The sequence below is a fragment of the Ostrinia furnacalis genome, unplaced genomic scaffold (assembly GCF_004193835.3).
Source record: "Ostrinia furnacalis isolate ACB-3 unplaced genomic scaffold, ASM419383v2 OfSCF2409, whole genome shotgun sequence".
Taxonomy (NCBI): Eukaryota; Metazoa; Arthropoda; class Insecta; order Lepidoptera; family Crambidae; genus Ostrinia; species Ostrinia furnacalis.
This window is the reverse complement of record NW_021132648.1, coordinates 941,177-1,013,265: the sequence shown is the minus strand read 5'-3', so window position 1 is coordinate 1,013,265 and position 72,089 is coordinate 941,177. Positions and strand designations below refer to the sequence as shown.

The 72,089-nt window shown below is 35.8% G+C and overlaps 1 protein-coding gene across 9 annotated transcripts; it reads left to right on the top strand.

Annotated features, from left to right (window-relative positions):
* The first annotated feature begins 38,740 nt into the window (after window positions 1–38,740).
* SK (small conductance calcium-activated potassium channel) lies at window positions 38,741–63,356 on the top strand. Of its 9 annotated transcripts, none has more exons than XM_028308307.1 (14): window positions 38,741–38,943; window positions 49,770–49,899; window positions 49,978–50,073; window positions 50,500–50,673; window positions 51,244–51,267; window positions 52,618–52,760; window positions 53,193–53,297; window positions 55,118–55,253; window positions 56,731–56,841; window positions 58,065–58,192; window positions 58,729–58,798; window positions 59,331–59,432; window positions 60,572–60,714; window positions 62,854–63,356. In XM_028308307.1, the coding sequence occupies exons 1-14, from the start codon at window positions 38,777–38,779 to the stop codon at window positions 63,002–63,004; spliced, it is 1,680 nt and encodes a 559-aa protein (XP_028164108.1). In that variant the 5' UTR covers window positions 38,741–38,776; the 3' UTR covers window positions 63,005–63,356. The 9 variants fall into 9 exon arrangements, with proteins under 9 accessions (XP_028164108.1, XP_028164105.1, XP_028164109.1 ...); XM_028308304.1 differs by having other exon boundaries at window positions 59,313–59,432; XM_028308308.1 differs by lacking the exon at window positions 56,731–56,841 and adding an exon at window positions 56,568–56,678.
* Window positions 63,357–72,089: the final 8,733 nt, after the last annotated feature.

The following is a 72,089-nucleotide window of genomic DNA, read 5'->3' as shown; positions in this document are numbered from 1 at the left end:
TCAACGAAATGTCGTTTCAATGTTCGCGAATATTAGAATAAATAGCGTCCATTTGGGCACATAAAAATAATCATGGGCGAAACAATTTGGGGCAACGTTATAGGGTCGGTGGGGACAAACAAAACATAGGCTCGCCCCGGGGCTCACTGCGACATGGTTCTTAATTAGCCTACATTTGATTGCGCAAGGGACCTTTGTGTTTTAAGCCGGGTGCATGACGTGGAAAGGTGGAAATTTTGATTCATTCCAATAAATCATAACATAATTTCGCAACAGTCATAGAGTCTCATAGAGCATCATAACGCATGGCAGTGGAAAATTGAAAATTCCAATTTCTTTTATGTACAAACTTTTATTAATTTGAGTTTAAAATGCTTTACGAAATGTGCCTAATAATTCTATGTGGAATACATTTTACATAAAGCAAATGACAAAGTTAGAAAGAAAATAATATAATTTAATTCCTAATCAGTTTTAGTTTCATTCTAATCCTTTTACTGTGTCTATTTTTTCCTGCCTAAGCCCCGGTTTCCATAAAGACCGAGTGGAACTGGGCAGAGCGGAGAAGCGTCGAGCCGTCAATTTTTTCTACAGAATTTTACAGCGGCGGCAGTGCGGTCATCAGAGCTGTGCGGAATGGAGCGTAGAAGTGGAAATAATCTAATCTGATTAATTATACAAAACATTTCTCCGCCTTGGTGAAAACCGGGCTTTAGTCATAGAATAAAATATTTGACTCTTGTTACCTACATATCAACGTTACAAAACAAAATACTAAATGTGTGCCCTCGTCCTATTATTTCGGATGTTCACTTCTCACGGCCATCCTTTTTCACGAGCTCGTTCACGATAAATACCTACTCATACAATATGTATTATTGTATGTTATAAGTAGGTACTTTAACTAACTTTAAATAACAGTTCAAATAGTATAATAATTTTGAGGTTGTACGCCTAAATATACGGTACATTTACATACCTCTGTTTATAATACCATAATATTAATTAATCTGTTAAAACAGTAATTCGAAATAAGGTTATTGTTAAACGTTACATAACACAAACCGTTAGGGAAACGTGTACGAGTATGTATTATGAATTTATAAACATCAAGCGTAAAACAATCGACTTTCGTAAATTTTTCATAGAAATTAAATTGTTTTGCTGGACTGTATGAGTATGAAAGCAATTTTCGGAAAATGTGAACTAAATGTTAATAAAATTGTGGTTTCAAAATAATTTGTAATTGTTTTAACCAGTTAATTCGTCTCTCTCATATAAGTATTGTACAACAATGTAATGTAATAGTAAAGTATGGTCGCAATCGCAATACCCATTATAATAAGACCTCACTCAGCATTAGGTCGCGACCCACAGTAATGCCACTACCCACAATATTCTAATACCTAGGTACCTATTGAGTGAGAGTCACCAACTGTAATAGAATTTTAAATCATGTCACTATGTAGTCTTTTAAGCAATATTTTATTTGCGGAAAATAATTTAAACGGTGAACAAATAAAAATATTATGCATAAACGTTTTTTATAAAATGATAATGATTCATCTCTATGGGCCTAATTTAAAAAGAAGACATTGATGAGCGTGTTTTAATTTTTATGTAAAGTAAAATAGTCAATTGCCTTAATTTATTATTATTTGGATTTATTTATTCATACCATGCTATTGAAAAGTTCTGTACGAGTACCTGAAAATTGTAGAGACAATGGAATGGAATCTATCTCTATCTTAAATTATTCTCTATCTACAAAGAATTATTCCAGATGAAGACTTTAGTTTCCATCAAGCTGACAGGTGCTTTATTGAACTTTCAGAATAACTTCCGCAATCAACTTTCGTAGGAAAGCTCACAAAAGTATTCCCGAACGAAGATGTTAAAGCTGCAGAAATAAAAGTGCGAACGCAGGGGCGAAGGGATCGGGGCAAATTGACCCGTCACATTTGTGTAGAACCCTTTAGGATCGGGGAAACAAAATAAACAGTGGTTTGATTCCTTCTGGCCCTTTTTATAGGCTTAAGTTGATTTCTTTGTGGTAACGATTTAATTTCAAGAAAGTTTAGTGAGTAAGAAATGAAATTGTTTTATTAATTTGCTTGATTTATTAGTTCAAGAGCTTATTTTTTGTACAGATTTTTAATGACAATTTTAATATTGAATTTCTTCTTTAATATTCTTAAAACACAAGGTTCATTACAACTAATTAATTGAACTAAGCTATCTCGACAGACATTCTTTATAAAATGTATCTGAAACAAAACTCTGTTTTTAGGAGTTTTATGTATACGCATTAAGTAATTTATCATTGGAGATAATAATTTAAACACGAGGAAAACTATTCAAGGATATTTAAAGTAGCTTGACTTGTTCACACACATAAATAAGCGACTAAAAGAATTTTCATTCTTAAATAAATAAGAGTAACAAGACGCCAATACATCAGACTATACATTTTTATAGCAAAAGCGCATCTATCACAGAAGCATTTATGATGCCATAGTGTTTACCTTATGTGCCGTCGTTTGTACATAAGTGCCACTCACTGACGTACGCTATTTGCTTGTTAACTAGTGTATGAAAATGGTTCACTCAGCCAAATTACCAGGCCCAAATATTACTGTAATTCTGCATTTCCCGTTTATACCGAATTAGGTAAATTATACACTTTATTATACATACAGATACCCAGTACATAAAGTTTCTTATGTTGTAATAGTTACTTTACAGTGAATGACTAGACTACAGATAATTATTAGGTAATAAAAAAATTNTAAATTACTCAAAAACTAAAATAATAGAATTTAGACCCTACCAAAAATCACCACTAAATGCAGAATTGGAAATAGATGGAATACGCTTAGAAAAAATTAGTACATGCTCATTATTAGGATTAGAAATAGACTCACACCTAAATTGGAAAAATCACATTAAAAAAATCAAATCAAAATTATCGCGATTCACATATGCCCTCTTTGAGTTAAAATTAAGTACGGATCAAAAAACAGCAACTGCAGCTTACTACGCTTATGCACACTCGTGGTTAAAATATGGAATCATCCTTTGGGGCAACAGTACGGATGCACCCGACCTCTTTATATTGCAGAAGAAATGCATTAGGATCCTCGCAAATATTGGTGGAATGGACTCATGTAAGCCGCACTTCATAAAGCTACGTATATTAAGCCTTCCATCGATGTATATACTGGAACTTTGTAAATTTATTAAAGATAATTGGATTATTTTTGAAAATTCGAATCCTATCTTGCGTCCCCCTAGAACTATCAATAAATACAAAATTAAAATACCTCAATGTCGCACAACAATGTATAGAGATAGCCCATATTGCACTGCAATAAGAATATTCAATAAACTACCAATAGTATTAAGAAAAGAAACAAATAAAAAAATATTCCTCAGAGACCTAAAGAACCTACTAATAAAAAAATGCTACTACAGCCTAAACGAGTACTTCAGTGACTTAAACTTAAATTAAAAATATTTTTGTATCCGTTACACGTTGATTACTAAATCAATCATTTAATTGCTAAGCCTAAATGGGTAACATGATGTACTGGATAATATGATAACCACATCTTGTAAACATTCATGAAATGCAATAAATACATTTTGACTTTGACTTTGACTTTGAACGAACTCATTTTGAAGTAGCCTGTAGTAGTAATTAATTATGTTCTCTGTATGAATTTTTGAAGTGACACGTGCGTTTGTCGACGCGTTCGGCGATTTTCTTTTGTTTTTGATGATAAAAAGATATTATTTTGCGGTCGCCGATTTTATTTTGTTTTTGTCGTTAAAAATAAAAATCGCATTTGTCGATTTTCTTTTGTTTTTAAAATTACTGAAATAATAATTGCTCTAAAGATATTATACCTAATTTGGCATTAAATCGATTGCGTCTGGTTTGGGGCAGCAGTGACGTTATTATTTTACAATGTTCACTTTTAAACGATGATTGTCTAAAACTCATCGTTTCATAATTATTTTTTCCTAATAATGGAAAAAAAACACCTCAAAGATACAACCGAAGCCAGCATCTCATTCCGTATTCAAAGACAGTTATATTTGTTACAATTCCATTGTACTAATTCCAAAACAATGTTACAGTTTTCCACACATAACTGATTTGTGATTTCATGGGTCCCCATTATTTAACATTTCATGGCCCCTCCGAGGCATTGTCATGAAATATGTTATGACCACAACAAAACGGAATTAGTTATTCCGTTCGAAATTCAAAAAAGTTAACCGTTAAAATTCGGGGGTCAACGCCCAAATTTTTATGCACCAATTTCGGGATATAATTGTCCTGGTGACCGGTGTAAATTGAACTCTTGTGAGAGTCATTATGATTTATATTGGTCAGTTTTTTTTAAGCATTAGGATGATTAAGGTTTAATACAATTAGTCATAGCACAGAAATATAATATCAATTTTTTTTCAGACCAGTTCGAAATCCGTATACATTTGAAATAAAACACTGGCATTTAAAAATAAAAAAATAATTTATTGAAAAAAGCAAAAGACAGACGATGGCATATCAAGGTAAATACCAGGCATCTTATGTACTTGATGTACTGTAGACTGTACAATGTACAGTCACGGAATGAAAAGGTTCGTCAGTTTTCAAATTGATTCCTTCAACGAATCGCGAGCACATATTACCTTTTGAAACTATGTTACAGAATAATCTCGAGTTAGAGAAAATAATCTTTAACTGTTCGTCAGTAAAGTTCAAAAATAACCAGATCAAAGTTGTTTGACGATTTATCTTGTCAAGAAGATTATTATGATTGATAAACTAAAACCTTCTTGTTGGTTCAACCTGCCATTATTATTTCTATTAAATAAAAAAAACTATTGTCAATTGGTCAATGTCATCATTGCATTGCACTGATGGGATAGAAAAATAAACAAGCAAAACCTTATTTGTTAGCAAACGTCATATTTATTTAAATGTTAGCAGCACTGTTTCTTGGATTCCACTGTTATGTTGGCAGGTTTGACTCTTACAGTACCTAGTGCAAGCGAAAACCGACACTAAGGTGACGAACCATTTCATTCTGCGACTGTACATAACCATTAACTTTGACAGAATGTACTATTTAGGTATAAAAACATGACACTCACAACTCATATTTCAAAAAGTATGTAAATAATTATCTTTTACGAGATTTTAACTCTATAATAACACACGAACAAGACAAACACACTTAACGACAGCAATCAGAACTTGAAATTAACTTAATAAACAAAAATTAAAAGGGTTTCCCAGCAACGGCTTTTTAATTTGTTTCGAGTTAAACTCCTCGCAAACCTGCCATCTGATGTCTCAATTAACCTCAGATAATAGGTAAGTAATTAAACCAATTTTGACTTGTTATTAAGTCTCAAAATAAAAACTCATCGATTTTGGTCACCCGGCTTTAAAAAATCTCACTTAAAATTAATGAGAAATAAATTGTCGATCCCTATCTTTAATTGAATGGAGTCCTTTTAATATAGAGCTTAAAAGTGGCGTGCAATCTTATTGGAACAGCAATAACAGAGTACCAAGAAACTTGAAAAATTCCTATACGGTATTGTTTCGGTACGGAGCCGAAAACAGTATGATAAATTAAGCGATTAAGGAACAATTTAAAGTAAATAACTTGAGTAATGATTAATAAGATCACATTAAATGAGTTTAAAAAAACTTTTTACTGTCTGAACGCATTTTTACGAACCAAAATATTTACTAATTTTACATGTGTAATCGGTAGCGTAACTGCCAAGTATCTGAACTGATGTATTAATTTAAACAAATTAAATTGCACAATAAAGTATCATCAAACAAGGTGGTGTAATTACACATCACGCGCACTTGACCTAAATCTAGCTAGACGCAATTTAAATTGGCATTTAGCCATAAATTGCTCTAGACTCATCAATCTTGCAACAGGTAAAAAAACAATTACAAACAAAAAGGTTGGCTGGACCGATTAACGCAGTTTCATGAGAAAGTGCAGACAGACAGACGTGACCACGCCTCGTATCAAAATGTAATTGCACACTTACAACCGAATAAAAGCCCTTAAAAATCCGCGTGAAATCAATGAGATAGCCCTCGTTACAAGAACAGTATCTTTGTTTAATTTTTTAAATTAATTTCAGCGTGTCAGCCTCTCGTGGCCCGCAGTGTATTCGCGAGACAGTCATAATTGGATGCCCTGGCGGTATTTGAGCAGTGGACATAAGATAGTAAGGGTCCGAATACCCACATTGATATTTCAAAGTCAAAGTTAAAAGTCAAAGCTCAATGTAGTGATCCTAGTTGTTAGGCACACAAGATAGAAAATTAAGTGACACAAGTCAAATTATCTGAGAAACTGCTGAAAATTGCTACCCTTATTAAATTGGTGACATTTTGAAGTAGATTTTCTCAACTTTGTCTCATTTAAGAAATTATCCATGCAAAGAAAGGAAACCTGTCTTTTCTCCATACAGTCACCACCTCATGGCGTTTGTCATCAGGTAACAAACGACGACTAAAGATAGGGTTAAAATGCTCGTATTCAACAGTGAAAGGCTTAAGGACTGCACAGAAAAAGGACTACTACGAAGTACCTTATTGTCCATCAAAATACCTTATAAATCCCAAAACTAATTGGAATAACGCATACGGTGGACTAAAAGTACCCTATACAAAAAATGATGTTCTCTGTGGACAAAAGTCCTTCGTCTGCGAAGGCCTTTATGAATTATTTTTAATTATAAACGGTATTTCTGTTCTCAATTATATTACGTGCAGTATTTTAGGAGTCGTGACGCCAGAACAATTTTGACAGGATCAAAAGTGCGATCGTGAATTGTTCTTTGAAACGTCTAATTAATGGTTAATAATGAAAACCACCTCAAATTGGATTATTGGAACAATTTTAATTTAAATGACTGTAATTAGTTAGGTACTAAAGAAAATAGAACGTGTGAAGCTGAGATATTTAATTACATATTTATTTTTATATAATTAATCACTTGACGTTTTCCATCGTGAGTCAATAAACGTCAAAAATCGGTAAATATTTTGTCAAAATTGGTTCAACGCGAGCTAAATTATTTACCTTCTCCATCTTCTTCTATGTCATTTCGTTCTTGGCAGAGTAATTTATGGACACGTGGAGGCATCTTCATCGATGGTAGAGTCGGACACAATTCTCATCACGATTTCCCACTATTTCACCCTGTTGGAGTCAGATAAGCAGCTTTCCATTGCTGATTTCACTTGGTCAGTTCAATGCATAGATGCGCCATCTGGACCTCTCAACTTTTTTCTGAATGAGCAGTCTTACTATCTTACCTGGAATCATGTCTTAATATACATATAGGTATGCCGAACATCAGTGAGTTTACCATGAGGTGTTCTCGCTAGCGAGTACTTAAAAAAATATATGAAGATTTTAGTTCTTGAAAGTAGCCCCTCTAGGACAGTGCAATTTTTCACACATTTAATGTCATTTTTTACGCAGTCGCTAGCGAGCACACCTAACGTAAACTCATGGTAAGCACACTGGAGTATGAATAATGTGGCCTGACTCTTATGTCAGACTTTAGAAGCCGCCAAAGATGTCTGACATGGCCCAATCAGACCAGGCTTAACGAGTTTACCTTAATCCCGCATCGAACCAACCAACATCTAGAATACTTGCGTAATTACCTATCCTGTTCAAAGGCATTTACCATTTAGGGTGCTACTGCTATAACTTATGCATTATGCCGCACCGCTATTTGTCTCGCGTTCGCCTGGTTTTGTGCTGATTGATTGACGTACGTTTTACCACATTTCTAGGGCAAAAAGTGATACGGAATTTATGTATGGACTGCGTATCAAGGTACGCACCTTATGCAGTTGAGATTGGTGCGATTATGCAACAAAAAATATAGTCTGGAATACAGGCTGGTATGCTGTAAACTGTACATAAGAAGATATTTCCTTATACATTTCTAGTAATTATTGTCATAAAGTTATCAATGATTCGTAAACATTGAAAATACTGCTATCTATAGACAATTTAGACATTTAAAAAAGCACGCCTCAAAAAGTATGAAAGCAAGTAAAGCGTTCTTCTGACGTAAAACCAATTTTTGAGTCTCATTAAACGTCTACATGCGATAAAAATTTGTGTCTAATTGACTTTAATGAACGACTAACAGTTTTTCATAAAGTTAGAAACTCGAGGTGATATGAAAGAAAAGTGCGTAAGTGGGGCTCGACAATCGAGGGAAAATCAATTAGAAAACACTCCCAAGAATGCACCTTTAAAAATACCCCAGCACTCACGATGTTACCGATAACCTACCATCACCCACTGTCAGGGTCAGTCAATTTATCCATCCCCACGCGTGAGAACAAGATCAAACGGTGTACAAAATGACCATACAAAGCCTACATCAGTCACGGTGTGACGTGAAACAATTTCCAGTTGCCGTTTTTGAAGCGGAGCAATTGTAAATTCAGCTGGGGCATGCAAAGCAGGAGTTCTTGCCTAGTTTGGAGACGGCCTTTTGCGTGTCCGATTGGTATCGTCTGTCTGTAGTGCGAAGAAGGCTAGAGGCTTTCTGTTTAAATTCCTGGGAGTAGGTAGGAGTATGTATTTTTTCGTAAAAAGGTAGCGAGAATTTTAAATACATTGTCGATGTCTGATGTCTAAGTCAAAGTCAAAATTTATTTATTTGTATAAACTATTAATAGTGCTTACAAATCGTCAAATATTTTGCTCTTAAGGAGCCTCTACAACTACATGTCTCATAATCTTTTTACCCTACCAGCGCTTCGAGACCAACGTTTGGCAAGTGCTGAGAAGAAGCGCCGCAACAAACTCAGTCACCACTGTCTGTATTTTAGTTAGTATGTGTGTATTTTAGTATGAAAATTGAAAGACAAATGAAACCAACTGAATCCAATTTAGATAATTATGCACATGTTGATGTCTGTTGTCATGGTTTCTGGTGAAATACATAATAGTGAAGGCTAAAATTAATATAAAAATTAGTATTTACGAGTAGATATGAAAAAAAGAAAATCTTCGAAAACTGTTGATAAAAGTTTCATGCACTTTAGCAAATCAAAAGACAGATTTTGGTTCAGTTTATTTTAAATACAGTACAGTACATAATTCTCGTTTGCTCATAACGAAATTAAAGATAACGTCATAAGTAAATTAAGTGGCATTTATCACAATTATAGTTTTTAAATTATCCTGACAGGTACAACTTAATAAAAATATTATTTCTGACTTAACGATACTTTGTAGCGTTTACTTTAATGTTTCTCATTAAGGGTACATTCGTAAAGATGCATCTTAACACAGATCTATAAATGTATAGTCGAGCTAGTATTTTAGTACGTCATTAGCACTGAGACTGCAAATGTGTCACCATCATCGCTGGTCTAAAGAATGATACTTTAACAGAACTTAGGTTTAACTGTACATAGGGTAAACCGATAGTCATTGGACGCTGCCAGTCATTGGACAAAACAACCCTTGAATTTTCTTAAAATGAATATTCCTTCAAAAAAACGCCCTTTTATCTCCATCAGTCGGAATCTCTCAGTTATTGAAATAGAAATGCTATTTTTAATTCAGTAAATAACTGTCCAATAACTTTCTTAAGTGTCCAATGACTGGCAGTTTACCCTATTATGTTATGAATGTAGCACTAAGCTGTTACAGATTTATCTTGGGGTGATGATGATAGCTATAAACGTGCAATATAAACAATTTCCTTTTGAAAGTATGACGCACATTGTGATTTTTACTAATGATACCAACTTTACAGTAAACAAAGATCGCTACCGTTGATACGCTACTGCTGTTCAACGGTGCTAAACCTAAAAAAGTTAAACTTAACATTCAAATAAGAAATACAAAACATTTCTGTGGCCAACTGTACCCCCGATGACCATATAGTTAACACATGACAAAGTGCAATCATTCGTTTTTATGCCGAAACCTCGGTTCCCAGCGAGCGCGATACAATCAACAATGTTCAAACTTTAAACGGAACCCAGAAATTACTTAATTAAACTGACGTATATCTCGAAAAAGGATAATCAGATAAAATTATTAAGATTGCAACCCAAATTCTGGACTTTGATATATCATCCCGCGGTTAAGATAAAATCGGGACCGATTTATAAATGTGGGTTTGACAAGCCGAATCGATCCTTGAACAAATTAAGAGTGAATAAAAATCGCGTAAAAATTTTGTCGCGAGATTTTGGGGTCTTACCAAGGAGGTTTGAGTGCGTTAGGTTGCAGTACAAAGATGGTTTTGCAGTTTTACATTACCTACTGTAGCAATCTGAAAAATATTCTCCGGGACACAAAATAGGTATGTTGTCAGTAGTAAGTTTAACAAAATGTTTCCTGAAACACCCATTGACTTTATAACAATTTTATGGATACTGGATATTCACAAAATGGGAAATTCTCAATGTCGCTACCGGTAGCTCCCGCTACTTATTTCCTACTGATGAAATGAAAAACACTTCAGCTAATCACTAAGAGTTAAAACTTTTCACTTCTGGCTTTTAATCTCCCTTTATATTGTGCAGCATAAAGCAATAAACTCTATTAAATTAATAGTTAGAGAATAATATCCTTTTCAGAGATTGTCACAAAATCAAAAGTCTACAATGTTTACTCCAAATTTCATGGTAGCGGCCCAGGATTCCTCGTTAACTCCGTTTCCGTATTCGGGGAAGCGTTTTCGTTTCTTAACAGTTGAGTTATTAAATTGAAGTATTTGCAAATTACATACTGGCCGAGTTAAGTTATGGTGCGATAGCACTGCTCTGCTTAACGATGTTGGATTGTTCTGGATATTTTAAGGATTCAGATTAAAAAAAAATGCTGGCCGGTTGAGTTTCAACCAAAAAACAAAAAGATTGTGTTCTAATTTCAAACATTTTGGCCATATAGAAATAAAAACACTGGTCAATTATTAAAAAAGATGACGTTCTATTTTGTTTTTCTTTTTATTGTCATCGTATTGACGTAGGGAACAAGAAAAGAGGTTGCATGATATTTTAGTAGGTCATAAGAAGTAGAAAATGGATGGCCAGGATTTTCTCAGCAATGCACCCGAAAATAGTACACAGACATTATTAGTGTAAAAAGAAAAAAGTTTTTTTTAAATAATCGCAATTTACAAGATTGCAAAATTCTATCGCCGCGGAATGCAAAAAGCATTAAAGCCAACTTTAACTCACTGCTTAATTTGGCTAAATCGCATCCCTTCGAATCGTTAATGTCGTCAAAAACAAGCACAACTGCAATTAAAGATATTATCGCGACATCAAATTAAGTTCCAAGCGGTTCCAAAAACAAAAAGTCCGCGGTCCGAATACAACTAATCCCAATTAATACCAGTTAATACTTAACCCGTCCACACCTCTTATCTAACCGACACAACCGAGTCGTTAACCCTTAAGGCCTTCGTACACCGAGTTCCGTGAGAAAGAAGGGTTTGCTCGCTTGATTTAGATGGAGATCGCGGTGCATCTTATGAAATCTGAGGCAGGGTTTGGCGAAAGCGTCTAGTATTGAACTAAATAACGTATCTAGCCTTTTCAGAGTAAGTATCCCAAGTAAGTGATCTGTATTTACAGCCAAATTACGAAACAAGGAAATCTCTGAAACTTTTGTGTCACTTGAGACTGAAGTCTTTTCTCTTTTGTGAACAATTTTGAGACCAAGATTAAACCTAGTGATATACTCGTAGAAAATATTTAGTGGGTGGGTATTACTTTGAACCGGAAATTTTTTATGCAGATATTTATTGAAAAATTAAGTGCTTGCTAAAGTGGGATCAAGGAGGTTAAGCAAAAAGGTCAATAAGGTCATTTCATACAATGTGTTAAACCTAAGATGAGTGGAGCGTAATCTAAGATAATGCAACCATGTCCAGCATACACTGAGATGATGATGAATTCCAAGTGTCAGACACTTGCCAATAAAAGGTACGAGGGCCCTTAATCGCCGTAGTAATTTCGCCGTCCAAAAAAGGAGAAGACAGTGCGCCGGCGCAGCGCAAAATTCATTAGCGATTTTCGGGCGCGCACCCGATCCGTCATCGCTGTACAGAATCGCTTTTGAAATGTGGGTGGGGTCTGAGAGTTTGGGGAGAAAGTGGTTCGGTATATTTAGATTTATATTTCTTTGTTTCATAAAAAAGTTTTTTAAGACTATTCGAACGAAAAAATCATTATTTTGTAGACTGAACCTGTCAATTTAGGCAAGTTCCTAGATGTACCTAAATTATCAACGGTACCTACTAGACTAAAGCGTGAAAGGTTTTTTTGGTAAGTAGAGAGTAGCTAGTAGTTTAAGTACTAAAAGCGAGATTTTTAACTAAATTACTAGACTAATTTGAAAAATGCTTTAAGTTTGTTTCGACTTCATTTTCTACCGATGAGTTGAAATAAATACGAGTAGGTACATCTTAGATTGTTGCTTTTTAAGAATCATTATGAAGCTTTGCAAAAATTTTACGAACTTACGCACAATTGATAAAACCCAGTTCCATTTTAAAGGCCATGTTCCAAAAACCACATGAAGAAAACAAAATCATACGTTTCAAAATATATAATTTAAGATTATAACATATCGACACCTTCAGGTTCAATTGTCGTATAAACCATTTTGGCCAAATCGAGTTATATATACCATTTTAATCAGAATTTTTTTCTCTATCGAGCTGTATATTCGAAATATTGAAATTCGCTAAAAAATGTTTATACGCCCCAAAAAATTATAGCGTAAAAGATAAATAAATACCTTATAAACAGTGTAAAAACCGAATNGAAGCCTGTGTATCTTGCTACGCAAGCGGAATCACACTGAGTTAACTAACGGAATGGACTTAGGGAGGTTGTATCTCCAGCTATACGAACGATCGAACCACAAAATGGACGCAAAAAAAAAATTATGAACGTTTGAAAATGCCTCGGGTCAATATGACCCAGCGTCATTGACGCCGGGTTAATTAAATTAATTATATTTTAACGTAACAGATGGGTAATATAACTTTTACATTAGCCAATGAAACTGTAAGTAGTTAGGTTAGGTAGTATTTTTCATCAGATATTTTAAAATTATAGTTAGTACTCTTACTAACTCGAGATTACGAAAACTAACTTTAAGGGAAAAGCAGTAATGTCTCTAACTTAATCAATCATGATTCGATAAAAACTGTCTATTAAAAACCTTCAACAAATAAACTATTCAAAGGGCAATCACAAAACATTTAACTACAATATTGTGACTCAAATAGGTCATTAGAGCTCGCTTGACCGAACAATATTGGTTTGTGAAGACAAAGTTGGTCGCCGGCGGTTTAGGCAGGCTAAAGGTGTGTGCTGACCAAAACAGTTCACTTATTTAAGCCCGGTTTCCACCAAGGCGGAGCGGTGCGGTGCGGAACAGAGCGGAGAAGGGCGGAGATGTGCGGAGCGGTGCGGTGCTTCATAGATAGCAATAGACTGACAGCTGACAGCTACGCACAGCTCACACATCTCCTATAGTCTCCGCACCGCTCCGCTCTTCTCCGTTTTTCTCCGCTCCACTTTAGTGGGAATAGCCAGCCAGCTTCTCCGCACATCTCCTCTTGTCTCCGCTCTGCTTCGGCTTGATGGTAACTGCGCTTAATTTAGTTTTAGCGTATGTCATCCTCCATTATTTTGTATGTGGTATATTATTTGAGAAGGTCATAATCCGGTAGTGGAGACCAATGGTCTGATGTCAAATTAACTATAAGTAGTTTTCGTTCGTTCGATCGTTTCGCCGAAAGACGTACATTCATACATACATCGCCTCAACTCTTGATCCGCGACCTATGATATGCCTAATATAAAATAAAGATAAAACTAATAAATATGACGTTAAAAAGGATAATGGAGAACTATGGAATAAAACTACTAAAGTAATATAAAACCTGAAGTCAGCAGTCAGGAAGTTCTTTAAAAGTTCACTCATATCAGTGGTTCACCAGAGGTTAAAATATGCGGTCATAGCGCATCGGCACAGTTTGGCAAAGAATGGCATTCACAAAATTATTTAAAAAGTTTTTGAATAGAAATCCCAAAATTGAAGCTTGAAAATTTAAGACTCACAGCACAGTTAAAATAATTGTTATAATTTAAATGCGCACTTTTAACTTTAAACTCTTCTGAAAATTTAAGTGAGCGTCGTGGTGCATATTTTGCTTTCCTATTACACCAAGCGAGTGTTCTCTTAAAAATTTCAGCTCCGGTTTTCATTTTAAAATTCCGTGTACAAAAACCAAGTATCACATAAGACCGCGGGAATTTTTCCGTTGGTATACCGAAGTATCCGCTATCCCTCAGAATTCCTGTTTAGTTCAGTATACGCTCGGAAAGTGTCGTGGATGCTGTCATACTCGGGAATATAAAATATGGTGGTTATAAACGATAGCATAACTCTGTGGAGCGAAACGTATTTAACTTTCTGCTAACGAGTGTTTTCTGCGCGACAATATTAAATACCAGGCATCTGCTAACATAACATACAGGATTTTTCTTTTGAATATTATTGCCTCTGTAGGATTATACTAACAAATCTATGAAGATTTACAATGTATATGTAGACCATTCTACATAATTGAACATTTTAATAAATACGTAGAACAATACAGTTGGAAAATTGAAAACAGATATAAAATAGTATATTGAATGTAATAGAAAAGTATTTGTAAGCGTATATGCATATTGAAACCAATTTTTGATTTCGCTTGCACATTCAAAAAGAAAATTGGTTGTTAAAATCTTGCAGACAAAACAAGCTGTTGGTCTATTGAAAAGTGGTTTAACTGAGAATCCCATTCAGTTGTCCAAGGCTTTACACGAATATATTCGGAAATGCAAGCCAGGCCGGCTGGAGAATTTGTAAGCTGGCAACATTAGACTGCAAAAGTGCCGTATGCGGCGGTATTTATACATTCAACTCATGTAGTAGGTACTTGGCATTCAGAAAAGAAGTCCCAATTAGATGAGACTTCAAACTCTTAAAATGGTCTTGCTGAAAGAACTTTATTTCTAATCTCTTTATTTCTTCTCAGTCTTTTTTGACGTGGGATCTTAAGTATCAAGTAGCTATTAAGAAGTTTTCAAGGGTTTCACTCGGTAAAATATTCGACAGTGTAATCATTCCCTATTATAATTATCTTAAGTAGGTCAGATAAGTATTACGAGTATTTCGTAAGTAAAGGAATGTTATTTTCTAGATATAAGTATGTGACTTATTCTTAAATCTTTGTCAATATACGAAGTTATATTTAAGACAAACGAGTTATTCTTCCGATCGCGTAGGCCGTAAATACTTTGTGTCTAGACACTGAGTCGGCTGACGTGGCTCGTATAATAACCACTACCCATAATAGGTAACACCGGGATAACGACTGACTAAACTTGCCTTCCGAATTACTCTACTAATGTATCCTATCATTTCATTTATAACATTGTGTATGACTGCAAATTCTAGTGTCAGACTGTGTTTTAATAACACTACTACAGAAGATTAAAGTAAAATGCGTAACTAATTAGATACAGGTGAGTGCGTAAGTGGAGCGATACGCTACGCCAAAATTTCTACAAACTGAGCAGGCGGAAGAAAGAGAGAACTTGGAAGATATGTAATTTTTTGTTCTGTAATTTATTTATCTAAATATTGATTCTACTAATCCATCTATGTTTGAGATTCTGTAGATCTCTGATTGATTATAGTTCTTTAAGACGCACCAAAATTCACAAAAAAGCTAATTTTATAAGTCCGTAAATAGATCTCTTGGTCCCATCAAAACCAGAAATGCATCCAATGTCCCGCACACCGCTCGAGTTGACGAAGTTGGTAACTTTAAAGCGACCCTGGCTATATTAAACCTTCGATGCTATCTATATTCATGTTTAGCAGCAGCTAAAGCTACTAACTCGCAGTAAGTTTGCATTAAACTTTCACGCTTAATTATGAAATGAACTTTAACTTTATAGTCGTTAATACCAGCTTGTTTTAAGGCGAAAGTATACAAGTCAACTGGTTGTCAGGTGTACATTAAGTAGTATAAATTTCTCTTTTCGTTTTTCTTGCGGGAATAGATGTGCTTATGAACTATGCAAAATCTTTTGCTATTATTTTTAACTGATCAAATGTGACTAAAGTTATTCCGAACCTTCAGGTACGAGCCTCTCAAAAATCATAGCCTATTTTGCTTCAATGGCCCAATTTATTTTGTGATGGGAAAATAAATTCTTTACCTACATTGAAAGCAAATTATATACTCGTACGAGTATATTCAATATTTCAGTAAGCAAAACGTTAACCTTTTCAGGGAATCCAGTTTCTATCGACAGTTACGGGAATTTAGCTTGTTTTTTTTTTCATTTATTGGGGAGACTGGCCCAAAGCGGGCACTCCGCCTAAAGCGGGCACCCCCCTCTAAATTTACACTCATTTGCTCGACTTGTTGTCTTGTCTTGTTAACGTTATCCCCCCGCCCCGCCGCTCCCGCGGAAGTCGTATGCGCCACCTCCGAGTGACAACACCACGCGTGGACAGCGATAAATGAAATTCGTCAATTTTATTTGAAAATACAAAGGTATGTTCGTTGTGTTTTGGATTAAACTGAGTGACGTACGTTATTATCAATGTATGCGTAATGTGTTGCACCTACTTTACCGTGTTTTAATGATATTTCCTTGAAAATTATTTAAAAGGAATTATAGTTTATATTTTATGAAACGTGGTGTGGCGCAAAAGGCAAAGTGAGCAGGGCAAAATGAGCATGCTCACTTTACCCTCTTCATAGCCATTTAAACTAACTTGCTTTTATTGTTAGTCCTCTATATTTATCGTGTAGGTATAGTCCGTTTTTCTTTGCTAGTCGAACAATGTAAACAATCTTTTTATAACTTTTAAAGTAATATCAGTGAAAAAAAATAATAAATTATATGATTTGAAAAGATATCGGTGTTCAACGATGACTTACCTATGTAGGGTGTGAGCTTTGTGTTTATCTTATTTTAAAACGAATTATTTCGTTAAAAAGAAATAATAAGATTGTTTACAATATTGGACAAGCAAAGAAAAACAGACTTTAGTGCAGACATTAATCTCTTATTATTTGACTTTTTAGATGGTAAATAAATATAAAAGAAAATCACAACAAGGTTCTTGGAGTGAAGCTGTAATACTTCAGCTCAAAAGCTTCAAAATACTAGAAGATAATGATTCAAGACTGCATTATTCAAAGAGAGTTCCTTCTGATTAGTTTTATGTTTTAATTTTTATGTTGTTTGATGAATTTTTATGTCTAGAATCTATTTTTTCGCAATAAAGAAAGTATGATTTTCATTCTGTGTTTGAACATTCCTTATTATTCAAAGGTCAAAATTATATAGTAAAAATTAAAAAAAAACTATTGCCCTCTGCATGCCCGTTTTGCCCGTGTGCCGGTGCTCGCTTTAGGCCACCCCCTCGGGCAAAGTGAGCAAGTGATAGTGTTTCGTATTTGAGTGCCTACTTTTTATATATTAGACAAATGAATGATTTGAAAACGCCATATCAAACTACAATAAATGTAGTAACTGATCACGATAAAAACTTATTCCGTTTTGCTTATTCTGTGTGTTTTTTTCCTACTTTACCTTAAGGTGCCCGCTTTGGGCCAGTCTCCCCTTCATGTGAAGACTAAGGCTGAGTTGCACCACCTAACTTTGACCGTAACTATGACGATAACCGGTGTTTTTTGTATGGAGTTTGACAGATTTTTGACGTTTTTCAAAGTTAAAGTAAGATGGTGCAACCCAGCCTAAATGATGAATAATTATGGGTTAAATTATGGATGAATCGTTCTGTAAAACATGAACTTCGTTGCTAAGCAAAATCTATTAATATGCAAATGACATTCTAAGGTACCAGTTTAACAGATTAAATTCCTCTGTACTGCACGGACGCATCTTATAGCTGGCATCCTCCATCTCCGACGGATCGACTTTATTAAACCTTTGACGTTTCTATCTTGCAAGTTTGATCGAAATAAATGGAACCCTGCGACCTCTTTTGACGTATAAACGTTTATTGAATCTCCAGGAGTTTAATGGAAAATGTCATTAATATTCATTTCAGTTACAAGTTGTTTATTTTGTTTCTGTTTCTGACCGCGTTTTGATATTGGCATTGAATTCGTTGGGTAATCATAGTTGGTAATTTTGAATGGGTAATGTTTTCTTAGATAAGTAATACCGAGAAGATTGAAGAGGTTAGCCTTTATTATCAAAGAATTATACATTCTGATTGAACTTTTCTCTCATTATAAACATCATTTACTTTATTTTTGATAGTACTCAAATTAGCACACTCAGTTTAAGACCGAGAGCCACCAGTCAATTTAGTTTTAAATTTAAAAGTTGCTTGTACAGAACAAGTAAATTCACTAAAGTTTCCGCAAGCATAATCTAAAATGCAAAAAGGAGGCAAATGAAGCTTTGCCAAGCTTTTCGTGCCAGTGAATAAATTCGAATTTAAGCTGACACATCTCACTATAAAGCAGCTAAGGGGGAAGATAATATGCCGTATCTCCTACGCTAAGCGGGCGGCAGATCAGTGGTTTATTTCACTTAGCATTCAACGAGTACCACTTCTGCAACCTACTTTGTCTAGTCAAAACTTTGCCGGGCAAAGTTGGGTTTATTAAAACGGTCTTATCAACTTCATTTAAAGTGAAAAGAGAACCTGCTTGGGCTGTGCATGACTGAATGCCGACTTAGTGGAACGTGTCTGAAGTTTGAGACTTGCGATTGCAGTCTGAAGATGGGATAGTGGTAAATTATTTATCTTTCACTCTGTTGCAGCGAGAAAACATTTATCTTTTACATACATGTTTCTTATATCAACTGGATCGATTTCAGTGTGCGATATCTCGTTTAGTTTATTTTAGTTAAAAGATACACTTTCATAGTTCAGTGTACCATGTGAGAGCCTGCTTTTCTGCATCTGTTTTTAACATTAGTTTCATTTGTTTAGAAGTTTACATAATCCATAGTTCAGTGTACCACGTAAGGGTCACTAACCGTAATTATTGTTTTACTATGTGTCTAGTTGTGAACACTGAATCAATTGGATAAACTTATAATTTCACATGTCCGGAGAGACTTGCGGAAAGTTATTTCAGATGTTTCAGCATTGTAACGACCCCACATTCAAAATAATTACGGTGAACGCTTTAACTTTCAAGCCTTTGAATGGAATTTCAAGGGGGAAATAAAATATGGATATATTATGTATGATGCTTTACGTATTTAAATTGGGTAATAACTAATCGAGTTATTGATATAGAATACGGTTATTATGCAAATACTCAATTTTATTACCATTAGGAAAAATCTAGTCTGCATTTTACTTAACCTTCACCTTGATATGCCTAAAGAAATCTTAATGGTATAAAATAGGTAATATTAATGTTCAAGAAGCAATTATAGTAGCTTATTCGCCTGTTTATTAGGTACTAACAAACAATCCCAGAGTTGAATTGAAACATCAAGTGTTAAACGCCCGTGATAATTTCATTCAAACAATACAATGGTTATTAATACCAAGAGATGAGAGATGCCAAGGCGTTACTGTCGCTCACGCAACCCAATAAGCTTTCAGACTAAGTTTAGCATGAAGGCAGTGATGTGCTAGATGTCGAAAACGTATCCGTGGATACGGATACGGATCTTTAGTATCAAGACCCGGCAATTCGGATCGTCATCATCATCGGATTATGTTTTCTGTACTGTACTGTACTATGTACGACCCTCTCCAATATATTTAAAACAAAGTGGAGGAAATGACCTACACGCTAGCCAGACAGGTTAGGGACTGGAGGAGGACTGATGTTTGCATATGAATACGTCCCTTACTCGCCTTTTACGACATACAATTACATAGTTCGAAAACTTCAATACTATCATTGCAAATTATAAAATGTTCAAAAATAAACAAGTAAGCAAGTAGAGTAGTGAGTGAGTGTTGACGGATGCACATATTATAATTTTCCGTGCTGGGATATGCACGGATACAGATACTCAGCACATCACTAGCATGAATACAAAATTAATTGTGTTGCTGGAAACATTAGCATAATGCTTCTTGTTAAAACGTTTTTCCAATTTGCACATTGGTTTCTTTACTCGCAAGCAAACGGTTTCAATGTACTATGTGCCATTACGTTGAGATTCTTTCACATTCTCTTATTTGAGTTTGTTTTATATTTTGTATTTTATGCCTTTGAAAGTAAGTTTAATATTATGTAACATAGATATTAAGATTTAAGTAATCAATGCTGAACATTTACTAGTACCTATTTAAGATTAATTGTACTTGTACACTATTTTGTGCACTTATATTGCCACTTGCAAAGTTTCATGCTGCTCTTTCTAAAACTTGGTATCCACTATGGACGTTAATTATTATAGTCAATGTTAAAAGTATTAAGCTGTAAATATAAGTATTATTAATAACAAATTTCAACGTGGCTTAATTTCTAACCGGTTAGGATGACGTAGAATTACAAACTCTATTTTCACAAACATATTCTCTAAAAACCTCAACTCATGGTATGTGCGCTATTAACTAATATTTATTGGCACGTCACAGCTGAATGTCGAGGTTTTGGTTATGGGAAATTGTTAATTTAGGGGCTGAGTATTACGTAAAACGTTTCAATTTGATGCTATGTTAATTTGTAAATGGCCCCACATTTGTGAACTAATTTGTCACATCAATATCTTTGGATTTTTTCGGTACAAACTCTTTTGTTAAAAGTTAATATTCATCGCTTTATTTTTACTTCGTTTGGTTACAGCTTTGTTATGAAAATGTATATTCTTATGTATTTTTAAAATCTTTATTAGTATTTTAAATTAAGTGTTCATTCAATCATTATATTTTAGTATTTTAAATTACGTATTCATTCATAATTAATTTATTGTTTTATTAGCGACTTATCACTTCGTTTATTTAGCATAATTTGTTCCACCGCGGCAAAGTAATAATGAAAGCACATCAAGATAATAACTGTAGTAACTTAATATAGTTATAATAGGTGTTATTTTGCAACAAAAATGTATAGTCTGATGTGCTGTGGACTGTACAAAGACATCATATTCGCCAGACCTCACCAAAGTACTTTCCCGCACCCACACAAAATGACATGGGCGTTATCTAGTCACGCACACAAATATTATCTGTTCAAAACAAAACCATGCCGCTTATAGAAAAAGAGCTATTTTTGAACAATGAACCGGCGACCTCAATGCAGTAATTACTGAAGATAACAGGACAAAATAAATTGTGATTTAACGCCGGTGTAATTTCATTTATGGTTATCTGTTTAAGCTATGTCAAAGGAACACTATTAACAGTTTTTCGGTCAGATGTTAAAGTCCATCGAATATTGCGTTTCATTAAAACTGTTCTACGTTAAGTACATGACGAAATGGCATTCTGCGAATACCATTAATGGAAAATGGAAATATTGAGAACGTTTCAATCGTGAGAGACGGAAAATTAATGTTCATATTTAAATACACGGTTCAATTGAAAACTTTTTGACGGAACACGTTCGCGAATACTTAAAAGTAATTAAGTGGTATTACAATAAAACATTGGTATAAAATGTTTTTGAATTATGCTTACACGTGCGGGAATACTTAAAAATAAACGCGGCTGACCTGACCCGGCTGACCCGAAAGAACAATCAACATTTTTATTTATACAGAATAAATCAGATGTACAGCCGCACATCAACCTACACACTGGGGTCTTATGCTGTTGAAATAGGCGTGATTTTGCAACAACAATGTGTAGCCTGATGTGCTGTTAACTATACTTATATTATTTGCATAGGTCTAAATTAAATTAATTTTATTTTACAATAGCAAATCTCATTTCTTAGATACTTTGAATTACTTAAAACTAAACTGACTTCAACTTTCCAATAAGGACTTAAGGATTTCTTGGTAAATACGACATCATAACTTTAACTTGTTAATTAAATAAGTAGTGCATTTTACTCAATCCAAAATTCGGTAAAGAAAAGTAAACTCACTGTGAATGCATATTTGCGTTGTAAATATTTATTCGAACAATACAGAAACAAATTTTATTTTGCATAAAAATGGTTTGGTAGTACGGTTCGTTACCCACAAACACACGGATGCTGCAAACATTCCAGGATTCACGGCCTGGTATTTTCCAGCAGCATTCAAGCTATACATTCATTCTTTATCAGTTGTTAAAGTACTATTCTTCTCCAAAGAATAATGTGACTGTATTTGCAATAAGACTTGTGATTGAACACCTTATTTCTGAGCTATCATATTTAAAAAAGGACCTTATTTTTGAGCTACATTTTAACAGTAAAAACTGGGGCGAAGTTGATTGGACCGACCGAAAGAATATGCAGTTACAGCGATTTCACTTGTTTTCAGCAAGCCAAAAGCTTGAAATATTCGCGTCATTTTCAGGACACTAAATTATATTCTGCCAAGCCAAGAGATACGTTTTTAATATCCCCATCTTTGGGGAAGACTTGAATTCTAATCGGATTTTGGCTTTTAAAATTTACGGCTTTTTGCTAAAGACTTTTCAAAAAATGATTTTATAATGCAATACATTGTTTTTTAATTAAAAATCACATCAAGTGATATATTTTTGTAGGTAAATGGCTCTTAACAACTACATATAATATTCTACAGGATTTAGCTGTTGTGAAAATACCCACTACAGATTTCGCTTTTCATTTCATATTGCGTAGGCTTTTATTTTGAAAGTTATAAGTTATAACTAAATAGTTTTAAACAAAAAAATATAGAAATTCAAAACCTTTGCCCCAAAAATGCGGTAAACTAAAATTCATCTTGACCAGGAACGCCAGTATATGTCCCGTATATATCAAAGCATCATAACCGGTTTTAAAGTTTCCCGGCCAATTTTCCGGAGATTTATGCACCCAACTCACGAAGTATTTGGCGTCGATTCATTTTGTTCCGAACCAAAATGCTGAACGGTGATGCGGCAAATGCGTCTCCATTTTCGTAGAAAACGGTTTACGTTTTTATTTTCCTCAAAAGATAAGTCAATTTAACATTTATTTTTATTTTCCTGTTCTAAAATAACACTAAAACTTTGATATTGTTTACGATTGAAAATAAAATCTGTTTCTGCTAGTTCGTCTAGGAGGCCATGTTTAAATACCATTGAGTTGACTAGATAAAGGCTACAGTTATTAAATGCTTCACATAATATTACAATATTCATTTAGTTATTCCGTACGCCAAGACAAGGGTCTAATTAGGCACAAAATTTGATAACAACGGGAAAATAGTCACTAAATGTTTACTTGTGCTCTTATTAATAACAACATCATCATTTTAATATTGTTGAAAAGCTAATATCTAGCTCTTTCGATTTGAGTAATTTTGTGACGTGTACCCGAGAAAATATTTATGCAATAATCTAACATAGTTCAGTGTGCCTATCATGAGCTTACGTTAGGTGTGCTCGCTAGCGACTGCGTAAAAAAATGACATTTAAATGTATGACATATTGTGCAGCACCCCTAGCGGCTACTTTCAAGAAATAAATCTTCATAGAATTTTTTGACGTATTCGCTAGCGAGCTCACCTAACGTAAACTCATGGTAGGTACACAGTAGAGGCAGGTCAGAACATAGTACTATAATGTCGACAGACGATATTAATTCGACGATTCTTAGCTGCAATGGTGTCCCTAAATAAATTCCTCGTAGGAGAAAGCCTCCGGTCATTTTCATCACAAAGAGGATAAAGTTCTTATACAGCTTTAAAATTCCTGTATTTTATTTCAAAATTTGACCCAGTTAAAATTATGAAGAAATACATGGTAGGTATTCTATAAAAAGGATCACATTTTCCGGAATTTGAAAATTGAATTTCCAGGAAAAAAGTTTAATGTTTCGCTTTTTAAGAAGTTTCCCATTTTTGACGGTTAAAAACAATACCGGTACAGTCAATCTCGAGTATTGCGCTTAGTAACTCATTTAGCGATTTGATTTTCATTTATTTTTGTATACAGTTCGGACCCGACCGCAATATTGTTAGCACTTTTGGTCCGGATTGTGTCGTAAACATCTCAGCGGTGTAGTTTCTGAGTGGCGACAGACGGGTGCGAGTATACACGAGTATATCGTGTATACTCGCATGTATATGTTATGATTGAGTGCGCCGATAGCTAGTTCAGACATTCATGTAAACATGTGCCTTAGGGAATTGATCCTATCTAGTGAACTATGATTTCTCTATTTACATTTTATGACGAGTATCAATTCGGGGGTGATAAAACAAGGCGTTATGATATAAATAGGTACTGGTTATGTATTTATAGCTTACCATCTAGTTATGCTACTTGCTTTGAAATTTCAATATGGCCGTTATACAAACTGACTCAAATGATTTTAATCCTTGATAAAATACCTACAATAAGCTTTTCTAGTAGAACAAAAAGAAGACAAACATCTAGTGAACTATTGAAAAAGAAAGATACAATAGATAAAATAAACACAACATAAATAAGGATTCGCTTAGCCGGACAACAAATAGAGGAAAACAAAATGGTCTTGAGAAAAAAATGGTATTTCCCGCAAATAATGTTCGTGGTGCTAACATAAAAATAAAGGGATTTGTGGTTCTATCTTTAAATTATGACCACTCGTAAAATTCCACGCTATTTTCGGCCTTATCAAAAGACCCTTCTTTGTTGCAAAAATACAACTTCCCTTCCGACTGATACGGGAATAAAATCATTTACTTTATGTGTCTCGAAACCCGGCTTTGTGAGAACTTCTCTATCTCTTATTAAAAGTTTAGATAGGTTTGTTATCTTGTTTGGGGAAACGAAATAAACGTTGCGTAACTTAATATTTCCACACCATAATGCAACAAAAAAATGCTAAAATTGTGTCGTGGTGGCTATGTACAACGTCTAAACCTACACCTTTTTTTAATTCTCGATTGCTCTGTTCATCATCATTTCAATCATAGGACGTCCACAGCTGATAGCATAGGCCTCTCCTAATGATTGCCATGTTGATCGATTGGTAGCGGCCTGCGTCCAGCGCCTTTCTTCTACCTTTATGATATCGTCGGTCCACCTTGTGGGTGGACGTCTCACGCTGCGTTTTCTGGCTCTCCAATTGCTCTATTAATTGCTTTAAATTCAGATTAGACTGTTTCTTATGAATATTAATGTTAAACGCTGTGATATTTTTGCTAAGTCATATCACTCGCGTGACCATGTCATGTCAGTATATTGTATACAAAATTGTCCTTTTCCATGCGGCTAAAACACAATTTTAAGTAAGACGTACGGGTTAGCTGTCTAGATTATAATGTCCCTTGTCATCCCAAGAGTTTTGTCCATTAAGCTCGCCTATTGAAAGACCCTTGATACACTCGTGTTTTGAAATTTAATATGGGAAGAAACAAAATAATACAAACACGAGTATGTTAATGTAATAACATTAGGTTTTGTTTTTATTGAAATGTCTTGTATTTTTATTTAAATACTAGCTTTCCGTCCGCGGCTTCGCCCGCGTGGAATTTTGTCTGTCACAGAAAAACTTTATCGCGCGCGTCCCTGTTTCAAAAACCGGGATAAAAACTATCCTATGTTCTTTCCCGGGACTCAAACTATCTCTATGCCAAATTTCATCAAAATCGGTTGCGAGGTTTAAGCGGGAAAGCGTAACAGACAGACAGACAGACAGACAGACAGACAGAGTTACTTTCGCATTTATAATATTATAGTTGGGATTGGGATTTTTTAGCGAAACGTTTGCAGCACAAGCATTATCATAACATTAAATTATGTCGGTAAGAAAGAAGTTGAAAAGGGTCCTACTGGGAACTTAAATGAAAGAGTGGACTGTATTTCAATAGGGCTGGTTTAATAGCCGTTTACAATTAGGTTTAAGTATTAAACTACGACGTGGTGATACAAAATGGCGATCGCGAGTTGGAGGTCCGAACGAGTAGTACGTGCTATGTATGGCTGGGGGCCCAATCGAGTGTGTGGCGCGCTCGGCGGACGGCGCGCTGCTCGTGGTGGTGGGATTCCTCCCGCACGTCTCCTCCCGTGCGTCAAGACCGGTCCGCGACATGCTCCCCGGGTTGAAGGCTGCTGAAGAAGGCTTCAAAGTTCTGGAAGAGGGCAGATGTTATTAAAGGCCCTTCGGATGGTTCCTCTTTTTGTCCTCAACTCGGCGACTCTGACGATTCCATCACTCCCAGGGTAGGTTGCGATTACCCTTCCTAACGACCATAGCAGGGGAGGAAGAGTACGGTCCTTAATGAGAACAAGGGAGCCGAGTTTTATCTCGCTCCTAGAGTCTTGCCACTTGAGCTTTTGTTGCAGCTGACTAACGTACTCCAGCGAGAAGCGTTGCCAAAAATGCTGTTTGATGTGCTCGATTCTTTTGTAGCGGTCAAGGCGAGTTATGTGATCGTCGATGATTTGCGGATGCGGTATGGATATGAGTGATCGTCCAATTAAGAAATGAGCAGGAGTAAGGGGGGAAAGGTCAAAAGGATCAGATGAAAGCTGCCAGATAAACACACAGATTACAGAAGTAAATGCCTTTTTTTGTGCTTTCCGCAGTGGAGAGGAGATAAAACTGAAAAACGGACTGTATAATTTAATAAATCATTTAGAACAAATTGTAAAAGATAACAAATGCCACTCATTGTTCAGAATTCAATGAAAGTGACGAAAGAAGCATCGGTACTCTGGGATTAACTTGATTTTTGTTTCTTAGATTTTACTAATTTACTGGCTATAGTTAATAATGACGAAAACAGGAATCACAGCGGGGAATGGATCAAAAACTAGGAATAGTCATATTTCTAGGTGATGACATATTTTATATTCACTCTATCCTTCTTTCGCCCTTCTAATTTTCTATTAAAACTTCAGCGGCAACTAAGGACCATTTATTTTATTCGAATTGAGAATAAACACCACCGCTTCGGTGGTCGTTCTTTCAGGACAAATTAAAATAAATTAATCGTCATAACATTGACTGTCAGATGCACTGAGCGAAATAAATCAACGGCTTCTTTTCAGGACGCCTTCACAATTGGAGTCTTTTTCTGACTTCCAATATCAATTCAATAAGGGCGTCTATCAATAATTGCATAAACACATTTTAACACTAGAAAGGCCGCCGTCCCATTTTTGTCCCACTCGCGAGTTTGATCGTCTCTAACTTTTTTATTTTTCAACGAAAGTCCGTGAAACTTTTTGACTTTTCCTGATTTATTGAATTTTATCATTTTTTAATGTTTTTGATAATATAACATTATTAGAAAAAAAATTAAAATCGGTTTTACCTAGAAGCGCCACTGGGTCATTTTTGTCCCACCTTGGTATTTGCAACAATAATTCGATGAAGAGTCCTTGTTTCGAGGAAATACGAGAATGGGGAGGTGAGGAACGTTTAGGTGACTCGTTACAATGCAGAAATGTAAATATATTGTACTAGTTTTTGTCTGTAACTTCACCTAGTAAGAAATTAAGTTTATCATAGAAAGACCTAATTTATTGACACTTATCGTTGTTATTTGACCAAATAACGGAATATTATTGTTAATTATAGACTATATTATGTTATTCTGAAATATTAACAATAAAACTGCAAAGTTTTATTAAGATCGGCTTAGTATTTTTTGCGTAAAAGAGTGAAAAAACAACAATCGATCTAACCATGAATCCACACTCACTTAGTTCAAGTTCAAGGCTTTTAGCCACCCATTCATCCTTCCTATCCGTTCATCGGTTCATCCATCCATCAATTCATCAATCTTTATTAACTTTTACATTTATAATATTAGTAGGAAGGTGACTTCAAGACATGGGCCAGTTCATACATTGTATGATTTGATACATTTTTAAAATTTGTGACTTATATTTTTTTTTAAATTAAACGTACATACTTTTCATTGTAACTGGTAATAAACTTCACTGTGTGTGTACGGATAACAGAAAAATAACCATACCTATAGAAGTTCCTAAACACATAGTAGACCAGAGAGACAAAAAAACCGTACAAAAAATCTTTGTGCAAAATGTGCACTATTATTTGTAAGATATTTATTATTTATTCAAAAAGAACAATGAATAGTTAAATTAGTAATTTCATAATTTTAATACAGTATAACACCATGTAATATGTGACTATTTTTATATGAAACCAAAAATATCTGTCTTTAATTAATTCAAAATTAAAATTGTATACATTTATAATTTTAAAGAAATAAGTACATATTGATTTAACTGTATAGATAAACCATTTTTTAAGGATACTACAAATAGTTTTAACCATAATGTTCATGCCTGAAACTAAAAAATGTTACAAAATATATGCTGGGACAAAATTGACCCAGCGGCGCTTTTAGGGGGGTCGTAATCTTCGGCACTTCTAGTGTTAAAGCAATTTGCCATTGAAATAATCCAGCCTTTTAAAGCTGGCTGGAATCCAATAACGCCAGTCATTTCACTCTGAAATATTTCTTCGCGATGGAGTGTGGGAATAAAAAACAACGATAACATTCTGAATAATGAGTTGCTAAAGTTGCAATATCGTGATATTTCCAAGTCATTGTCTGTATTCAAAGTGCACACTTGGTTCTTAACCCCTTTTCTGATTTACAAAGATGGGTAGTGGAGAAAAAATAATTACCTATGTGAGATTGACTCTCGACTTGATTTTACTTTTCATTTGAATTTCCCAGAGTCTATCCCTAGAAAAGACAAAAATTATAGCTTTTTACTAAAATCTTGACGTCAAGTTGAATGACGTGATATCTTTGAGTAAAGTTGCTTTTGGCATAATAATTAGTAAGGCAAATTGAACGGGCTATAAAACAAAAATTAAATAAACAACTTGGCAACGAGCTTTGTTTAAAAATAGGTACTTGACGAGTATGAAGTATCATTAATCATGGAAAAAACTGTTTAACACAAATTCCGCTCCACCTTGACAAGCCGCTTCAGAAATGCCTTGTCAAATGAAAAATTACACATGCAAATGTCTGTGTATATTTTTTAGATGTTTGTTTTGCGTTCCCTGTCTCGCACTTGGCCGGTTTCATACCATAAACCAGAACGATTTGTGATCGTACGTGATCCAAAAACGTCCTGTAATTTTTAATCAACGTTTAAAACATTCCACTAAAACGAAAACATACTTGTAAACATAAAAGATAAAATCTATAATCATTTCTCTGCAAAATACACAAAAGATAAACGGGGCTTTTGTAAAAAAATATTTTTTCGCCAGCTTTAGACCGTGTTCTGTTGATAGTATTTTTTAATCTTGTTAGAAACACACGCTGTTACGTAACTTTCGTAGGATCGCCCCAATCAAATTAAATATGCACCAGATAACGCCGACAGTGCCGGCAACTGTCAAAATTTTATTTTCTGTAGCCAGTGCAGCGTTGTTTGTACTGTTTTTACACGAACAATTTATTGTTCGTTTTCCTTGTAGCGCCAACGGTTTTTCAAAGGGTTAATAAAAAAGATTTTTGCTTTTACTTTAAACTTTTTTTTATTTATTTCTTTGACTCGTATTTATTATTAGAAGTTAATCTCTAACTTTTTACTGAACTGAGGTAGTGCAGTGTCTTCTCTTACGAAATTAATCGTAGAAACTTAAATTCGTAAAATTCTAAACAATTCAAAAAACTATACGAATACCGAGCCATCTTGCTCCAATAGCTGTCTGTTGAACAACGAAACTGTCGAAGCCTAACAATAAAATCGAATAAAACCTTCATTGCGATTCATTAGGAGCGTTAGTGCGTCGGCGAGACAGTGAGAGACGTACGCTTTCGCCTAAGAGGAAAGAAGACAGACACATAATTTATTGTATTCGAGGGCGCATTGCAAATCGATGGATCGAGCAACTCTCGTCTTTTCACCCAAGAAACTAATTTGAATAACTTAAACCAGACTTAGCGCGAGAAAATCACGATTCAACGAATTGGTCGGTTTTACGAAGAGAACTTTATTGGTTTGATTGAGCAGTCTTTTAAAATGCTGATTGGTTTAACTAACTGGCACTTCAGTGGTTAAGTGAATTTCCAAATGGTTATGGATTTATTGGCTGTCATTCACGTTTAACGGTAGAATTCTATTTATTATTCGTGTTCAGACGTGTCTTTTCATGACTTACCTAACTTACTGGTTATTTTCAAATTCTTCAGTGGTGCTTATCCACTGAAAATCACTTTGGAATGGCTAAAGATGAGCTTTGAATGAAATTACCATATTGTAGTTTTGGTTTTTGCGCCAATAGAAATTAGAAAGAGAGAGAGAGAGAATAAATTGAATTTGTTTTGTTGCTCTACTACTTAGTTCACGGTATCATAACCACGTTCATCCATCACATGGAATTTTATTTCGCTCAGCGCAGCTTCAGTGGACAAAGATCGATGATGCAATCTGTAAAGTAGAATTAGTACTGCAAAACGAACTGAGTGAAATATTGACAAAACCATAAATGGGAATGGTAGAAAAAATAATCCAAAAGAAATAATCAGAAGAAAAATATTACAATTTGTAACATATTTTTGTTTTCCTTCCAATGTAAAGCAAATAACAGATGACAAACAAAGGTATAAAAAATGTTATGTTCCTTGGTATAAGGAAAAGCAGTTATGATACATTTACACTCGCGCCATCTACCGCGCGCATCTGATATCGCGACCATGAAACGTGCCATAAAACAAACCACTGTGCTATGTCTTTGGCAATCACGTGCCAATCGTTCAGTATAACGACCATTTTGACATTTGCGCTTCGATACAATTTAACCCTTCATTCGACGGAATTTTTTTTTAGTTAAATTTATAAAACAGTTACTGATTTCGTTTCTTAGCCTGTCTAGGACCCCAGAAAAAATACCCAAAAAAATCTGACTATTTCAGTTTCCTGAAAAACCTATGTCCAGTATACTGGACGCTGCCAAGTTCATAAGAAAGTGACGCTCTCCAACCATGTCCAGTATACTTCCCGTTGTCGAAGAGACAGAAAAAAGAAACAAGTGGTTCCGTAATAAAATATTAATTATCATCATCATAATTTCAGCTTTATGACGTCCACTAATGAACATTGTCCTCCCCCAATGATTATCAGGTTGGCAAGTGGGCTAACAACCGGCCAATCTGATAGTCACTCTGTATCCTGCGCCTTTCNCATAGTTAGATAGTTCAGGGAGCAAATAAACACATTGAGTTCAAGATATACGGTCAATTTTTTTACGGAGATTTATTTTCGTTCAATGGGAAGTATATCGCACGTCGTCGAATTAAGGGTTAAATTAACCTATTTCCATCATTATTGATCTTCCATCCACTTTGCGCTACTGAAAACTTTACAACGTAATTACACGTCGGTTGGCATTTCTTAGTACATACAGGGTGGAAACGATAAGTGATCTCACTCGATTATTTCTTAACTATACAAGACATTGAAAAACTAGTTACTGATCCTGAAAGTGCTTCACGAGCACTTTCAAACGGTACCAATTTTTAGTTAACCTATAGTTACAGAATAAACTGAATCTATCCGAAAATTCAATGTTTCCAGCTTCTAATATTATGTGGCTGGCATACGTTTAGTATTGAAGCTGGAAACATTGAATTTTCGGATAGATCCAGTTTATTCTGTTACCTTTTATTGATACCGTTTGATTGAGCTAATTTTCAGGATCAGTAATTAGTTTTTTTGATATCTTTTATAAAGTCAAAGTCAAAGTCAAAATTTCTTTATTTGTTTGGACTAATAAATATTTCTTACAAATCGTCATTTTGCTCTTAAAGAGCCTCTACATGTCTCATAATCTTTTTACCCTACCAGCGCTTCGAGACCAACATTTGGCAAGTGCTGAGAAGAAGCGCCGCAACAAACTCAGTCACCACTGTCTGCCGGTTAATATAAATAAATAAATAAATAGATAAATAAATAAATAAATAAATAGAAATACACTCGCGAGCAAAAGTATGGAATCACTTACATGAAGTTGTTTCCACGCGATCTTGTGTACTAACGAATTCGTTAGGAACAAAAAAAGTGGCACCATTTTAAAGATTAAACTTTTATCTTTAAATTGATACCAAATTTATTTAAATCACACCAGTATTTAAAAAGATATCCCGGCTGATGTGAAGAAGTAACGAAAAAGACATGTATGAACTGTTTGATACGTCGCGAGTTGCGGCCTATTTACCCCCTATAAAAGCACGCGTTTTCGGATTTTTGCTTTCACACGTTGATTCATACACATCTCCGCTTCTTTTGACACTTTACCTGGGATTCTACACCTTCAGAAGCAGCACGAATCGTTGCACTATTGCAAGAAGGGCTCAGCCAGCGGGCTGTCGCACGTCAGCGCCACATAAGCCAGTCCTGGGTTTCGAAAGTTTTAAGACGCTTTCGGGAGACTGGTGGCTTTATCCCGAGACCAAGTTCTGAACAGCGCCGGCGCACATCGCAGAGGGAAGACCGTTTTTTCATGTCAACCTCTCTATGAAATCGTCATTTGACTGGAATCGACGTCCAGTAAGAGCTCAGAAATGTTCGTAGGATAGCTGTTAGCGAGTAGACAGTTTGTCTAAGACATAAGCAATAGAATTTAACTCCAAAAAGGCCTGCCACAGGCTCGAAACTGACGGCAGGTCACCGATAAGCACGCTTTCAATTTGCTCGTACACATCTCGATGTTAAGTCGAGCAAGCCACCCCCATAAGCCACTGTTTCAGCGAACCAGCACTGCACAAATCGCTCCTCAGGCCGCCTATAAACCCGACCTCTTCGACTGCTGCCCTGCAAACACAGTTTGCATTCATCGGAGAACAGAACTCGCCTCCATTACTCGCCTTCCCATCGAGATGTGTACGAGCAAATTGAAAGGGTGCTTATCGGTGACCTGCCGTCAGTTTCGAGCCTGTGGCAGGCCTTTTTGGAGTCAAATTCTATTGCTTATATCTTAGACGAACTGTCCACTCGCTAACAGCTATCTTACGAACATTTCTGAGCTCTTGATGGACATCGATTCCAGTTAAATGACGATTTCATAGAGAGGTTGACATGAAAAAACGGTCTTCCCTCTGCGATGTGCACCGGCGCTGTTCAGAACTTGGTCTCGGGATAAAGCCACTAGTCTCCCGAAAGCGTCTTGAAACTTTCGAAACCCAGGACTGGCTTATGTGGCGCTGACGTGCGACAGCCCGCTGGCTGAGCCTTTCTTGCAATAGTGCAACGATTTGTGCTGCTTCTGAAGGTGTAGAATCCCAGGTAAAGTGTCAAAAGAAGCGGAGATGTGTATGAATCAACGTGTGAAAGCAAAAACCTAAAAACGCATGCTTTTATAGGGGGTAAATAGGCCGCAACTCGCGACGTTTCAAACAGTTCATACATGTCTTTTTCGTTACTTCTTCACATCAGCCGGGATATCTTTTTAAATACTGGTGTGATTTAAATGAATTTGGTATCAATTTAAAGATAAAAGTTTAATCTTTAAAATGGTGCCACTTTTTTTGTTACTAACAAATTCGTTAGTACACAAGTTCGCGTGGAAACAACTTCATGTAAGTGATTCCATAGTTTTGCTCGCGAGTGTAGTAGTATAGTTTAGAAATAATCGAGTGAGATCACTTATCATTTCCACCCTTCTTAATTTTTAATTTATTCCTGGTAATGTAAGTCATATATTCCCACTGCTGATTTGAGCGATTCATTACCATAGTATAAATATGGATATCGTTATAGGAGGTCTACTTATTTATGAGCAGTGTAAGAGCTCGCTTAGTGAGATTGCGATTTTCGTAATTGCTGCGGCTTGAGGAACTTTATTTCTTTACTTGAGATAGTGTCTGTAGAATTAAGACTGCGGCACACGCAGTTGCCAAATTACTGGAATGATGAATGAAGTGTTGAATGGTGCGTAAAGTGGTGCTAAAGTGTGGCACTGCGCCATGTTGGAACGCCGATGCGTTGTATGGTATTTCTTGTTTTTTTGAAACTCATTACGTAACAATTTAATTAGAAATGCGTCGTAAAAGAACTCAAAGCACTTATACTTTACTTCTATATCGGTACCTACCATAGAAATTTAATACCTTGTACTAGGTACGTAGTGTGCAATATGTCATTGTCTCATTACTTATCTTACAGTTTTTGTGAAAAAGAAAAAGTATACACCAATCATCAAGGTACACAAACATGACGTAGTGAATGTGTGTGATTTTTATCTAAAAATTGAACTCTTCCGAAAGTTTCACGATACTATTTTGGTACATCCTGCCACACTCGGTTAGCTAAATCCTTTTACAGCGGAACTTTTCTCGAATTCAAGTTCCCACAAACTCTCGGGAACATTTCGACTAACTCAGATATCTTGCTCTGTAGGAAATTTAAAGCTGTTCTACAGATCCTATTTAGATCTTACAACTTACATATCCGCTAATTTAAGTTGGGAATAATCATACAATTTGAGATTTCTCATTAATGAAAAAAGTAGGTATGTTATGAATGTTAAATTACATACAGCTTGACATCTGAGAAAAATACAGGTTATGATTAAGTAGTTAAGGTATTTTCATACTTTTTCTGCCGTTATAAATAGTCTTAAAACGTCTGAAAACCAATTTATGGTTTAAAACAGTCTAGAAACTAAGATAGCCTATTGTTTGAATATGCTATGGCCAATTCTGTGTAAGCCATTGTTAATTTGACAATACAGCAGCTAGCTAGAAGCTTAACAGCTTCCTGGGGCAGAGAGTACATTGTTGTTTTGCTTATACACGCTCTATACATATAAATAAACTTTATTGTACACCACGTAACGGACACATTAAGCCTAGGCGCAGACCATCGATTTTTCGTCGGCCGATAGTTTAGTCGGGCAGTTGATCAGTATGGGCATGTATGGAAGTGCGCACATTACCTACTCCGATTTGATTTGGCCGATTCTTCATTACAATTTAAAATCGGGCACAACTATAGGCCAACTAAAAATCGGTGGTCTGCGCCTAGTCCTAGAAATACCAAACGGCACAATCCATGTTATTATGTTGTGTGTTAAAGCGATAGTAATTATAAATAACCTTTGTAAGTCAGTTGTAAATTAGGCAATTTTTTATTTTCCATAATAAGATAAAAAGTACGATACTGAAATGTGGATAAAATTAGGTGAACTTACATTATTTTGTGACCTTCACATTTTCGGCTGAATCATACTACTAAGTTGTTTGGTTTATAACCCCTCTCTGTGTAGTAATTAAAGTGAAAAAGAAATGTAAAATAATGACCAAATCACATAAAAGCACTATTTTGTCTGGATTGGTATTTTAGACGATTAGGTCGTAAGCCAAACTCGGCAGTTTAAACGAACGAGCCTATTTCAGCCGGTCACTAAAGCTTACCGAGTCTGGTCCATAGTGATTTGCCATTCCCATATTGTTCCCCGTTACTGTCGCCGCAGGAGTGAATGGAATATCCATCAAGAATGTGCAGTCGTCTGTCAATCCGTCAGTGCAGTGGTGTTGTCAATGCATTGAATGCGTTGCATACTGATTCGTTATTCCTGATAAGGGCGACTTTGGCTCAAAACAAAAAAGGATTTAACTAGTTCCTACCTCTTCATGATAGATAGTGTCGCTGATGCCTATTTATTTTTAGTTGGTTGCAAGATAATCTGATCAGTTTCAATACTATTTTGTTGAGCCAAATTGTCCCCTAGAGCCGCATCTACATTTTTTTTTCTAACTGTTCTCGGTATGCATTTGTATATTATATTTACTTCTAGCATTTGTCTTTTGCATTATTGACAGATAAAGTAGTATGTTTATGAATCTCATTCCTCTCTACATTTCGTCGTTAACATACAAGTATACATTGTGAAAGCTTAAGATAAAAATAGTTTAAAGTTAAGTTTTTCTTCCTTCCGTATCACAACAATAAATTATTATCGTTTACTTTTAAATAAGCCTTACAAAACGAACCGATAGTGAGAACGACATCATTACGATCAGTTCCAAATTGCCTACGTGCCGTCGCACCACTATCCCGCATTATCGTCCCAACTACCGTCAATTCTCTTAATAATCCTGGCCAAATGGTATGTAGATCTTGGTGCCGCTGTTGGAACAATGTAATGGAACGCTATCAGTTTGAAAATGTTAATTGATCAATTTCAAAAATAGAATATATTTTTTTGTTTTGATAATGGCTTCTTGTGGTTTTCACATTCAGCCAGTGTCAAGTAAATAATCGTTTTTCCAAGCATAGAACCACAAAAACAAAAAACGCTCAAAATTGTAGACTGTTCCATCTTGTGATTTTTACCGCTTGTATTTAAAAAAATAAAACAGTAAAAACAAAAGACGCTTGAAAATCTTCATTTTGAAAGGGTTAGGTAATTTTACAGCTTGGCGAATTTTACTATCATGTTGTGTTTGTGTTTGTTTACATAATTACGTAGGTTATTAAAATAATAACTGCTATCACTATGATAGAAAATGTTAATTACCACAGAAATTAACTAAACTGGAATTGTAATTTTCACGATTTATTAATATGATGATCCTAAATCTTGAAATTTGCTCTACTTGATGATCACTTAAGGTTTATAATTATCCTGCTTTCGCCTCCGAGATTTATTTTACCATGTAGTACCCCTGTACGACAACCCAATCCGCACACAATATTCAGCGTAGTAGTATTAAAAAACAAAAGAGCGGGCAACCCCACCCCTACCACGCTGTGGGCTCGGTGTCCGAGCGGTCTCATTCCTTTGTGCGCACGCGCAACGACCGCACGCAGTATAAGAAAAATGCTTTAGTGACGTCACCAGGACGTTTTTACCGACAAAAAACGTAATTATTTTAAGTTGTGCAGTGTAGTGACGAGAATTAGACCCAACATTGAATGATCAAACGAACTTACCAAGTGAAGTTCGATCTAAATTATCCTGTTTTCGCCGAAGAGATTTAAGGTCCCTCCCAACCCGAAGATTTCTATATCTTCTTCCCTGGAGGTAAACGTCAATGTCATCTCTTCTCTAAATATAATGAGACCGCTCGGACACCGAGCCCACAGCGTGGTAGGGGTGGGGTTGCCCGCTCTTTTGTTTTTTAATACTACTACGCTGAATATTGTGTGCGGATTGGGTTGTCGTACAGGGGTACTACATGGTAAAATAAATCTCTTCGGCGAAAACAGGATAATTTAGATCGAACTTCACTTGGTAAGTTCGTTTGATCATTCAAATATGGCAGAAATTACAAAAACCGCCCTGTATATTCTGATGCTCCTGAATTTAATTGCCTGGGCAACCAAAACTTAAAGAACACACTGCCCGTACTCTATTCATTCCAAAGTTTTGTGGTTTTAAAGTAATGGACTCTGAAACTGTGTAATAAACTTTAATTTAGACAATGTTATTTCGTCTTCAATTAAATTGTAATTATTGTCCGCAAAAGTGGTTTTAAGTTGTAATTAATATTGAACGCTTCACTTCAAAAGATAAACAAGAACTCACGTAACTATACCAGTTGATATCTTAACTTCAAGTAAAATTATTCAAATGAAAAAAAATCTTGAATTATTTTAATTAAACCAGAACCAAATAAAATTGGTTCAGCTTATCATAAAGAAATAAGATAATTAAGTACTTTTTTTTGTGTCAAATACAGTTGAACTTTGCTTAGTGTGCATAGTTTATTTTGAATATTTCCAGCATGTTTAAGTTTTGCAGTAAGTAATAATTCCTAAAATAAAGAGTGTAAAGTCACAATCCTTATAATTTAAATAGTTTTGTGATAAAATAAGTTTTGGATTCTTATATTTATTTCCAACACTGCGGACTGTGGGCTTATCACGGCTTAGTTTCACATAAACAATTTTAATTTATAACTTTGCGTGTCGGCCGTGATGTTGAAAAGTAAATGAAGTTTTGTACAATTATTGTGTGACTATTATGCACTTCCAAAAATGAAAGTGTAAAAAATGTTTGGCTGGAACGGGATGATTTCTTGGATTTTGAGTTTAATTTCAGAGTAATTTTTTGATCTGATGTCACTCAAAGCCTTAGTTATTTAAATTCTCAGTGATAATAAGAGTCGCATTTCAACCTAAATTATAAATAACTTGAAAAGCTCAGATGGAAGAGCAGTCGCTGGCAAATGAAAGGTCGATTTTCACCTTAGGCAGTTCAATTTTGTCAAGTTTTTTATAACTCTTATGCCCGTTTTCACCATCAATCCCTAATTTTTAAGTGACCCCTATGGTAACACTTAACAGCAATATTCTTTTCATAGGGGTCCCTTAAAAATTAGGGATTGGTAGTGAAAACGGGCATAAGCCTGTTTTTACGACATTTCTATTTCAAATTGTGCAATCTTTCCCAATTATGTGACTGCAGCGTAATTTTGTTTTTTAGCTAAAACTTTATGTAGAACAGCCAAAAAGCTTCCCCCAAAGTATTTGCATCAAAAAACCTCCCTTGCCACAAAACAGACATACTTCAAAAACAAAAATTAACGGAACAATTCGGTGTATTCCAGCTACGCAAGCCGGTTTCGACGCTGTCGATCCCCGGCGCTATGAAGGCGTACTCTGGCGGCGGGAGGGACGCTTCGACCGAGGAGGCTGGCGTCGCGCTCGTTGGCGTGCATAGCGAGTACCCGCGCTTCGGCGAGGAGCGGGCGCTTGGCGGCGGCACCTACAAAGGCGGGGGGGCGGCGAAGCACAAACCCAATATAGGATATAGGTAGGTATCTAATGCGATTGCCGTATTGTGACTGTGCTTTAATTATTTGTATAGATCATTCATCTACGAAGACGTGCCCCACCATTCTTCCACTAATGTTTGAGTGTTATCAGTACATGCTAAAATTACACACTACAATAATGACGATCGGATTGCTCGGATCAAACTCCCCGCACCCCGCGCTTCTCTCGACCAAAAACTGGTGGGGCGCGTCTTCGTGGATGAAACGATCTACTAATCTAGGTTTGCATTTAGCGCAATTAAGATTACTTTTAAATAAAAGATCACTGGTAATGGATAGGTTAGGTTAGGTCGTGCTATGGGGGAGGTCTCACTTCTAGAGTTCAGTTCACCTTGGCTAAAATGATAATTGATTTATCAAACTACGAACTCAAGTGCGTCAAGACGTTTTTAAACTAGTGCAATGACGTCACGTCACGTCACGACAAATTAACGCTACGCCATGTTCATGTCACAAAGCTTCAAAGCAAATATTTCATGAGAAAGAAAAATATTCACAACATTTTTGGCTAAATTTTAATTTTGTACACACAAACAGTGACACAATAAGCGCGAGCTCATAGTTAGCAAAATGGAAGTGATAAGTTTTATTTTACATGACACGAGCTAGATTAACAAATATTTTAAATTAAAAAAGCTTATCCTGTACCCAAACTTTTCCGCACTTTAAAGCTTGTCCTACTACAGTATCTACTCTTTTGTTTCCAACCTTTTGCAAAAACAAAAGCTAGCTATGAAATATGTTATTCGACTCGTTAGTTTCACAAAAAACGTTTGCATTGGTTTGGATAGTTTTTGTAGACCGGGAGTGAAACCGTATTTTTGATTGTGAAACCGTTGTATGTGCTTGGTTTCAGAATTTGTCGAATGTAAACACTGGTGCGACGAGATACTGGTAGTGAACAGTGCCTATGACTGCCTTTTGTTAGTGATGTACCAATAAATCAGTCACAGTATCGAAAACTGAGCTATACGGTCGCGTGAATTTTGTGGACGTTTTTGGGTGATAAATGGAATAGTAACGTAGAAAAGGCATCGATGTAGCGACGGTAGAATTTTTAGGTAAAAAACTATCTATCGATTAACTCTTAGGCCTCAGCCTCGAACTTAGCGGGCAGCGGGGCGGCGGCGGCGGCGGCGCGGGAGCGGCAGGATCTTATGCGTAAAATCAAGTAGACCGGTTCTCGAAAACAGCGGCGCGGCAGCGGGGCGGCAGCGGGCAACGAGCGGGCAGCGGCGAGGGAGCGGGCAACGAGCGGGCAGAGCGCACTCCTTCTTTTGCCCACAATAAATCGAGCGTTAGGAATAAATTTGAATCGAAATAAAATTGTCGCCGTTGTTCAGACATTTCGTTTGCGAATAAAAACAAATATCTCGACAACACAACCCTGAACACAACATTTCGCCGCTAAAGCGCCGCGCGAGCTGCCCGCTTGTTTCGAGAACGGGTCTGCGTTGCCCGCCCCGCTCCCGCGCCGCCGCCGCTCCCGCCCCGCTGCCCGCTAAGTTCGAGGCTGAGGCCTTAGTGCTTTTTTTTATTGTGATGCGGATTTCGGCAATTATGTGCGTGCCGAAATTATTTCATACATATTAGTAGCCCACGTGATAGGAAAAATATGTAATGAAATGCGGGCACCCCGCATGCCAACCGCATATCACAGGAAAAAGGCACTAACTAGTATAATAAACATGATGAGGAAGGCTACATTAGAGCTTAAACTTATGCCAGAGTTATTAGTATTTCTTGTGGTAACAAGACTTTATCTCGATAATGACGCTGCTTAAACGGCGACACTAGACACAAAGGGCTTTCATCCGTCAAATGAAAAAGGCAAGAGCTCCCTAGAGTACTGAATCTGCCATTAATTACTATAGCGTTATCACAAACACTTCAGGCATTACATTAGATTACGTTATACAATCATTTTTATTTTTGACGATGTATGATTATAAAAACAAATCTCCATTTCATTTATGTTCCATCAAACCTTTTAATGGAAACCACGACGTATACAAAGGTTGTCAATAACGGAAATTATGATTTTATCGATAAAACAGGTGCCTAAAAATATCGACAGGTAAACCGCATCACTAAAGCAGCGGCAGGAGCCTAACCCAATCTGATCGACCGCAATACCGCAGGCCGGACAGGCGCGGATTTATAAACCCAAGCTGAAGTTACTGCGATGGCTACCTAGCTCGCATAGTGAGATTGTTTTCCCTTGAAAAAGAGGCTGATATAAGTGACTGAGAGATGAGTTTCTTAATTGTATTGCTTCTTCATCGCTGAGGCTACGTATAAAAGCGCCTTTTAAAAAGCTTATTTGCAGAAATTAATTAAATAAATAAATAAATATCCTTGGACATTTTACACTGCGCCGCTAGCCCCAAACTAAGCAAAGCTTGTACTATGGGTAACTGACTTTTAACTTGGATTTAGGATGAGCTTTAATGAAAGTACGTATCTGTACACAGTATTATCACAAATGCATTATCACATTTTGATTCTTGTTTGCCTTTGGAAAACTTTACAGTGTTTAAAATTGACACAGTCGTCTTATGTGCTGTTAGAATAAAAATTTTTGTTGCAAAATAGACACTATTACAACGACATTAGATGCCACAGTGCACAGCTTGATGTGCCGTCTGTACTACACAAACCTTTTGCAATAACTATAAAACAACTATTCGCCATGACGTCATGTTGGAACGAGGTTGGGGTAAGCGCTTTTTGAAGAATCTCCAAGCTTAAACCAAACATGGATTCTAACTTTAGTTTCTATCATATGAATTCCACACAATGTCATTGTCGAAACTGGAAAATAGGCAACTTCATCATCCTCATCATTTCAGCCATAGGACGTCCACTGCTGAACATAGGCTTGCCCCAATGACTTCCACAATGACCTGTTGGCAGCAGCCTGCATCCAGCGCCTTCCCACTATTTATGAGGTCGTCGGTCCACCTTGTGGGTGGACGTCCTACGTTGCGCTTTCCGGTACGGTATTGGTTCGGACCGATAGGCTACATTATTTTGTCACAAGTTTGATTTCATTTTAAATGGTTTTAAAATACTAGGACCTTGAAATCAATGAAGTTAAATAAATACATTAATAAGGCCTAAGGAATACAATAAGGATACTTAACTATGCAATAGTAACTTAGACCAAAGATATTGTTAGTAAGAACAAACAAGGCCGGTTATTTGGTCGCTTTATTGGGTTCAGTATACAGTTTATTGTTCGTAGATACCAAAAGCTTAGGAACGGAAAAAGCATAGAATTAAAGATATTCCTGAGCATTATTGAAAAAATCTCACTGTGTTAATAATGTTATTATTGCTTTCCTTCCATAGAAGTATTTAAAATTGTGTTAGGCTGAAAAGCTTTTTGTTATAAGAATTTTGCTATTTTTAACACTAGAGTACACGCGTGACCTATTATAGTAGACCAGAGTAACATTTTACACTACAACTTTTTTTAAACTTGTGCCAGAGAGCTAAATTGTTTACTAAAATCAATAAGCCAGTAAAACTTGGGTCGCTAGCGTCTGCGCATTTTTCTAAAATTGGCCGTCAAAACTGTGGGACTACTTAATATCCCGAAATCACTCGACAAAAAAATATGGAAGACTTGCAAAAAATGGATTTACCCCATGTACCAGGTAGTAGAAAGTCTTGAATACTATGAAAGATAAAAAACAAATCATATTTTTTCAGTAAATAATTTTTTTGCTAACATGGATCTCAGAGTGCAATTTTGGTCCAAAAAATTTACAAATTTTAAATCCGTTTATATTGTTTTATCCCGAATAGTTTTATAAAGAAACTTTGAAAATAAAAGAACTATAATAAACACTTTTATTATTTACATAGTAACTTTATGCATAAATTGCTTACAAACTGATTTACAGTGGTTTTAAATTGGCTCACCAGAGTAGGCCGCGCGTGTATTGGTGTAAAAAAAGGGGCGCGTGTACTGTAGTGTTAATCAATGAGGTTAATTCTAGCTTGTATCATACTTATCTTTAGACTGAAGATGAAAGTAAGGAGGGTTTTTAATTTTAGCATCTTGGACTCAATGATTTCGGTAAATTTTCGGAGTGTATTGAGCAAGTGCAGAACAAAAACAACGTACTTAAACTACGTGCCTTGTTACTTCCATCTATACTTATAATAAATCTGTAGAGAGGTCAATTCTGTACATTAAATATATTTTCAAAATAACTATCAGGGGGTGATTAGTGATCGATACTGATGCCAAAAATGCAATCAGTAAAATTTTTGTCTGTCTGTCTGTCTGTCTGTCTGTCTGTTCCTTATAGAAACAAAAACTACTCGACGGATTTTAACGAAACTTGGTACAATTATTCTTCATACTCCTGGGCAGGTTATAGGATACTTAGGAATTCCCACGGGAATGGGAATTACCGGGAAAATCATTTTGTATGAAAAATCTGAACCGCTTAAGTTAGACGCTTGAAATTCGGCATGCAGGTACCTTAGTAAACTTAAAGCTTAGTTACAACAGGATATTGCTAAATTCCCACGGGAACGGGAGTTAGCGGGTAAAAACATTTGTATGAAAAATCTAAACCGCTTAAGTTAGACGCTTGAAATTTGGCATGTAGGTACCTTAGTAAACTTGAAGCTTAGTTACAACAGGATATCGTAAAATTCCCACGGGAACGGGAGTTAGCGGAAAAAAACATTTGTATGAAAAAATCTAAACCGCGTAAGATAGATGAAGGGGGTAAAACGGGATCCACGCGTACGAAGTCGCGGGCGGCCGCTAGTTGAAGTAATATTGTACGTAGTATCTCAATGGTTACTTCTAAGCTTTTCTTAAGCAACAAAAGCACTATTTTCATTAACTCTCATGGGCTCAAACCAATAATCCTCGTAATAAAGTAGAGGCTGAACGTTGAGAAACCACGCTTGTATTCCTCCGAGAGTAGAATACATAAGTGATGTATCACTGGTGGGGTTGTTGGTAACTATAAAAGAATTTTATTTGTGCTGCCTTCTAGCTTTAATTATTACAAAGATTTTAGTTTAATTACCAGTTGCTAAAACGTCATAGCTAAAACCTTTTAGTTCTTTATAGCAGGCCAGACGCGTTAAATTAATTTTTAAAAGAAAATAGACTAGACTATACGACGGCACAAGAGGGTAAGCACAATGGCATCTTATAAAATTGTAACAGGAACTATTATGAAACAAAAAATATAGTTTGATGTACTGTTTACTAGGGTGTCCCGTCGTTGTATGGGAAAAAATTTTTTTTGAGCTACGGTTACGCAAGAGGTATCAAAAGTTGCGTTTTGAAATATAGATTACGATTAGCATTAAATTTAATGAGATATCTGTCATCTTGAGGCCTCTACCTGTCCTTAAAAATATTTTTAAATTGCTATTTTAGGGGTTCCTAACAAAAACTATTTATAATACAAAAATAGCGTTTTTATTAAATTTAAGGGTACATAATGAGTCACATCAAGGTTTAAAATAGTTTAAAAACCAATAAATCCATAAATACTTTCAAAACAGAATTGGCTTTTTGACCAGAATTAGGCATTTACGCGCGCGATTTTAATGTATTCCTAATTAATCCATGGGTCAGCCAAGATATCGATTTAATTTGAGGATACTCAATTCCCTTCTCACAGCAGTGTTAATAATTTTATTACGCCATTATAAAACAATGATTGGCATCTCTAAGTGGAAGCTAACAAAAATGGCTGTCAATTTTAGAAAATCAACCATAACTTGAAAACCATTTGTCCGATTTCATTACTTTTTTATTTATATGATAGCTTTACGTGTGCGCTTGATATTTTGTGGTATAAATTGTATCGATAAAATCAACCTTTAGTTAGTAATTAAAGGAAAATTGATTTTTTTTACATTGTTGTGATACTACTTTTTAAATCATTTTTTTACAAAATGTCTTATACGCTACTAAAAGTTTTACATGAGCCAATGAAGTGTATTAAATTGTCTTTAATTTGATATATAATATGTATGCGTTTCATAACTAAAAATATATTTTTACTTCCGTTGAAGTTCACCATTGGTAAAAAACTGCGTAGACAACAAAAACTTCAGCTAGAAAGTGTATATAACGTACATAAATGTTATTTATATTTAATAGTATGCTAAAACTATTTAACATGTTAATTAGTATTCTGTTTAATTATAATATTATAAAGATTTGTGGCTAGGTAGTTTTTACCTGAAAAAAATCAAAAAGTATATTACTACCATATATTGCTAAATTTTTGTTAAATATATTCTAAAAGTATGTAATATTATAACAATAAACTGCGGTGCGATACCTTACAGCAATAAAACCACAACAGAAATAATACCAACAGCCTCGCCGAAGGAGTAGAAAATTTGAGAAAAACAAGTCAAAATATGAATTCTGCTAGTTCGAACCAAACCTATTCCTCACTGGAAACAGTCTGTCATTGCCTGCAAATCATATCGAAGGGTTCAGCTGCCACTGTTATTACAAAATAAAATGAAATAATTGTGAAAAAAATATAATAGATGACAAACAGTGAAGGGCTGATTAAGTGATTTTTTGAGACATAAAAATGCCGGTAGAGCCCTTGAGACATTATTTTATATTTTTTTAATTATTTTTACGGTAATCTACATCTTATGACGCAACTTTTGAGGGGTCTTGTGTAGCGAAAATATAAAAAAAGACATTTCGGGACACCCTACTGTTTACTCCCAATAAATCTGAAAACGGTTATACTTAGGTTAGTTTTTCGAAGGCACTTTAAAGTCATAATTATATCAATATTGTCACAGCTCAGGTGATATAAAAGGCATGTATTCATTCCTTGCTCAAAATTCAATTTGGCAAATGTTAAATTAATAATCACGTAGCTCGTAGAGACGATGGTCGTTGGGGCGGAAAAGTTCTCGAGTGGCGACCACGGGCTGGAAGACGAAGCGTGGGCAGGCCTCCTACTAGGTGGACCGATGATCTGGTAAAGGTCGCGGGACGAGCCTGGATGCAGGCAGCGCAGGACCGTTCATTGTGGAAAACCTTGGGGGAGGCCTTTGTCCAGCAGTGGTCGTCATTTGGCTGAAACGAACGAACGAACGAAAATTGATAATCAGTTTTTTTTTCACGAAAGCAAATCGGCATCTGTTTACTTATGAAAGAATAACAAGTCTCGACATAAAAATTACTGTAATTTGTTATTGTTTTCCCCATTAAGTCCTAATTTCCGCGTTGAGTACACGCAGCAAAGGTTTTAATAATGACTAAACGTTTTAATACAACCTTGAACTAACGGAAATAGCCTGCATCATGGCCGCATCGATTTTGTGCCTTGTCAGGAATTATTTAAGTGCATTTTCAGCTTGTCATAAATAAGTTACTAGTGTTAATCTTACAGTCGTATAGTTGGGGATATTAGAGCCGTTATGGCGTTTTATAGCAACTTCAAAGAAATATCGGTGATCAATATCAAACAGATAGGTAATTGTGTATGGCCTTTGTTTTGGACACGATAATTGTACGGTTTCGTGACAATCGATATGTATTTATTATGTTCTCAATGAAATAGTGTCGATATGTTTCTTTGATAAACATGTATTTCTTTAATCGAAATAATCGCAAGTAAATTTATCAAACAATTTTTTACCTTACCTGTGGATTATTTTGGAAAATAAGATAAGGACTGTGACAGTAAGAAAATAATGTCTTGATCACTTTTTCACAGCCACAGTTCTAAAGAGACCAATAATAATTAGAAAACAGTTGTCTTCAGATAATGTGATTAAAACTCATCGAAGAAGACTGTGAAATCCTATGCTAGTCTCTGAGTGTAATAATTATGCATAATCAACTTCCCAAATAAAGCTGACAGTAGCAAGATAAAAAAGCATATACCCAACAGATATAATCATTGTACCATACAAAGATCAATCCCATAATCTCAGTTGGCAGAGAGGTAAACAAAACAACAAATGCGGTTACGGTCACATTAACATACAGGTGACCGACTAACCGAATCAGTATACGAGCCGTGAATGACAAAACAGATCCGTATATCACACGGTTATATGATTTATTGTCAGTATTATGTATAATACTACATAACGTCCTGAAAAACAACAATGGAAATAGTAACCAATTTTCGTAGTTCAACCCTTTTCGATTCTATTTTATTGTGTTACCTAGGATTTCGATAATTTAATACCATACTGCTTACCTACAATTATTTTTACTCAAATGAGAATGAGATTTGTAGGCATGAGTTCTAAGCACATAGTTAGCAAATTGTTTTATTTAACCCAAATTGGTTTCAAAGAATAATCTTTCCTCCCATTATGATAATTATTATTAACATCCATACAATTAAATATTTTTGTCATAATGTAGTTTAAAATACGGAATGTATTTCCTTCTGCTGAGCTGAAGGATACATCCTTCCACGACTTGACTACAAGAAACTATATCCATCTTACGCAATTGGATTGAAATGTCAAAGTTACAAGAATACCCTTTCAGTCAAAGCGTTTCTCCCTGAGCTCGATCACTTGCGGTCGAGCCTAACGGGTTGCAGTCCGATTTCAATTGCGATCGTAATTCTAGAAGGTGACAGTGAACGGGAGGGTCCACCCATCGATAAAGTTAATCTCCAAATATTGGACAGAGGCACGGAAACGGACTGATGGGGACCGATGTTAACGCGTACGATCGCATTTGGGATTCCAAATGTGCATTGGAGGAAATTTGTGGTGGGTTGAGGGAAAAAAAATGGAAGACTTACATCGTTTTATCTGACATAAAATACTTTCTTAGAAACGACTTGATTGCTGGATTTTAATGTGACCTAATTTCGTTATTATATTAATGTGTCACTAAACGTGACTTAACGAATTAGAAAATGAAAGTAAGTTCTTATGGAAAAACCATTAATTAGGTAAAAAATGTAAAAGGTTTAAAAATTTAATCAGTATCAGGGCCATAAACTAGGTCGCCTTTTTCGATTTCTATAATCATAATTTTTCAGTCTGTCTCTTTCCATACAGGAATATGTCAGAAATAAATAATATATACCCACAGGTGAGGTCGTAAAAAGGTTCTTTTTCTCATAACACTTGAGCACCACTTTATATTTTCCGGTTCATTTCGCACCCACTTGCGTGAACGCAAGACGAATTCACAAGATCCTTAAGAATTTCTTATGTAGAAAGTGTCTCAATATTAAATAAATGGAAAGGCCTTGATGTTCTTACGTATCTGTATGTGAAATATAGAGCGATTGAAACTTGAATGAAATTAATGAAACGGACAACAAAAAAAAAACATTTAAAAATATACTTCTAAGAAAATATTCACATAATAAAGCAAAGAGAGTCAAAATTTTATTATAATTGTTCTTTGATACCATTTTTAAATGCGAATATGAAATAGCAGCTCCAACTGTTGCCAAAGTTGATCAAACTTTTTCAATTACGACTTTTAACTTCGGTTAAATTAGTAAACTACAAAGTGTCAACCACCTACTCATTTTAGTTGATATGCCGCGGCCGCTATGACACAATATTATTTAACTCTACATATATCAATTTGTATGTATATTAAAGAAAAAAGAAAAGAAAAAAGGACCAACTGAAAACATCTATCGAAATTAATAAAAAAGTTTATCAACTGGTATTTAAACTAAAGCAACCACAAACAATATCAATGTTCTAATTTCAGAACAATTTGGTCATTCCAGTCCGTAGCTGTGACATAGGTACTACTTTGTGTAATTTGTTTTAAAATAGGTTGAAGGTTGAAAGCTAAAATGGGTTTTCACCGTAGATAGAACTGTTTTATATTAAATCCATTTAAAGGTTAAAACGGGCCGTACGTACATAGATGGCTCGGAGGGATAGACTCTACTTAGCGTGATTCGTATTGTCTTTTGTTTCGTTCAGAACAAAATATTAACTCACATTAAACAGTGTGCTGTTTTTACACTTGATCAGACAAAAAAGGTTGATCCTCTAGGAATTTTTCACTCAATTTTAACAATAAGAAATACTGCAACTATGGTACACGATGCAATATTCAACATCATAATTATGCAATTTGTGTCATCATTTAAAAATTTTACTAAGTTTGTTGTGAATACACTACATAAAGAAATCAAAATCTAAAATATTACTTCAGTATACAATATACATAAAGTCATACAAGGAACTAGACTGAAAATTAGCTAACACACCTTTGTGGGGCGACTATAGCTGAAGTTGTCTAAGGGACCATCCCATCAATAAAGTTAATCTTCGAATTCTTGACCTCGGCACGGAAACTGTCAGAGGTCAATGCAAGATCGAAACAGAACTGAATTGTTTCAAAGATTTATCATTAATCTAATTTAAAACCCAAAATTAGTTTGCGGTATCCTAATCTTTGTAAATTTTTAGTAGTTGAGGTTATGTCTGATTAGATAAAAGGTTTAGTTTAAAGCTATTTAACTTGATACTCAGGGAAAACAAAATGGTTAACTGTAAGTTTTGAAAGACAGTGATTTAACATATTTTTGGTATCAAAATAATAATATGACACAAAAACGTATATCGCAGCGGTAAAGTCGCTATTACGAAGTCTAAAACGACTTTCCGAACACAGAAATCAATTTTATGTGAACGTTATCGAACGATATTTGATTCGATGTTGCAATAAAACTCCTAGAATAGATAAAACACGGTGAAATCTACTGTCATAAAGTTTTAAAATAAATAAATTATCACTTTATTTAATGTTCTCCTTATCTGTTTTCAGATTAGGTAGAAGAAAGGCGCTATTTGAAAAAAGAAAACGAATAAGTGACTACGCTTTAGTAATGGGGATGTTTGGTATTATTATAATGGTTATAGAAAATGAACTTTCAAGCGCTGGTGTTTATACTAAGGTAAGATTTTAGTACCAATTAGTACTTAACTAGTACCTTTAGATTCACATAAAATACAAACTTTATTCTTTTTTACAGGCATCAATATATTCCCAGGCGTTGAAGACGCTTATATCAATGTCGACTGTGATTTTACTTGGCCTAATCGTCGCGTATCACGCTTTAGAAGTACAGGCAAGTACATTATTTATTAGACCATTTTAGAGTAAGCGAACCCTTTACGTAGCTTCACCTCTGTCTGTACGTGAGGCGCTATCTCTTGGCAGCGTCGGTAATTACGTACTTGCCTCATATCCACTCTTGAAAAACCTTCAGGCCTGACAAATTAGTATTTGAATCACAGTTTTTTCATAATTCTGGACGTATTGTTATAGTTTTTTTTTTTTGTAATTGAACAGTTAGAATCAACTTTAAAAAATTGGTTTTAATAAAAAAGAACAAGTCATTACCTGCATTTATATTTGATTTAAGAAGTGATTGTTTTAAAATACCTTTACCTTTAAAATAAATTTTGTGAATTATTGAAAAATCCACCTCAATAAAGTCGGAAAATTGATAATAATTAACAAATATTTTAACAATTTTCTTGTAAAATTCCAGTTATTTATGATAGACAACTGCGCCGACGACTGGCGGATAGCCATGACGTGGCAGCGCATAGCCCAGATAGCGTTGGAGCTGGCCATCTGTGCAGTCCACCCCATCCCTGGCCAGTACACCTTCACGTGGACCACCAAGCTTGCCAACAAAGGAGGCGTTATAGGCGTTGAAGTTGTAAGTTGATATTTTAATAGTTATTGTACTTTCTACAATATTTTGACCCTAAATATTAGTGGAGACAAATAAGAATTTTACGACTATGTGCTCCCGGTCTAATAATTGACACGAAGAAATAAGTTGCCGAAAATTTTTATTTGTTTTCGAGTACTTTCAACTTAGAATATAATTAATTTCAATAAGATATCGATATCACATGCACAGACGTTGTAATAATGAACATTCTTTGAAATAAAATCATAAGTATCCATTTTCATGTTACTGAACTCAAATCTCCAATGGCACCATTTCAAATTTTTTTAAAAACACTTTTACTATGTATACCTAGTTTTGAAATCATTGTAAAATTATAAAATCTGAAACAATAGCAGTGGTTCTTGCAGTTTTTAGTATGGGTATAATCTTCTATATTTTCCTTACTCATAAAATCACTGTAATTAAGTAAAAATGTGTTGTTGCACGTTTGTTATTTCTTACTAGGTCTCTCTATAACTGCTATTTATATTGTTGTATTTGTTTATTTCAATTGGTTTGCTTACTGACAATCCTTTTTCGATTTCTCCTTAGGGCACAATGTATAAGCAAATTCAGGTCTGTATCGAATTGTGTTAAAAGTTTTAAGTGATGTTAGTGTGTCGTTGGCATGTTTTTATGTTAAATTATGTATTGCAATTCAGTTTACGGCATAAGTAGTTTTATTGCTATCAAAACGAAGTTCATAATGCCCTACTTTTGCCATTGACTGACGGTTTTGGTCTTGTTCAAATTGTAGTGCGTCTTGTTCGTTAATTAATATGGCCGCTACCTGCTTGAGTATGGTAACAAAAATATGCAACTAATAAAGCAATGTAGTTTGGGAAATATAAAAAAGGTTTTAAAGCTTTGTTTGGAAAGTATAAAAAGCTTATATTTAATTTTCTCAAACAGTAGCGACCTCTTTCGTAAACCTTGAAATAAGGCAAAATAGCAAGGATTTAGGACGTTCGTCATACATGTCACATTTATGTGAAATTGCAGTGAATGGCAGTTTGATTAAAATGCGGAAACACAAGTCAGATATAGAAATAATAACAAAAGAAGACGATAGTCTAGATTTAGCTTACCAACAATCGTTTGAACCAACTTCAATAAAGGAGGTTATGTATCTAGACGTATATTTTCTTGGCTATGTAGTAAGTATTTGGTAACTGAAAAATATTCACATTTGCTAATTTTAGTATTCGTTATTTATTGAGATGTGATTAGTGTTTGAAATTGGCAATTTGATAAGTTATTTTAAGGACGATAAATGACTCGAAAACTCGTGTTCCCTCTGAAGCACATTTTGCCTTAACTTCTAAACTTGGAGTCGTTATTTCGAATGAGAGACTATTGCCCTAAATTTTATACTTGTGATTAAGAACAGTAAGATATTATAATTAACCGTATTTCAATGAAACAGTCTGTTACTGCATTTTGTTCACCAATTATTTTCAGTGCCGTGTGATAGTTGTATGTTTACCGTTTAACTTGATTGATGAATCCCCAAGTGCACAATATTTACCTTTTGATAATGATTTAAATCCAAATAATGTGAGCCCTTACTGACATCACTTGAAATGAAAAATAAAGGTATATTCATATTGCTACATGGCATGCTAGATTTGTATGAAACCGTGGAAAGGTCAGTGATTTCATAAAAATATCTCACTCTTTCCCATGCCTATTAGTACCTAGTGTGAATATACCTTGAAATCATACTCACGTGCCTTAAGGTGTTTGCACATAATTTGTAACTTTAATTTGATTTGTTACCCTAACTTTTTCCTTACTGATTTAAAAAATACAAAATCCCTTTTATCTTTGATTGCCCCCTAAACGTACAAATGACAAGACAGACGTAACATCCATATTTTTCTTATGGAAGATAAATTAACACCATTCTTGTTCTTTTTATTTCAGGTCCCATACGACGTCACGCTCTCGTTACCGATGTTCTTTCGGTTATATCTCATATGCAGGGTCATGTTACTACACAGCAAGTTGTTCACGGATGCGTCTTCAAGGAGTATAGGAGCTTTAAACAGGATTAATTTTAACACTAGGTAATAAAGTCCATATTATATTGACAAAACTTACTCCTCTTTACCACCAATAGTCTCTGCATTTAGATGACTCGATTGTAGCGTCGTAGCAAGTAGCGCTACGGAGCTACGAAATATACATTTTGTATAGCCAATTTATAAGCGTGCTACGAAATATGGTGCAGTTTAATCCGGTAATAACAAAATTCTGTCCTTGTAAAGTATTATTCACACGGTGTTTTGATGGTGATTTGCACGCCTTTTTGGTTATGTATTGTGTAAAAACTTGTTTTTCTGGTCTCAATTTATAAAAAGTTACAAATATTAATGTTTTATTTTCTTATTTTTAATGTACAGAAACCAATTTCTAGTGTTGTGTGTACATAAATGTGTTTTAAAATTATTTGTATTTGTATTTTCGTGTTCATAATGGTACTTTTGTATATTCCACAGATTTGTTTTGAAGACACTAATGACCATTTGCCCTGGTACTGTGTTACTAGTTTTTATGGTGTCATTATGGATCATTGCGAGTTGGACGCTAAGGCAATGCGAAAGGTCAGTATTATTGTTACCTACGTGTCGTCATTTTACCATAACATAATATAAGTAATAATGTCATCTAATAAGCCATTGGCTAAACTGCCAAAATTCTGGAGTGTATTTTTGGCAAGTCATTTATTATTTACTTTATTATTCACATTTTACTTTCGAAAATAGTTTTGTGCTCAACCGGTCGTTATTTTTACACCATTTTTTGCTTCCATTATTTTATTTACCATCCATGTTCTTATTTTCATTCGTATTCACCAGTGTATTGCAGAAGTGGGTATGCTCTTGCTTTATGTGATGTGGCGTTGTATATAAGTTTGTTTCGCTTTTTCGATCCACCGTGTTTATGTTATCGATGTCTAAGTTCTACATTTATAGGATTCTGTAGTAACGCAAGGTTCATGACCATCACAATGAAATACAAGAGTTTGACTTTGAAAATTTTCGCAATCCTAGCTTCATAAGAATAAATGAGAGTACACTGCTATCAAACTATTAGTTTATGTGTTAGATGTAGTGTGAAATGGAGGAGACGATACGCTTGTTGTGATACACTTGTATTGAAGTCACTAAGCACAAAATGCAGTTTCTGCAAAAGCAAAACAATAATTTTAAGACACGCAATCAATTTAAAAAGTTGTAATTAAGTGAACTGACAAGCTTTAATAAAATGCAAAATAAACAAAATGGCAATAAATATGTAATTTACGCACAAAATGGCTCTAAACACAAACAAAAACACTTAGATGGCTTACAAAGGTGTGCCAAAGTCTACGTACATGCACTTGAGTATTGCACTTACGTCACATTCATGCATCAATACAAGTTACCTCTATCCCTTTCAAGCAGATTGCTTACAGTTCTTCCTCACTGTATGTTTCTTTCTTCTTCTCTTGTCTTCTGAATGTTATATCTGTGTTTCCGTAACCCTGTTCACCTAGGCAAATTGAGAAATTTAATTCACGCATGGCTAAAAGTAATAATTGTTTGGTATTCAACCCAGATAAGTGTTTAGACTGCACGTTATATTTAAAGTCTTATTGTTATTTAGTGGATAAATGTGTAGAGGGAGGTATGTTTTCAAAATTAATCGGCATGTCGCAATGTTATGGCATGGATTTACGTCTATGCTTGGACATTTGCTTTCAATTTTAAATTAGCGATGTTTCTCTGTAAATTTTATTGGAATCCATGATTAGGAGTTGCTTTTCGAATCCACGCGGTTCGATTGATTGTCAATATGTTGATTATTTTTTGTGGTTATACAAACGGTTATCTTGTGGTTCTTGTCGGGCATTTTGGCTCTCAGGTTCCACGATGAAGACCATGCCAATTTGCTAAACTCAATGTGGCTGACGGCTATAACCTTCCTCTGTGTTGGCTACGGCGATATCGTTCCCAACACTTACTGCGGCCGTGGCATAACCCTGACCTGCGGTATGGTGGTATGTATAAACCAGTAGGATACTTTGGGTTGACATTAAGGACCTCGATTCGTATCTTCCGTAAAAAACTCCGCCGTCCTCACTAGACACGGCAAGGCATGACTATTTTAACCATTAAATAACCATTGCTTTGTCTAGCGGACAGTTAGGTCGGTAAAGGTGAGCCATTTTATGTGTTTATTTCAAAACTACACACATTTGAAGCAAACTTTCAATTCGAAATCAAAGTCAAACTCTTTAGCGTTGAATTTGTTTTTATTTACGTTTATTTGTGTTCTCTTATTCACTGTCGCACAGATACAACGTTGCTTAGGTAGGCTTATACACTTAATTTAAAAGGCGTAGTCGGTCGTCCGAGTAAAACTTTGAAATTCGATTCAGGTTTCACGATGAAGAACATGCTAACCTACTCAATGCGATGTGGCTTATTGCAATTACGTTTCTCTCCGTTGGTTTTGGTGACATTGTGCCAAATACATATTGCGGCAGAGGTATAGCTGTTAGCACCGGCATTATGGTAAGTTCCTCACAGACAAATATTGTATACTTGTGTTGACTGACACGTATTATGCACAGAATGAAGACTTATCTCTTGCTGCGTAAATCATACCAACATCTTCGTTGGGATGCTTTCGCTTCTCTAAAATTTAATGAATCAGGTCAGTCAACACTCCTTTTAAATCAATGTAACTATCAGTCTCACTCTATACTGATGTTTCACACTGTCTAATGAAATTCTACGCAACTCACCGAGTTCTCGATGTATCAGTGTTGAAGTATTTAATATGTGTACAAATATCATTTTTGTTTCGATGTATTGAATTATTGTTTCTGCAAAAAGTATTGTATAGAACACATTACTGTTACATTGCCACGACTATGTAACTTACACTCAATGTATACACTTATTTTATACAGGTTATCTACATTATTATGTTTATTTTTGTTACCGACTAAGGTAGTACTTGCTACTAATATGATATTTGGATAAATTTTAATAAATAAAGAACTAGAACCGTCTTCAATGATTTTTAAAGTAAATTAACGTCCATTTCCCTGTTAAAACCAGCTATTAGAAATTATATATTTTGTAGTATGGAATGCTTCATTTCTCCTTACTCTTTCTAGTACTCTCTTCACTTGAATATTTCACTGAATTGCACAATAAGTTTGTTTTTTAAAATGGCTCACTTTTCCTATGATTACTTTGGATAAAATGTACATTGAATCTTTTGCACCTAAATAGTGTTTGTGTTAAATGTTGGTTAAATAACAAAATAGATGTTCTTAATGTTAAATGGAAGTAAACGTCTGTGAACTGTGCACTGAATAGTGAAACTTGCACTAAATGGAACCGACTTTCACAATTAATTTAATTAATTAAACTAAGATTGGTAATTTTAAATTGTGACGACAAAAGTGTGAAAGATCGTTGTGTACAGTTTGAAGCTCAAACCAACGATTTTCGTACTTGAACTCGCTCTTAACCTTATAGACTTGCATTATTGCACAATAAATTATAGCGACATAAAACATAAGAAGTTAAATGCCTTTTTATTAAATAAGATTTTTATTTTTTTTAATTAATTTCTAAAGACGATTAACTGAGACAGATTTGAAATGTTTTAAATATGGAAATCTAATTGAAATTTCAAAGTTACAATGACTCAGTTAACCAGTCTTGCTCATTAAAATAATTTCTTAAAAATAAAGCACATAGCTGAAAATTATAGTTTCTTTTGGTTTAGCCTTCAATTAGCCTATTGGAATGTCAAAATTCTAAATGCTTACACGTTCGCTTGCATTTTACATTAAGATATTCAATTAACAGGGAGCTGGATGCACAGCGTTATTAGTCGCGGTTGTTTCAAGAAAATTAGAATTAACTAGAGCTGAGAAGCACGTACATAACTTCATGATGGACACACAACTTACTAAAAGAGTAAGTATACCGGCGACTTAAGTTCATCAATTATTGTTAATCTAATTAACAGGGGGCTGGATGTACAGCATTGTTAGTGACAGTGGCTTCGCGAAAATTAGAATTGACTAGAGCGGAGAAACATGTTCATAACTTCATGATGGAAACCCAGCTCACTAAGAAGGTAAGGTCTCTGTTACAGGAGTAACAGACGGCGATTCAGGTAAGATAAGGATAAGATAAGCTTCGCTAATCACGATAACACTAGAACGCTTAGGGGTTGCAATGTACACTAATAATAACATTTGCTATAAACCAGTGGTTCTCAATCTGGGGGGTACCTACACTGGGGGATCAAAAAAAGGCTGTTAATAAGTTGACTAATATTATATAAAGAGTTCAAAGCCTGCTTTTGGGTACAAAAAAAATATCTTTTTTTTTAAATGAAATTTTGAAACATTTTTAAATGCTATTTTCAGTTATGCAATTTAGCATTATGTTGCTTTAAGTAAGTAAATACACTCGGATTACTCATTTTGTCAGTCCTATCGGTCTATTGGGTTATAAAGAAAAATAGTTACTGAAGTTGGTATTTACATCTTAGATTATACATAGATCGTTTCATCCACGAAGACGCGCCTCACCAATTTTTGGTCGAGGGAAGCGCCGTAGTGTGCGTGTGCTCATAGATATGATTTTAGCGTGTACCGATAAGACTCAAACATTAGCAGAAGAATGGTTGTGCGCGTCTTCGTGCATAAAATGATCTACAGAGCTCAATTCCTTGCTAGTATTTTTGGGGTCTACCGTTTAAGAAGGTTGGGAACTGCTGCTATAAACTAACTATACTATTAAACCTGCTCGAAATTAAATTATTTTGCACACTGAGCTACTTTTGTCACAAATCTAGCTAAAAGACAAACCTAGCTCAAAGTTAAACCAGTTAATCTAAACTACATAAACGCTAACACACAAGTTTGTTGTAGGTATTGAACTCACGATTGCAGAATGATAATAAACCGTATGCTTGATAAACTTTAACAAATTAATAAAAACTTTAAAAATAATGAAAACTAATTATTGACTATTGTTATTGATGTGCTTTAGAAATTTTAATAAATATTGATATTTATACAACCTGATTTATAACATTCAGAGAACCACTTAATGAGACAACTAATTATCATAAATTATTTGTTATGTAACACCCTGAAAACCACATGTAATAGACCAAACGACTATGATTGGCCACACAGTGTTTATTCTACCGAAATAAAGTAAAAACCCTGCAAAATAAACAATGAAATTTCAAAACACATCAATAATAAGTCGACACAGTTGATACCTCACCGTAGTATAAATAGTAGCATGGCGAATGAAACACTAAATATAAATGAATATTTACAGCTGAAAAACGCAGCAGCAAACGTACTACGAGAGACGTGGCTAATTTATAAGCATACGCGACTCGTGAAGAGAGTCCACCCAGGTCGAGTGAGGACGCACCAGAGAAAATTCCTACTAGCTATTTATGCGTAAGTATGCTCTATTTACCAAGCATTCACTTAAAATACCTATAATTAGGTGAACTACGCGATTCTGTACATGAGCAGAAGCACATAGGACTGGTACGTGAGAATAAGCTCATTGTAGGTATTAGAGCGCTTTCACATTTAGGCGATTTAGCAGCGCGACAAACGCGCGACTGATGCGCTGCCGAACATTTCATACTATGTGACAGCGGATGCATCTCTTCACATTATAAAAACGCCGCTGCCGAGCTGCAGTCGCGCTACTAACGCCCTAATGTGAAAGCGCTCTTAGACTTAGAAAAAAAGAACTGTGTCTCATTTATTTTGTAGTTCATTGTGAAAACGCTTAAGAAATTGAACATACACGTACGTCTACGAGTATGTAATGCAAAACTTTCTCAGGCAATTTGTTCTAAAGGTTTTTACGAGTGTCATAGCTATGCTCTCATTAATCGACATTAAAAATTTGGAGCGTTTTCATTTTGCGCCACAATTAATTTAACGAAAAAAATAACAACTCATTACAATTTTATTTACAGGTTACGAAAAGTCAAGATGGATCAAAGAAAACTCATGGACAACGCCAACACAATAACAGACATGGCAAAGGTACGACGAATTCCCCGATAATGTCTTAGCTAAAGCTACACTCATTTTTACACTCCCATTTAGTTATTTAGTTAGCACTCAAGGTTTAGCCAGATGCGATCTCCATTTTGGAGTTCTGATGCTTGAAAGTTAGTTGCTAGTAAATAGCAGAAAAATCTAGATTTATTACTTAATTAAAGTAGGATTTTTTCAATTGGCATGTACCTTTTCGAAACTCCATACCCACTTGCTTAGCGCATGATCAAAATTTAGTACCTTTAGCCAGATAGCGCATGTCTTTATCTAGAACTTAGAAAAGTAGATAATTACAGCACCTTAGAAACACCGAGCTACATATTCGGTGATAGAAGTCTTTCTTTACGACCTTTTATCGACATTACACAAACAAGCATGGAACACACAGTATTTCAGACATAATACCTACATTATTTTCACTCGATACAAATACAGATTATACAAGAAATAGTGATTTTAATCTACAGTAAAGTTTGAACTGCAAAGCGATTGATAGTAGGACCCCTTTCTGTTGCAGACCCAGAACACCGTCTATGAGATCGTCTCGGATATGAGCACGAGGCAAGACAGCATAGAAGAGAGGCTGACTAGTTTAGAAGAAAAACTTACATCATTACAGGTAATATGAACTTAATTAAAAGTAGCTCTCCAAATCAGACCCCTCTTTCTCACTGGGCACTCTAGGCGCGTGCCCAGGGTCCCGCGATCAAGGGGGATCCCAAATCAGTAAAGAGTTCTATAATTTTCCTTTTTTTTAGGAGAAAGGTCCCTCTTGGTTCTTAAATTCCCAAAGTTTCCAGTAGATTAAAGACTGTCCTGTTCCAAATGGAAAGTTCTTTAGTTTCTGGTAAAGATTAAGTTCAATAATTTTGACACTAGAGTAGGGTTTGTATTTATTTTCAATTTTTTACTGCGAAACCACAAAAATTGGCTCACCTATAGCCATAGACATAGCTGACAATGGTAGGTAACTGAGTTTCTTGCGTTGCTTTTTCTCAACACTGGCCCATTTAGTGTCCCGAAGACTGCTTCGGTATTCAACTGTGGTAGGTTTAAAGTGATTCTGAGACGCGTACGAGTAAAAGCCTGTTTACTTAACTCGCAATTTATTTCAATGTAATATTGTCCAAAAGTACAGTCGCAGAATGAAAAGGTTCGTCACCTTAGTGTCGGTTTTCGCTTGCACTGGGTACTGTAAGAGTCAAACCTGCCAACATAACAGTGCAAGAAACAGTGCTGCTAACATTTAAATAAATATGACATTTGCTAACGAATAAGGTTTTGCTTGTTTATTTTTCTATCCCATCAGTGCAATGCAATGATTACATTGAGCAATTGACAATAGGTTTTTTTTTTATTTAATAGAAATAATAATGGCAGGTTGAACCAACAAGGTTTTAGTTTATCAATCATAATAATCTTCTTGACAAGATAAATTGTCAAACAACTTTGATCTGAATAATTTTGAACTTTACTGACGAACAGTTAAAGATTATTTTCTCTAACTCGAGATTATTCTGTAACATAGTTTCAAAAGGTATTATGTGCTCGCGATTCGTTGAAGGAATCAATTTGAAAACTGACGAACCTTTTCATTCCGTGACTGTACAATAAATTCTCAAACTCAAGAATGCATTTTATTAAGTAGTTCTGCGTGAACAAATGCCTTAATGACTTGTAAGTTTGTATGAAAATTCCATAGTGTTTTGATTTTGGAGATTTACCAAACTAATATGAAACCCATTAACCTCATTTCAGGAACAAGTGAACAACCTGCCAGATGTAATGGCGCGGTGCCTGCAGCAGTGCTGGGAGCGAGCAGAACAGCGGAGGAACTTCTTGCACCCCGACACGGCTGCGGCACCGACGCCACCCGCCTCTACCATAGCGCCTTATGCCAGGTATCTATAAAGCCTATTTTAGGAATAAACCAGTAGTTGCAGCACTTGCAGCAGTGATGGGAGCGAGCAGAACAACGGAGGATCTTTTTGCATCTTGACACAGCTGCGGCATCGACGCCACCCGCCTCTACCACAGTGCCTTATGCCAGGTATCTATAAAGCCTATTTTAGGAATAAACCAGTAGTTGCAGCACTTGCAGCAGTGATGGGAGCGAGCAGAACAGCGGAGGATCTTTTTGCATCTTGACACGGCTGCGGCACCGACGCCACCCGCCTCTACCATAGCGCCTTATGCCAGGTAGGTATCTATAAAGCTTCTTTTAGGAGTAAAATAGGTGTAGTCAGTAGTTGGAGCAGTGCTGGGAGGGAGTGTAACGGCAGAAGAACTTCATGCATCATGACAAGGCTGCGGCCCGATACCACCCGCCTCTACCATAGCGCCTTATGCCAGGTATCTATAAAGCCTATTTTAGGAATAAACCAGTAGTTGCAGCAGTGGTGGGAGCGAGCTGAACACTGGAGAAACTTCTTGCACCCGACACGGCTGTGGCACCGACGCCACCCGCCTCTACCATAGCGCCTTATGCCAGGTATCTATAAAGTTTTTTTTAGCAATAAACTAAATGTAACCAGTAGTTACAGCATTGGTAAGGGGAGTGGAACAGTGGAGGAACTTCTTGCACCCCGACACGGCTGCGGCACCGACGCCACCCGCCTCTACCATAGCGCCTTATGCCAGGTATATTTAAAGCCTCTTTTAGGAGTAGAATAGTAAATCAAAAACAATACTTGTCAAAAAAATCAAGTCTCGCAACTCAGTTGTTCTACGGTAAAAAGTTGTGAGATCCATGTAATACTTAATTTACACGTGTTTTCATGCGATGGCCAAGTCAATATATTTATGTAAAACGTTAAAGATTTCCTGGCCTGCATTTGGTATTACATGGATCTCACAACTTTTTACCGTAGAACAACTGAGTTGCGAGACTTGGTTTTTTTGACAAGTATTGTTTTTGATGGGATCTCATTTCTTTTTGTATTTTGTAGACAGCAGTTATGTATCTAGAAAACTGGACCGAAATTGAAAAATTTTATTCGACTTGGCGGTTGCACTACCGTGCCCCAAATCTCATTTCTTTTTGTATTTTGTAGACAGCAGTTATGTATCTAGAAAACTGGACCGAAATTGAAAAAATTTACTCGACTTGGCGGTTGCACTACCGTGCCCCCAAATGTTTTAGTTTTTTCTTGATTCATACACCAAACACTACTTATATTCCAAATTTGAAGCTTCTAGGTCTGCTAGAAGTGCCTTAGAATTTTGATGATCGGTGAGTCAGTCAGTTAGTCAGTGAGTCAGTGAGTGACAAAATTAAGTAACTTTGACCCGTTATAATTCTTAAACTTCTGGTTCAAATTGAATGAAATTTTAAATTATACCGTGTCTTTACAATGCCTGCATAGCTAATGAAAATTCAGCCTTCTAGTTTTATCCACAACGAAGTTACAGGCGGTCGAAAATGGCCTGAATTGCTTCGAGAAAAGGATGGTACGGCCGTGCCGCTTTTTTGCTCGACTTGGTGGGGGCACTGCTGTGCCCCCAGATAGTCAGTGGTTGGAACAGTGCTGCTGGGAGCGAGTGGAGTAACTTCTTGCATCTCGACACGGCTGACATTATCTGAATAGATCAGTTGTAATCTGAAGTTGCAGCATTGCTGTAGCAAGCTGAACTACGGAAGAATCGCATTCTGAAACAGTTGCGGCCACGAGGCCACCCACCCTTACACCACTTCGCTATGGTTTAGGGCACTCCACTGCTAGGTTTGGTTACTGGATATCTTAACACCTTTATTAAGAAAAGTCAGACGTGTGAAATTGATCATTTAGTAACAATGCTGGCCTAGACCTTCAGCTTTAGCTGTAGCTGCACATTTAATTAAACAATATCTTTTTTGCTGTGAAGATTATTTTCAGCACTTGCCAAATATTTGTCGTGAAGCGCTGGTACGGCAAAAAATAATGAGACATGTTTAGGCTCTTTTAGAGAATATTTTGACGATTTGTAAGCACTGATTTAATTAGTCTGTACGAATATAGATGGTTTTTATTTTTGGTAATGAACGTATTCTTATGTTCCAGAACACTAGCGTCCACGACGCACCCGTGGCCGCAGAGCCCCGTCCTCCAGCCTCCCGGGAGAACGCATTCGGCCCCCGAGAGCACCGCGGCCCCCTCGCCGACCCCCCAGCCCACCAGCCCCGCGCCCTCGCGGCCCCCCCTACCCAGCTGAGTACCGCCTTCCAACTCCGAACTCCTGTGCTGAACTCGACGAAACTCGGCGCCCCTCCTCTGACCTCCCCACAACCCGAGCCCGCCGGGAATCAAGTATGACTGCGATGTAAAATACTGAACACGAATTTATTATAGATGGTGGTGGCGTCAAAACTACGGTGTTATTCTTTTGGATTATCTTTTCGGTTTCGCTTTACCATGCCTGTCAGTTTGAGGGATCTTGAATTTGATTTTTGATGCATAAAATTGTAAAAAAATTAATCAACACATTTTGATCGAACAAGACCAATTAATTGATCATTTAATAAAGAAATAAAGAAGAAGATTAATAAAAAGAAATTTTTGATGATACTTAAGGTTCGGCCAAACCAACGCGATCAGACGCGATCATGCACGCATACAGGTTTCCTTTTATACAGTGCAGGATGGATAACAAGAAATTAAGAAAATTAACTTTCCGTCTTCAATCAAGTTCAGTACTCAGCTTTTAAGGTTCGGCCAAACCAACGCGATCACACGCGATCAGCCGGCGTGCAGCGATGGCGATCAATGCATTTAAGTCTGGTCGCCNTTAGTCACCACTATAGAAGTAAGAAAAGCATTATTTTTCTTTTATATTGTACTTAATCTTCAAATTCAACATCTGTGATTTGTGTGTGGTGAGGTTTTTGATGTGGTATCCACAAAATATTATTTAAATCACATAAACAAAATGTTACGTGAAATTTTCGCGTTTCTCCACTCAACTCATCATAGGGTCCAATTGTTTCTATTCCCGGGAGCCAGGGATCGTTCAGATTGTTGTGCAGTTCAAATCGCTGCTGGCTGTTAGCAGTTAGTGCAGTCGAGCGTGCAGCAGAAATATTACTCTCTTGTGCTTTCTAGTTTGCGATTTGAACATTCCGTATGGATAAACATTGTCAATCTTTCTAATTTCGTGAATATTTATTTATTTATTTAATAGGACAACCAATTTAGTAAAATTTAGTACATATAAGATTACTATATCCCTATAGAAGAACAAACACTCTTATAGATGGGTAATGTCTACAATATTCTATAGCTGTTTTTTCTACTTCAGGTTTTCTACGTCTGCCCAGGTCAAATTCTAAATGTAGACTTACAGACTAAAAAGTCCAAATGTTTCTGGAGTTAGTGTCTATTTAAAACCGGTTTTATCTCTTTTCATTATAGACCACACTGATATCATTATATCTGTTTCGAATTGCTACATTATTACAAATTCCACATAACGACATTGTTTACATTCGGAAAATATGGAACGATAACTATTATTTGTTTTCAACTTCTGCGAACCGAAATGATGAATAAATACTCTGCAATATTTTGTCAATTCCATTTATTTCTGCGTGGAATTTGGCATTTTATTCAATCAGAAGTTCTGTATTTGCTGACCCGGGATTCACACATAGTGGAGCTGGCTGTCGAAAAATACGTAGTTTGAACAAGAGAACATTTTGTCCATTACAAATAAAAGTGAATTTCTATCCCGATGGCCGTGGGGAAGTAAATTAAAACGAATGCTCGATATGTGTGCGGATTAAACGGTAGCAAATATAGGTACTATGGATTTACTATCCAGGTAGACATGTTTTGTTGCAATGATTATAAGGTGAAGGTTAGAGTCAATAAATAGTTAAAATAAAAATTAAATAACCAAAAAGAATGCTTCTCATTAAGTCAAAAGAATGGCAATTTTGGCCATAAAATATTATTTAAAAAACCGACTGATAATGGAACCTGCTTCAGTGGTAAAAATCTAGTAAGTGTGACTTGAGTGATTAACTTCTTTTATAACAGTCGAATAATTAGGTATTAACATCTACTACCCACACATACACATAAACACAAAACGATCTACCTACCGACACAAACTCAACGTATATATGAGGAATTCAAGCCAACAGAGAAGATTTTTACACATCCCAACTGGGGATTAAGCGTTCATTTACATTTCTTGATAGCGGCACTTAACGGAAGCACCTAAGGGTAAACGATTGACTAATCCCGCTTAATCTATTGTTATAACATGCACAGCCGATTACAGCGGCGATGGATTTGGTTTACAGCGGTGTGGCTATTTGGCCTTTTGAGGGCTCACCACTGAAAGATTAAATATTTAACTGACCAAACCAACGTGTAAACTTGCAGAGGAAATTGCGCTTTACTTATTTAGTAACAAGAGCAATGTTGCCTGCATTATAAGTAGGTAGCTGATTCTGCGTGAGTGTTTATTTTTTGGGCATCGGTAATATACCCTTTACACACTGCGTTAAGAATGTATGTTTACCATGAATGGCGTGGACAGATGCTCGGCAGGATCGGAGCTGCAATGTATAAATCATTATGATTTCCCAAGAGGTTTTCTTTTTGTATATGTTTGGATTGGAGAAAAACGATTTTGTTGACTCGAGAATATTTATCTGATTTGGGTCTACATTTTTAAAAAGGAAGAAATAAGGCGTATGTTTGCTGCGTAACTGCAATATTGAACTCAAATTCTTGAAGAAATTATTTCAATCATCGTTGCAGCGCTTAGACCAGGAGATATCTATATCTGTATTCAGTATTATCCGATGTATTACTACTGTTACTACTGTTCTTAATAGCGAATAAAACCTGTTGTTTCTGTGTGCTTTAATTTCCACAAGAAACGGTAAGAATGTGTCTCTGTTTATTTCTCGTGTTCGCAGATAACATAAACTTCTACTGCAATAACTGTGAACTCCAGTTACCAATGTAAATACCTAAGTACCTTATACATTTCTAAGTTAAAATCCGTTGCGAAGGCAAAGCTTACTCGTAAGATGTGAAACCACCCGGTATTACTACCTTACAATACAGTGAAATTTCTGCAAACCACACTAAAGCTATAGCCTCATGTTCTACAGCCGTAGTTCATAAAGTTTACTGCCAGAGTGTGGTCATAAACTGCAAGCTACATGGATGTCAGTGAAAAATTTGAGCACAAATACCGCCACTGGGGATTGTGGCTTTGGTAATTTTATTTTGATCCGTGTTATAAATGGTAAGTATCAAAAATAAGACTATTTAACGCAAATGCACGAATAAATTAATTCGAATTCAAATATTTATTTGCATCTCCAAAGTAAACAATGCTAATTAATTAGTCATTAAGACCCTGTCATGCACTGAAATTACCTAGAGGAAAGGAGGTTCTACTAATTAATCACAATCTTATAACTTAGACTCTCACATTGTAATAATTGAAAAAATATAGTAGAATAAACTCACTATTTATGATTTTAAGTTCATAGATTAACCTAACCTAACCTAAACCACTATTGCGAAGTAGGTATATCATGAATGCAGCGAGCGTTTAGCTAAATTCACCTTGCTAGACACCTGACAAGTCTACTACCTGTGTGGTCACAGCCTAACTCGAATGCGGCAACCACCGGAACGCTTCAAAGAACGAAGATGTGAAAATATTCAGCGTTCTTAAATTCCCTTTTGTTTTGTTCACTTAAGTATTCTGTATTCCAAGTTTGAACCGCGCTTCAGCCGTAACATCTCTTTGTGCCGATGAAGCATAAAAGTCTTTAGCACAATATAATAAGTTGCATTAAAGTTTTATCATTTATGCGGCTATTTGAATAATGTGCTCAAGATATTCATTTATTTCTTTGTTCAATTTTTGTGGTAAAGTTTTTCAACACAGATACTAAGTACAGTCACGGAATGAAAAGGTTCGTCAGTTTTCAAATTGATTCCTTCAACGAATCGCGAGCACATATTACCTTTTGAAACTATGTTACAGAATAATCTTGAGTTAGAGAAAATAATCTTTAACTGTTCGTCAGTAAAGTTCAAAATTATTCAGATCAAAGTTGTTTGACGATTTATCTTGTCAAGTAGATAGATTATTATGATTGATAAACTAAAACCTTCTTGTTGGTTCAAACTGCCATTATTATTTCTTTTAAATAAAAAAAACTATTGTCAATTGGTCAATGTCATCATTGCATTGCACTGATGGGATAGAAAAATAAACAAGCAAAACCTTATTCGTTAGCAAACGTCATATTTATTTAAATGTTAGCAGCACTGTTTCTTGCACTGCTATGTTGGCAGGTTTGACTCTCACAGTACCTAGTGCAAGCGAAAACCGACTCTAAGGTGACGAACCTTTTCATTCCGCGACTGTACATTTTGTGTTGTCATTTTTTATTGCTAGCAGATAAAGATAGGTCTTCCTTCATACCTTCACAGTACAGTAGCAACTGTCAATGATGGTATCTTACTTCTGCATACCTGAAACAAAAGTAAAAGTGGTTACAAGGTGTCTACTCACGGACATTGCCCGCGGGCGGCGTGACCGGAGGGAGCGGCGAGCGTTCGGCGAACGAACGAGCAATGTTCGGTTCGCGAGCGAACATCTAAGAAGACGATCCTGACGCACTCTCTTCAACGACTTTGCACAAAACGGTCTCGATAACATTGTTAATTTATACCGAATAGACAACTAATTGTATACAGTCCACTCTTTCATTTTATTAACTTCCACTACACTCACTATCGAAGTAACACAAGGTAAATTTGCAAAATACGAAAGAAAACACGTGATTGGCAAATTGCTTTGGAATTCGAATCCGTGCGAAACCGACATTCTGGGAATTCGTCCTTTCCTGTTCTTTCCGGATTTTTAATTAAATCACTTTTTAATTAACGCTCGCGTGGTGCTAATTGCAGAGGCGTTCTCGACTCGTGTACCGAACTAACGACTTAATTTTGTATCCCGAGATAAAAGTGGCTTATAAGCGAATTAAGCGGTCGTCATTAAATCGCGTTTACCAGAGCTCGCGGCGAAAGACAATTTGCACCCGGAATTAGCCTCTTTGGCCCCAGTGGGGGAGAGTATGTCGTCTTATGCCGACTCGTCACGTACCACGTAAGTGTAAGTAGCTCGTATAAGAAGGAATTGTCCTAATTTTCCTGGTACGTGTCTTTGCCACTATTTTAAAACTTAAAAGTCATACAAAATTGAATTGAACTAAATACGCATGCTTATAAAAAAGCCGCGTAATCACGACGTCTTTTGGTACAATTAGATAGCCTTAAATATCGCTAGAGCTTTCTTAGTCCATCCATTATAATTAATTATTCAAACATTCAATTAGCACTACAATAAATGAGTTTCCCAGGATTTTCTTTAATTAACTTCACAAACAAAAAACCAAAACAGTTAAAAGGTTTTCTCTTAAAAATTCGCATTCTCAAACGACACAGAGTTAATTGAATTTAGAAGTTACTTTGCGTGCCGTTGCCTCTTGACACAAGAGTATGCCAAGTATGTACGAAGGTACGACGCAGAATTTCGCCAACTTTGAAGATTACTTCAAACATGGTTTTGTGTTTAAATATTCTCGCTCGAGGGCTTCTGTCGTCACGCATTCTTTGCTACGTACATTGACCGTGTTTTTAACTTCATTATTCGTTAGCTGTGATCTTTTCTACGTTATTTTGTTGTAATTTATTTTAAGCCGAAATTCGTGCTTTGCCTACGGCAGTCCCAGTATTCAATAGTAGTCTTTGGGCAGTCCATTGCTGTACGTCGCCTCTCTCAAGGAGCGCTACAACGCATACTTTTTACATCCAGCCGCTGCCATTTTCCTGAGGTCCACTTTTAATCGAGCATGCGTCCTACGCTCTGTTCCCCGAGTTTATTACATTCATCATCATCGTCTCAGCCATAGAACGTCCACTGCCTACATAAGCCTCCCCCAATGTTTTCCATGTTGCCCGGTTGGTAGCGGCCTGCGTCCAGCGCCTTCCTGCTACCATTACAATGTCGTCGTCGGTCCACCTTGTGGGTGGACGTCCCACGCTGCGGTTTCCATTATCTACTCCTATGTATTCATACTTGCGCAGAAAATGCCTAACCGCTCACATGAATACGTAGTTAATGTGTATCCGGCTTTATTCTCAACAGCCAGCGGCCGGACGCCGGGCCTCAATTTATCTCAAAATAGAAAGCTGGAGGACGCCAACTTTTTGAACAAATTGCCGCGTTCAAAAAGCCCTCATAAATTATACACGGCGAATCAGTCGAGTAATCACAAGGGTCTTTGGAATAAACCGTATTAGGACGAGAAGTGTGCTTGTATGTTCATATAATTTGACTTTAGGGTGCTGCCACATGACGCGAGTCTTTGGTCGGTCCTGAGTATAACTTTAAAGTAATTTAAACTCGGGAAGCAAATGGGCGCCGAAACGAAGCGAATGTCGTGTGGGTGTGCTTTTAATACCTACAGTATAATAACGTGACATCAGATCCTGTTTCAGTAATGACTCTACTATTTTTTGTGAACAAGAGATAGGTCTCGTATGAATATCTAAAATTCGTATAAGCAAAAAAATACAAATTTAAATTAAGTTGGTTGATATTACTAACCTTAAGTTAGATTATGTACGCATTTTTCAAATTGAAAACATGAGAAAAGTTCACAGAAATCTACAGTATTTGTCGGCCGTTTGGTGTAGTGGTTCAGAACGGACTACTATGCCGAGAGGTCCCGGGTTCGATTCCCGGCCGGGCAGAAATTGAAATGATGAATTTTAATTTCTGTGACGGGTCTGGGTGTGACTATGTATAATATTTATGTATTTAAAAAAAAGTATATAAGTAGTATATCCGTTAAGCTAGCACCCATAACACAAGCATTAAGTTGCTTACTTTGGGGCTAGCTGGCGCTGTGTGAATTTGTCCAAAGATTTATTTATTTATTTAAAAAGTATCTAAAATGGTAATTATACTTGCTAACAATAAGTAGAATAAAGTTATTTCACAGTCAATCTTCATTAGAGCAATTAAAATACTTTTGTTGATTTAGGCTCCAACTTTCAACTAAGAAGGTCAGGCTCTTTTATATTTATCTAGCCTTCTTGAGTTGTGAAAAAATAATTAAGCACCGTTTCAATTAAGTTCGAGACAACTCGGCCATCTGGCTCGGGAGACACGAGGAGACTTAAAGGGTAGGGCTGTCAATACAGTTCATGCGAAACAATTTAAAGAATCAATAATTAAATTTTTTTTAATAAAAATCTTTTTGTTCCAGGTTTTTTGATAGATCTACGAAGATTCTGTTTGCTCCGTCTCCAAATCTTGAAATCAAAATGGCAATAGCGATTCATTATTTATAATGTGCTCATAAAAATGAAAAATATAGACACGAAAATATCCCTAAAGCTTTTTTAAATAGGATGAAATAGCTTTTGAACACAATCTGACCCGAGGGCACAGATGCGATCTTTGATAAAGCGACCCGGACTACAATAATTGTTAGGGCTATTTCTCAGTGAAATTGTCTTAAAGGTCTCGGCAACCCTAGAGGATAGTTAGCAGAAAACTTAAATCAATTGTATACGAGCCCGCAGCCGGTTCTCTTTCGAAATAATGGCTGAGAAAAGCCAAATGGAAGTAATGTTAAAGTCAGGGACACTATATCAATATTAAATCCAAAATAGTAGTGGCACTAATGAAAAGTGTACAAGTGGCATGGCCAAAATAGTCTCTGTCTGTGCCTACTTTTAGTGGTATGATGTCAATATTGGAAACCTTTTATAACATTGAGTAATTATATTTTTATTAGATAGGTCATTTATACAATCATTATATTCGGTTAGCTGACTTTGAAGATCATGTTCCTATCATCAATCATCAAAAGTTGTGTTACAGTTTCATGTAGACTCTATGAGTCATTGATTTTTTCCAACTTTACCGATTCAGACCTCATGTAAAAATACATTAGGTACGTGGGACGTTTATAAAGTAGGACGTCCACAATGGTTATTTCTTTATAACATGGTTAATTTTTTCATCGCCTGTTCTTAACATAGACGTTATGTATTTTCATCTGTTTGTTTGCGTCATAAGCGAGATGAAACTCGACGCAGGTATATGGACCGCCCGTGTTAAGGTAAAATTCGGAAGTATAAACAGCCTCAAGTAAACAAACGGTACTCCTTGCAACTTTATCATTAAACGTGGGGTACTTTCTGTACAATATTAGAAAAAAACGTGCGTTTTTTCCACAAGACATCTTTCCAAACTGTATCAGGTCATACGTAGAAGTGCATCTATCTATATTTCAAATATCTATGATCACCTCTTCAGGGGGGATGAAATCGCATGCTAGCATATGCTTAATTCATATACCTACTTACCTACTCTAGGACAAAATTAACAGATAGAATACAAATTATTAAATTATGTATAACCTGCTTCCCGCCCGCGGCTTCGCCCTCGTGGAATTTTATCTGTCACAGAAAAACTTTATCGCACGCGTCCCTGTTTCAAAAACCGGGATAAATCTATCCTATATCCTTTCCCGGGACTCAAACTATCTCTATGCCAATGTTAATCAAATTCGGTTCAGTGGTTTAGGTGTGAAAGCAAGACAGACAGACAGAGTTACTTTCGCATTTATAATTACGAATAAAACTCAATAAAATAATTAAAACCTTGCTCTTACAAAGAATGCCCTTGAAATTATATTTAAGATCCTTCAACTACCCGCAGTCGACAAGCGTATTCAAGAAGTAGGTAGGAACAAGCAAAAAGTGACACCATTCTCAAGGTCTCTTGAAGCTTTGTCAAACATCGTTCAAGCTACACTTCAACGTACTTAAAATTTCAAGTTCCAAGTAAATCGACGAGACAGAACTTAATTAGTGAATTGCAGACCCCAGTAGTTAGCAAACTGGAAAACTGTTGAGTGGTGTGCTTATCAGAGAAAAGGCCAAATTATAAAGTATTCAAGGACTTTATTATTCCACTTTCAATGGTTGAAAACAGTTAAGTACAACTGAGAAGTTTAAATTAATTTCACTTCGAGATTTAGAAAGTTTAAACAACTGGATAAGAAAAAGGGTTATCTAATGCTGTTTAAAACTAAATACCAAACCCACTGACCCGCCGACATGAGTCGTAGACTTTTGTCATGTTTTCAAAAGTCATAGAAAGTGTAAGTCGTGGACATGATTTTTTTAAAATAAAGTCGCCGCCTCCAATCCCCCAGATTTGGTGAGTAGAGTCCTCT

Coding starts and splice junctions, on each gene's coding strand:
- SK (XM_028308304.1), top strand. CDS start 38,777: ATGAAGGCGTACTCTGGCGGCGGGAGGGACGCTTCGACCGAGGAGGCT. Junction 51,268..52,617: donor CAATGTATAAGCAAATTCAG/GTCTGTATCGAA, acceptor TTTTTATTTCAG/GTCCCATACGACGTCACGCT. Junction 60,715..62,853: donor ACCATAGCGCCTTATGCCAG/GTATCTATAAAG, acceptor CTTATGTTCCAG/AACACTAGCGTCCACGACGC.